At 41.4% G+C, this 60,948-nt stretch overlaps 3 protein-coding genes across 4 annotated transcripts; 2 read left to right on the forward strand and 1 right to left on the reverse strand.

Annotated features, from left to right (window-relative positions):
• Positions 1-21,085: 21,085 nt before the first annotated feature.
• gchfr (GTP cyclohydrolase I feedback regulator) lies at positions 21,086-23,225 on the forward strand. Its single transcript, XM_038729345.1, has 3 exons — positions 21,086-21,290; positions 21,844-21,938; positions 22,635-23,225. Exons 1-3 carry the CDS (start codon positions 21,093-21,095, stop codon positions 22,762-22,764), a joined length of 423 nt encoding a protein of 140 aa, XP_038585273.1. The 5' UTR covers positions 21,086-21,092; the 3' UTR covers positions 22,765-23,225.
• A 3,386-nt stretch (positions 23,226-26,611) lies between these two features.
• dnajc17 (DnaJ (Hsp40) homolog, subfamily C, member 17) lies at positions 26,612-60,413 on the reverse strand. 2 transcript variants are annotated; one of them, XM_038728092.1, is made up of 11 exons: positions 60,202-60,411; positions 53,916-53,985; positions 52,274-52,332; positions 52,102-52,189; positions 51,707-51,783; positions 50,889-51,009; positions 50,008-50,057; positions 47,940-48,017; positions 45,914-45,994; positions 45,142-45,261; positions 26,612-26,885 (listed from the first exon to the last, which is right to left on the reverse strand). In XM_038728092.1, the coding sequence occupies exons 1-11, from the start codon at positions 60,280-60,282 to the stop codon at positions 26,760-26,762; spliced, it is 951 nt and encodes a 316-aa protein (XP_038584020.1). In that variant the 5' UTR covers positions 60,283-60,411; the 3' UTR covers positions 26,612-26,759. The 2 variants fall into 2 exon arrangements, with proteins under 2 accessions (XP_038584020.1, XP_038584021.1); XM_038728093.1 differs by lacking the exon at positions 45,914-45,994 and having other exon boundaries at positions 60,202-60,413.
• On the forward strand, positions 34,322-37,863 carry LOC119909844 (cdc42 effector protein 3). Its single transcript, XM_038728095.1, has 2 exons — positions 34,322-35,420; positions 36,790-37,863. The coding sequence occupies exon 2, from the start codon at positions 36,931-36,933 to the stop codon at positions 37,567-37,569; it is 639 nt and encodes a 212-aa protein (XP_038584023.1). The 5' UTR covers positions 34,322-35,420; positions 36,790-36,930; the 3' UTR covers positions 37,570-37,863.
• Positions 60,414-60,948: the final 535 nt, after the last annotated feature.

The raw sequence follows: 60,948 nt of genomic DNA on the forward strand, positions 1-60,948 counted from the left end.
GCATGGGAGTGTTTCCTCAGTGAGTGGTCTTATTGCTCCACAGTCTACCTGCATACTTGCAGGAGCAGCACTGTGGCTGAACTCTGAGGGAGGTTGTTTTCATTGAGGTTAACACAGAGCAGGCTGAAGACATTCTGTACTGCAACAGGCCCTCTCTTCCCTCTCTATTTCTGTGCTCTGATACCGCAAGGACCCTAGGGGAGGAATGAGCCAACTAACCTCCCCTGTTTCCTAAAACATCAATGAAATGTGTCCATCTGAAAGGCTCCCTTTCACCCTGTGTCACCAGCTCTTTGCTCCACTTACCCCACAGCCCTCGCCCTGCCGGGTTTCACTCCATAAAAGAAAACAGAAAAGTGTACAGGCTGACAGTTTTTCAACTCCGAGGTTATTCATATTCTGCACGTACGCAGAGCCACAGAGTGACCTCCCACAAGGTTCTCACCGCTACTACCAGATACAGCTCAGCACTCTATCCAGAACCCCCTCTCCCATGCAAGAGGTTTGACATGCAAAATGCAGTCACTGTTTGGTAGATGACACACAGTGAGGTAGAATTACTTGGAGGCAGACAAATGCAGTTCTCCAGAAAATCTCTTCCCCTGTTCACTGCCATCATCTGCTGAGACACAGCGGAACATTGTGTGTGAGCATTGGCTGGAAATGGCCTCATGTTCTTATTCAGCCAGTCTTTCCTATAACACCGCCCTCAACACCAACACACTGACCACAGTTACACTCTAAATCCAAAATGTTGCAGACAAATAATATGTATCTCTGTAATTTTGCGTGCTCTTCAATCTGACCCAAAGCATCCAACATCAAAGCAGATCATTAATCATTCTGTTGCAAAAAAAGAGGAAGTTAGCATCCCAGTAAACACTTTTCTTTGAATAACAAGAACAAATAGCCTGCGAGGGAAAAAAAGAAGCTCATGCAAAGTAACTATGAATCAACGTTTCTCCCAGAGAACACGGTGGACGGACAAAGGTGACATTTCCAACAAGTCAAATAACCGTGATTGCCTAGAGGTCAACGCATATTCAGTCTCTCCTTTCTCTATTTATTCAGTAGCATACTTATACTATAAGATTTTAGATAAGATATTTTGCCCCAGTTTATAGAAACACTCCCCCCTGCAGCCATCTGACTCCAAAAGCGAATTTTAATAAACTGATGCTACACGTTTTAAAAGACTGTCATCCTGTCATCAGAGCCCTTTGCAATGTACAAAGAACTCATTTGTGTAAATAGTTGTAATTTGCATTCTGCTTCAGTGTAATATATTCCAGAGTATTTGACTGACGTTCCATTTGTTAGCCCAATTTTTTTTTCCCTTGTTTGAACAACTCTGTGAAATTATGTCATAGACATAAACACTGAGCAGGACTTATAAAAATGTTCCAGTTGACATTATAATCAATTCCTGCCACCTTTGAGTTTGGTATCCTGCTTCAGACTGTCAGAGTCCAACAATTAGTGACCCTTCACTCCATGTTTTGGAAAATAACCTCACGCAACCATCATAAAGACATGTGAAGTGACCCTTTTCAATAAACAATTACCCAACTCATTATTATAGGGCGGGACAGTTAGTGCTTGCTGTTTTGTCCGAGCTGGGGTTGTGTTTTGGAGCAGTGGCAAGGAGAGGACCTTTGATATAAAATAACACAGTGCAGTTCCATTTGCCACATTTTATTTCCATATAACAAACAATTATTTTCAAGAAGTGCAGGATGAAGTGATCCGTGTTCTTCAGAATGAGAACACAGCTAGCATGTGGTTTTTGTTTGTGGATGGGAGCTTACATTGCGGTCTGAAACAGTACTTTACATTAACTATGTTTAAGTGGTCATTTTTATTTGATATGGAAACCAAGAGACTCTGTTAAATGGCAATGTTGGTAGCACTGTAGTGTAATGTTCACAGAGTGGAGTGAGACGTGAGAAGTTTGCACCTCTTCTCCTCTAGTCTGCTGTCTTCTGTCACTGACACATGCTGATATGGAGGCTGGGGTTGTGACAGGATTTCCGAAAGCGGAGAGGTGACTAAGAAAGCTAACAGACCGCATTTGCACCTTTCGCATTCCTCAGTGTCTAAACATCTGTGCTGCCCTACTTTCTGTTCCTCAAAACAACAGGACTTAGCAGGGTTTAAAAAGTACCTCTTTATATGCCAAACCTAGAAAACAAATCAGATTACTATAGTATTTCTCCTACAAATAGCTCATGATCTCTTTTATCTCATCATAAATCAGTTCTGGCAGACCCTCAGAGTGAATACCTGGTACTTTCCTGTAGGTCCAGCACCTTCAAGAGGCCATTAATTGCATGCAGCGTGCAGAGATAGCAGTGTCTACTCAGACGATAATGAACCACTGGCACCACTCTTGCGTAACCCAGACTGGAACCTCTTCAAGAGGCACACAAAAGTATCTCTGAGAAGCAGACCTATTTGATTTGTTGTGAAAAGGGAGGAAAGAAATCAGATTATTGGTCTGTGTATTTTTTCAAGTAACATGAGAACTTTGGAAATGCTCAGCGGACTGATATCCCATGCATGAGTGGGAGAGAGACTTTTCACTATTTTAAAACGTAATGACTTTAAGTTTTTGTACAGAACAAAAAAGATGACTAGGAGAAGAATGTTTCACAAAATGAAAAAAAAAAACTCAAACTTAAAACATTCTCTAATGCACTTTCCTACACACAAGCACAAAAGAGGGCAGAAACAGATATATTCATATATTTGCATGAAACGTACTGATCTTTGATACTTGTTGTGCTTTGCTAAATTGTGGTTAGACATTTTCTATCCTTTGTGCTCTGTAGATAAAGAGATAGCAAGAAAGGCACGGCGTATGCCAGACAATGTCCCCTTGGCAAGACCCATGCACCATAGCTTATCATCAAATTAGATCCAGTGGACAAACTGGCAAACATCACAAAGTAAAACCGGTTGGACCAGAGAGCATGTTTCAACTGAAGGAGAAAACCAATAGACTTTTCTAAAAAAAGTGTTATGCTTTACAAGGGCATTTCCAGGCCGGTACGTATCTGGAGTCTCCCCTGGTTGCCCCGGGATGACTTAGCTCAAAGCTAAGTCATCGGACTCTCCGCTAGATAATGAATGAACCAAAATGTCTAATTTTGTACGAACTAGGGCTGGACAATATAGCCAAAAATGTTATCGCGATAAAAAGTTTGATATCTTTCAATATCAATAATTATCACAGTAAGTATCAAATCGTTATTTCTTTCATGTTTTAAGTTTGATTTTTGTCCCTGAAGTTGAAGAAACCTGATGGTTAATTGTGGTTCAAACTTTTCTTTATGGTCAACACTTGATGCCAAACAGTGAATCACTTCACAAATCTGAGGTAGAACATTCAAAACAATTATGATAAAATCTTATTCAACAAATATGCATGAGTAAAATTAAGGAAACATCTTTTTTCAGTCCTTTTTCTTCAACAAAATAAACATCTTAATAAAAAAAATGAAGTCCTAATTTGTGTATGATTCAAGTGAATAATGAATATTAAATATTCATTGAACATTTGTTATATTGTTATTGAAAACAATTATATTGCAATAATTATTAGTTATTGTTTTATTGTCTAGTCCTAGTAAGAACTGAACTGAATTCATTAGAATTAAAGCTACAGTGACCGTTTGGGGTGTGGACGTTCATCTTCTAAAGATATTTTGATGTAAAAGACATGGTTTTGCTGCCAAACAGAAAGTAAAGTCCTATTTCAGTAGCAGTTGGTGTATTGGTATGACTTTCGTTTGTAAACTGTAGAATTAGCCACCAAAGACAGGGAGTTGAACCCCATCTCAGTAAACTGAGAGTCCGTCACCAGTTTCTTTTGCTTTGTGTGACTAAAATATTAGGAAAAGCAAAACAATTTAATCTTATATGTTATATGTTAGTAAATTACAACATTAATTTATATTTATTAATATACTATAATATTTAAGACTTACTCTAGGTAATTAGTGTGAATATTTTTATTTAGTACATGTAAAATGGTTGCCATGATGTAGCCTAATTTTATTTATAATTTTGAAAAAAAATAAAAACTTAATTAATAACAATAATGTAATTACAACAAAATGAAAAAAAAATTAAGTACATTTTTAGCATACTTCACAACTCTGTTGTAACTTAAATTTATTGTGGAATACAATAACAACTTGTCATCTATAAAATATTATTTATTATTATTGGATAAGGCAATTTTTTCATTAGAGCATCCAAAAGCAACACTAAAGTCTGGCATTTTCTACTGTTTGAACAGGTTAGAACACTGCTGCAAGATGGCGGTGGCATCTACCCTATTTAAGTTACATTACTGATGCCTGAAATGTTTGAGTTTAGCGAAATAAAATGGCAAACAAACAAGACTTTGCTACAGTGTAACATTTCCAGTATCTCTGGTCTCTCTTTCTTCATCTTAATTTTGCTACAATGGCTCAATCCCAATCTCCATCCTTAAGCCTAAACCCTGCACACTCACAGACTTAGTTGACGTCACCTGGTAAAAGCTGTGAGTACGAGCTGCTGCAAGAGCCCAAAATGGTACAATGGGACAGCACTTGTGACATATCACGTTACTTTGACCACACCAAAACAGGTTACGTGAAATTGTAGGTTTGACTTTACATTCTTTACTTTCTTCACGGCCAAGGCTCTTAAAGGCCAAGTGCCTGATTTAAACGTATTCCAGGCTCTTGCCTTACCAAGTGGACTAGAGGTCATTTTCAATTAATAAATGTGCTTGTTGTACTTTTAAATGTAAACTTCTTTTCTCTTGTACTTGCTCCTTCCATGTTTGTTTACCTTTCATTAACGCCTCCAAACTTCATCTTGTAACCCTGTGTTTAATGTCACAATGCTATGAACTGTGGGTTATTCCCTGGGCGAATTCCACAGAGATGCAGACTTACGGAAAGTGTTAATTTATGGCTCAAAAAGTCTGTGAGAGAGCCCTCAGGAACTTGACGATGGGACAGCCCTAAGCCCTCAGGAAACCTGGAACAGGCCTCAAAGTCTGTGAGTCTGTTAGTCCCTTCGGGTGGAGATTGGGATTGGGCCAATGTAATCTCCAGTCTCTCTGTGAGAGCGAGCTGTATGCTGTGAGAGCGACACATTAACGGTGTAATAGTAAATAGGGGCTGAAAAGGTCGTCCGGATACTTTCGACCTATAACAGAAAAGAAATGGTTAATCTTGTCCGAACAGCCTGAGTCAATGCCAGTCCAAGAGTCTGTGTCTGTGCCATCTCAATCTAATATGTAATATTTTATAATTGTTGGTAAGAGAGCAACATATTACCATCACTGACATCAAGGCCATTCGAGATGCAGTCTTTCATATCCATGGTTTAAGAGAATTAGCAGAAGAGTCAGGCACAATTGCCTTTGTGTAATAGTCATTACTCATGGTGGACAATGGTGAATGAGGAAAGAGTAATAACCCTGCATCTGTCATAATCTGCCTCAGTTTTATAGTGTGTGCAAAATTCTAGCTGACGCATTGTGACCATCTCAAAATGTCACATGCTCCCATGTCAAACAAGCTACCCATAATTCAGCTCTCCGCTGTGGCAGAACCCCACTCCTCACATCCCTCGCTTTCACGCCATCCCACTTCAAGCCCTCTTCTTGGCAATGCTTTGTGCCAGACCAAAACAATTTAGCAATAAGCTATTTGCGTTCATAGGGATTCATTTTCAGTTGTTTTTACATTCTCCTTTTGTAGTGGGCTCTGATTGCCTGTCAGAATTTCCCCACTCACTGAGAGAATAACTGGAGTTGGAGCTTGCTGGAGCTGACCACTCTGAAAATACCTTGCTCTGTTAAGGCTTGGAACAGTCTACGCTTGAAACATGTCGGCTTGTTGACAGTGTGAGATGCTATATTTCAGTCCCTGTTATGATGAAGGACAATTTCACATAGTCTACATGTTGTGCCTATTTTGTGGGGGTTTATTTTCACTGAAATGAAAGTAGGAACTGCACAAACAATGGAAAGTGTATTTTAAGTGTATTTTAATGTTGGCACATTTAACTAAAATGACTTATAAATGTCAAACTGATCCACTTGCATTCATAGTAGGTTTTTGTTAAGGATGCTTTTCCAAAGGTTCGTTAATAATTTTAATTAATTAATTCAGAAACAACGATTTGATGATGCAGTCAGTACCTGGAGTTCACAGCTGTTCATGTGGACACACACCTACACAGAGACATGCTAAGACACTCTGTACCCTATGCTTTATTCAGCACTCATTAGCTTTATAACAGCACACAGGGTACCAGCAGTGCATAAGCAGTTCACATACACCAGGAGAGGTCAACACTGGCTGTTTGTCTCTTTCTCTCTCTGAAGCTGCTCTCTCACTCTCTGAATCTGTTGATCATGTGGGTTTATTAGTGTTGATGGGCCAAAATATTATATAAACATTTGTTCTTGCAACGCATACTGTGGCTGAAACTGGAAATTAAGCATACCACTTTCATCAGCTACAGCCTGTTTGTTAGGGACACACACAGGCGTCACTAATATTCAGTTATACAAGCATCCAACAGTTCCTAGAAAACAGATGTCGACAGGATGTCAGATGTGTGGGTGTGGGTGCCTTGACTCTGCAAGTTTCATCACACTGGCTGTCAGCTGGTTTGCAGGACGATACCTCTGGTGGACCCTTGTGTGGGACTCTACGCTGTAAACAGGCATCTGAGCGGGTGCAGGGGGCCACTGGGGACAGAGCGAGAGGTCCTGGAAGACGGCTTGAGCTGTAGCGGAGGTGCGGATCATAAAGAAAAACACAGCAGGGATGAGGGGTGCTTATGGAAATGCTGGGGCTAACACGAGGTTCCGGAGACACCGTTTACACAGCCTGCCAGCATTAGAGGCTTGTTAGAGGTTCCTCTCCCCCTCCACTGAGAGGAGCCGAGCTCATTCCCACAGATGGGGTAAAGCTGAGAGGACACAGAAGCCGATCATGTTCAGACTGTTTATGCAAAGGCATTGCATCCACTCAGTATTGCAGAGAGGAATTAAGCTGAGATGTCAAAGTCATGGGTTGCCAAATTTTAGATGAGCAAAAACAGGGGGATTTTCTGCATACTGGTACATGACCTGCACTTGAATGGATACTTAGAGAAAGTTGTTAAGTTTACTGGAGTGTGAAGACATGCAATGTGACGGATGACAACAAATACATATTGCAGCATTAAATCTTTGGGTGATCTCACAGCATTATGTAAGACAGTGGTGCCCGAGCCAGACTTCTCAGACGAAGAGCAGAGGAGACTTTCAGGTGCATGCAGCTGAGCACGCAGCTCTCCTCTTTGCCTGCCATACTTGGAAACAGTTGGCTGAGCTTACGCAACTTGATTACCCCAATAGCAATCCGAAGAAAAGCTTTAAAAAGAGGTGGGGCAGTAAAAGGGTTTTGAATAATTCTAGCTTTCATGTTTACAATAAAACAAAATCATAAACAGTTTAAATCACTCTCCAGCATCAGTACAGTGGCTCCTGGTGATTACATAATTCAGTTTAGGCAGAGAAGGAGTTAACACATCTGCAGTGAGCTACCTCTGCCTGAACCATAGTGGCTGTGGGACCTCTTACATGGGGCTACGGCTCAGCTTTCAAATACAATTACATGTTTGTGCAAATAGTTCTCCCTTGCCCAAATTCTTACCCAGTAAAATCCCTTCAAATATCTGCTACTGACATCTTTAGATGATGATAAATGACTCTATTCGGAATCACAATAACCTGATGGAGGAGTAATTATGATTTTCCTCCGGTGATTGCCGAGTGTGAACCAGAAAACGGAAAAAGGACTAGTTAATGAAAATAAAAGCAGGGCATCTGGTCACAGTGAGAAACCTGTGCACCCAAGCACATTTACAAAGGAGTCCGGGAAGCTGCTTGACCAAGTGTGGGAATTACTGACAAGAAATTTACGATCAAAACTGTTTCACCGTGTGTTAGCTTTTATATGTGCAGTGAACAGTGTAGTCAGAAACAACACCTGGCAAGATGTTTTAGTCAGCAACTCTGTGTATCTAAAGAAGAAGTGTGCTCTCATCTGGTCGCAAGTGCAGTTTCACACAGGAGGTGTATAGCTCAAATCAGTGAATTGCCATTTGATGACTCAGAGGAAGGGGAAGCTCTGGTATGAATGACAGCCAGTGACTCAGAATGCTGCGCACGCACACAGGTGGCTTTGGTTTTGTCAACCAGTGCCTTTCCTGTGACTAGGACACACCACCATCCACATGCCAAGCTCCATCGCAGTAGGCAGAGCTAATTCTCCAAACTGAGATCACATAGCAGAGGAGAACCCATTAAGTGAGTCCTGGACTTTGGCTGACTCCCCAGCAGCATAGGCCCCTCACCATACCCCCCCCCCCACACACACACACACACTTCTCCCTTTCACTCCTCCCACGCGCGCACTCCCACCCCCCAATGGTGCCAGGAACTAAGATGTATGGGCCTCTGCAGAGAACCGCCTCCAAGATAGTGCTTCTCTCTTCTGCCAGCAAAAATAAGACATTCTGCTCTCTCGCGCCTTTCGCTCCGTCTCAGCAACACAAGTCCCTCTGCGTCACAGTGGTCAAAGAGCTGCCAGAAGCTGCAGCCAACAGCTACACTCTGCTTTGAGCCCTTTGGTTCTGAGAGAAAATGACTTTGTCCAAGAAAATGTATGAAGATAGAGGCCTGCCATGTTAAGAGGCAATGTGTGGTCTCTGAGATGGGTTACTATGCACACAGGAGTAGAGACCACTTGTTGTGTTTATTGTTGATAGGTTGGAAATTGGGAATTACATGGGCTCTAGAGGATCTGGACTTTGCCATGTTTGAAAACAGATAGAACTAATCCAAGACTTCATTTTACAAAAAGAACCAGTCAACTTCTTTAGCACAGTTCAAAAATATATATGGGCATGCAGACACACATTGTGATGGACTTGCACACACAAACTCAGTTGATGGGACAGGCACTAATCATAATTGTAAATCCTTACCCTAGCTTTAACCGGAGTCTCTGTTCAAAACCCCTAATTCCTGAGCAGCCCCTTTTCAAAATAATGACTAGATTTTCTAATTTTAGAGAATTTTATTACTATAGAGAAGTTTGTTTTTTGGTAAATGTGATAATCGCACAGATTGAAAAATGAACAAAAACAACATATAAATGTCATTACGGTAATGACCATTTGTTATAAGGAGAAATCTGAATGTCCTGCAACCCCACGGTTCATTTATTTTGCCTTTAAATGGTCTGCACAACCATCTCTAACCTATAATTAGTTCAGCATCATGTCTTTTAATGTCTGCAAATTTTACAGACTTTTACATCCAGTGTGTAGGTTTCTAATAAAAGATTTAAAACCACTGACAACGTGCATGCAGACAGGGCAAACTAAATGTAAAACGGTTCCAGTTAATGGACATGTATGTGTATTTGACATCTGTCTTTGTACTTGTGGTGGGTCACCAATATTAGGGCAGACCGACTTGAATGAATTGAAGCGTGAATGTTCACTGATGTAATGGATCCATCTGTAGTTTAGGTCCACTGCGAAAATGTGGACATTTGAGTGCAAAGGGGCCTTCGTCCTCCTGAGTGGACCAGCTGAGAAAACACTCGCTACACACAAAACATAACCCCCCACCACCACCACCACCACCAAAATAATTGAATTCTATCGTTCACATTCCTTTGCACCCATTTAGTTTGGCCCGGAGCTGACATCACACCTACTCCTCATTTCATAATATACTGCTAGTGAAGTATTGAACATGCAAGGGTGATTTATGATGAGTCATAAAAGGTTGTACCGATTTAGGTAAAGCATGTCAGCTTTTGAGTGAGAAAAGGAAGGATGTCAGGTAATTTTACAGGAAAAAGAATACTTAACACTGCAATTCAGTCACTTCCAGTTCCATCATGTAAAGTGGATGACATGGGAAAATGTACTGTGGTGTGCCACAGTACGACCAACACGTTTTCCTGAAAACACAGCAACACATGACAGAAGAAATTGAGGGATATATCACCGCCCCAAATGAATAATTCATTCTCTCCCACTTTGGGGCAGATTACCCCACCTGATATACAAATAAATTAAAGCTGTACTTATATATTTATACTAAAAGTGGATCAAATGACTACGATAATTTCAAAATGATCTCTAATAGTGAAAAATTTATACAGAATTATCACCCATCTCTGCTGTTAACCCCACAAAGCTTTTTTTGTATCTTTTGTTTCAGTTTTACAGCCCTGCAAATTAACGTTTTGGTTCACTCTCACCTCTCTCATCTAACTTGTTTCCAGTTGCAGCAGGCAGCTATTTTCAGCAGAAATAAAAAATAAAAAACTCCACTAAATAAAAATAAATCCACTGTACACTACCTGCTCAGCACCAAACGGCAGGCAAAGTTAGTGACTAGCAAGTGAACACAATGGGTTTTAACATTTTAACAGCTAAAAAAGCTAGATATGTCCCTCAGGAGTTGGTGGAGAGCAGAGCTGAGCAAAGAGACAAGTGAATATTGGACTTTCTGTCATTTAGCACAGTTCCTATGAAGTGCTGTAAGCTAGCAAAAAGAGTGACTGTGAAACAATTTCTGTGGATCTGTCCGCCAGTACCATTGATAAGTGTTGGTGTGGGGCAAGCGGGGATTAGCCAGGTGACACTGTGTGCTTTGAAAAACATGCTTCCCATGCACTTAGATGTGTGGATTTTTGTGCTCGCGTTTGCAGGAAATCAAAGACGCCAGTCCATCGTACAGCAAAGAAACGTTAAATAACTCAGGTCATGAAAGGTTTTCAGTTGTTACCTGTGGTTTATCACTGTACTTAAAGGGAAAAATACAATAGAACTGTACTGCATCAACATTCTGCAACCTTCCCGAAGAGAGCTATTATGTTAATCACAAGTAGCATTGGTCTCTAGCTTTCATGCCATAATACATCTGTTTTCCTAATGGCTGTGGTGACTTGTGGATGACCATGTCCCTACTCATAAAGCTTGTGTGGTCACACAGTGGTTTTAATAGCATGACAGTGATGTTAACCATTATCCCATGGCCTTATTAAAAAACAGGCATGATTTGATGATTTTTAGCTTTAACGAATGAATTTAATGAAACACTCTATCATGTTCTCTAACACACGGATCAAGTTCAAGAAGTACAGGCTGATTGGTAGTCTAATCACTTACTTTAAGTTCCTCCAAGACACTATAAATACCCTGCACAGTAAGTATAAAACAATACTAACAGTAACTATAAACATTGTAGACAACGGCAAATACTGTAGAGTCAATAAGAAGTTTAAAGTATTTTTTAAAAATAGGGGTACAATTGACTTGGGAAGAATTTTCACAGATTGTTTATTTTTCTAACACTCCATTATTTACAACTGTGTCAATTTAGCCTATTTAGAAAAGATTTGTGGCTAAATGGCTAAGTTATAGTTTTTTAAATTACTATCCATGGCAGTTCCACAAAGTTAAAAAGTATTAATGTCCAGTGACATAATTTCCAAGCAAAACAGCTTTCTTGCTTTTGTAATCTGACATCTACCATAGTTTGATCAGTGGGGTAAAGGTAATGCAGTGTTCTGCAACACTGTTTCTCTCTTGAGAATGCACCAGAAATTGAAGATTTAACAAAGAGCAGGGTGAAAAGATTAATCAAAATAACAGATTTTAAAAAGCCAGGAAAAGAGTGCAGTATAAAAAGAGCCAGCACCATCCTTTGCTCAACACATTTCTGGGAACTGCGCTCATTCATGCTGCGACTGGAAATAAGGCATTTGTTTAGCACAAGCAGTGTTAATTTGTCAGTGTGCTAATAAGATGTAAGCAGACCATGTTGCTCAGCATGCCAACTATAACACACATGGGAAGCGGTACATTCACACCAAGGAAATGACTGTGCTGGATTGATGGCATTCCATAAAGGCCAAGGACATTTATCACTGGATATAGAAACAGCTAAACACAAGAGCGGCTTGATGCCAGCGCAAGAGTCTGTGCAGCCAAAATTGTTGATTGAGTAGGCATGGGTTTCTGGAGGAAGTAACTCACATGACAGGGTAAAGGAAAGACAAAACCTTGAGGCATATTCCACTTTTGCAGGTCCTCACCTTGGTAATATAAGAATGGTGAACCAGCAGAAGAAACATGCATGGTTTTCAAGAATCTGGTAACAAGACCAACAAGGTTTTTGCTGGCATTTTCTTTGCATTTGGACTAAAAATTCTAAATCCCTTGGATCCCGCTCTTCGCCGCTACATGGTATCTGATGTGGTCAAACAGCTTGTGATGAAAGTATTGCGTGTGATTATCTGACATTAGCTTGTGTTTTAGAGGGTATTTTGAGGCATAGAACCATATCTTCAGAAATGTACTCCATCCAAGTCTCACTGATGTGGGAAGAGGAGCAGCAACTCTTACCCAATTTTCTGGATAAGCTTGTGACATCTCTTTCAGATGAGCGTTGGGAGGAAACAGATAAAGCTTTCCATGTGGCATGTTCTTTTTCTGGCTCATTCCTTTGCCCGGCTGCCAGAGACCTCTGTTTAATGGAGTGGTACAAGGAGGACGAGGGGGAGTAAATGGTGGAACTTCAGGGGGAACACTGAACATGCATGACGGAAAATAGTCCTCCCAAATGACCATGATGACTGGGGAACAGAAAGTGTACTAATCTGGGCGAGCAGCCAAGCCAAACAGCCCAGGGGGGCAAAGGGGAAGCCACAGTCAGAAAAGGGGGAGTTCAAATAAAGTATATAGAGGGGTGGACGGGATAAGGCGAGACAAATGCCATTAGAGTGCAGAAATGAAAATCTGAGAAGCCAGGAGGGAACCGGGGAGTTGTAGGAGTGTTTCCTCTCAGGAGGGGATCAGGGTCTGGCTGCACAGCGATACGGAGCCACCTGTTTAATGGTGCTTAACATGCACAAACACAAACATACTGCACACACAAATGTGCTCGCCCTCATATGAAAACACACTGTACTGTATAGTGTACAGTGCATGCAGTATCTCTGCCGCTAGCCTTCCTGACTTTCTCACGTGCGCACACACCCGATGACCTCCTGGGTGCTGTTTTCTGTGCAACGGTATGTACTGCCAAGTCACACAGCTTGAGCAGCAGGGAGGTCCAGAAATCCAGAGGGAGATGGTACGTGACAGAGAGCAGGCTGTGTATGAACGTGTATGTGTGTGTGTCAGGTTGAAGGAGCCAAAGTGCATATTTAGTGAGCGTGCTCGAAAAAACCAGTGCGCTTGCATGAAGGTTTACATATATATGATGAGTGGCAGTGTGTTTTGACAATTCCATATGCGCCCAAGTTTGTTTCCGGGGAGGGGAAAGGCTAGAAAAGACGGGCACAACATCTGATATCCATATGTTCATTTGGCTACAACCATTTTAATCAAGTGTGTGGCTTCATGGAGTCAAAGTAGCTGCCTGTAAAATAGAGAATAGAGCAAAAGGTGCACAACATCAGCCCTCTCTGGTTTGTGTGCGTGTGTGACTGGACATGTATACAAACTGTGCCTGGCTCCACCACACAGACAGGAGAGCTTCACGTTACATCGATTACTCGCTCCAAACTCTGAAAGTGATTTTCTCACCATATCTCAGAGGAAATGATTAATTAGGCTGTGGCCCAGTTGGGATCGATCTGACATGGAATAAGAAGCAGCCACTCACCTCGGGCTGGTGCATTTGGAGTGTGCACCGAGACGAAGGGGAAGATGGGAAGCAGCTCATGAAGGCGGCCATGACGTGAGAGGGGGGGATGCAAGCAGAGGACTGGAAAGGCAGAGCTGGAGGACAGGAAGGTTGGAATGAAGGAGATAGGGGAGGAGATGGAGGGCCAGAGAGGGGGGAAGTGGGAGCCTTTGTGGTTTTGGAGCAACGGTACAACGGCTCCCAGACAAACTCGTCTTTCCGGGAACACCACAGCACTCGGCACGAAAGAGAATGATGCTATGTACAAATCTTTCTGAGGTCATCTTGCACACATCTTTGTCAATTTGTTTTAGTATCCTGTCTCAGCAATCTCAGATGAGTATTATTTTGGCTTGATTAAATCAGAAAATACTTAACAGAAATGCAACCACTGACTGCAATACAATGGCTATACAGTTAGATATAGACATTTATAGGTTTTCTTTTCAGTGTTCTCCCACAGATCAATCCAATATCAGCTTGAATGTTTTTTTGCATTTCACATACCTAGAAACACATAATTAAACTTAGGGAAAAATCCATAGCATGGGCTGTTAACTTGACATTACTAATCAGAATATTGTCTACCACGCTGCGTTCCATTTAAAGTCGGAGAACGGAAGTTCCATGTTGCGATTTCTGACCTCCTATTGTTGTGATCCCCAGCGTCTGGGCGTAGAAGAAACACCCATGCGATGTTGAACAGCTGCGCTTCCTAAGTAAGGTAATGTCTAAGTTCCATGAATAACCTACTTATGATTTTGCCACAAATTTAACTACGATTTAACAATGGATTTCAACAGCTTAAAACCACTGGTTGCTATTCACAAAGTACTCTGCCCTCCGTGTCACTGCGTCTCTGTTTTGTTTATTTCTTTTGTGTGAGTGATAAACTTTTTATTGATATGGGCTATATACTAAAATAAAAAAACTAACCCAAATAACACAGACAGCGAGGCAAAAGGAAAACCATCCAACAATATGACAACTTATATGATAAACCACATAGGAGCAGATAGTGTGTCAACATGACTCAGTTAACAATACAATAATGCTCTCTTAACTGATTTAGCTCCTTCTGAATGGTGTTAGTTAATATCCGCAGAATTCTGGGTCAACTAATCTAACAAAATCAAGATTTATGTGCTTGTGGAGGATTCAAATGTGTTAGTAAATAAAACATATTCAATCATCTCTTTGGGAAAGTAATATGTTGTCTTGCGTAGTTTATTCTAGAAATGGAACTCATGTGTGTGTGGTGTTAGACAACCGCCTGTCAGTGTGGATTTTGATCCAACGCAGAATGGTATTTCATTGCCCGTTGGCTGACACACAGCATCATTTTACAGCTCTGGGAAGCCAAATTGAGGAAACTGCCATCACTCAAGATGTTCCAACAGTCAACTAATTTACTGCTCTTGACTCGAAAGCCAAATTTAATATCCTAACATCCCTATAAGTCTGCAAAAGCTCCAAACTTGTAATTCCATCTACGAGTGTAGAGGAGTTCACAGAGCAACACAGCAGAATGGAAAGCTCTATCTGGGACATCCCAACATCCTGAAGTGACCCATAACATGAGTGCTGATAGGAGATAAGGAGAATATGACTTGTGTGGAATTTGGTTTAAGCTGAAAAGAGGAGTGTTAAAGATGACCCAGGCTTTTCCCAGAAGCGGTTAGAGGAAGGGTAAGAGTGAAAATGGAGAATAGAACAAGCAAAGATAAGGAAGGGAGGTCTGGATTATATGTTAAGCCTCATTGCTCAACCTCCCACTCAGCTGAATGCAGTGAGATATAGAGACAGACAGAAAAATAGAGTGAAAATGCAAACATCACACAGCATATAAATGTGCGTATGTGCGTAGCAGTGTGGGTGTCCATGTCTCCCCTGTGACCTCGTGCTTCAGATGGAGCTTGTAATAAAGCAGCAAATTATGAATTACATAAGTGTCAGTGAGCTATTGGGCTGGGAACACAGCAACCATCCCGACCACACTACTTTTAAGAATGTGACTTTCTGCCCTCAACTTCATCTATCATTTTGTAAAACCATAACATTTCCACTTTCCACTGAGTTACTCATGATAGTCACGCCAGTCTCAACGTACCTCAAAACCCTAAAAACGTGTTAAATGGTCACATTCCAGATGTATTCCCTTCATGGATTCAGCCCCGCAATTGTAATTTAGTTATCTGTCACAATAAGGCAAATAAATCACACTGCCAGATGGTAATTTATTGTCACATTGTCACGAAGTGGTGTTTTGCAATAACTATGGCGATAGCTTGATTCTAATATAACTTGTTTTTATTGATATATATGTGGTTTGTAACAATGTTTGGATCTAATGTGTATGTGTCACCTGTACTACCAATCCCTGTCAGTCGGAAAATCCATACACTGGGATGAAGGATGCAGGGAATGGAGAATAGCAAGGGAACCCCATCAGACATGTGGCCTTGATCAGAGCCGGTACTACCATGACATCATTGTCACATAATTGACTGTCATCGTCCGTCGCTCTTTTTCCTCCTTTGTTGTCAGGGCAAGTGAAGGCCACAGCAATTGAAGTTTTCCTCTTTCATGTGATTATGCTGTTTACTGTGGGCAGCAATATTAAAGACCACTATGCATCTGGATATTCTGCTCACACAGTTCTTTTCCAACCGGATATTCAGCAGACAGTCGGCTTTTCAAGGATCCCCTGTTTTATTAATGGAAAATCATGTCAGGCTTTGAATGGGACAAAGTTCATGTCAGCTTCTGTAGCTGATGCGCGCTCGTTAAGGATTTTACAATCCTTATAAATCACTTTGCCCTTTCAGTAAGTGGGGTTCAGCATTATATAGCAAAGTAACCATGGCAACAAGTGATCTCAAGAAGGCATTAACAGTGGGTGGGTGAAGAAAAAGAGCTGCTTTTCATAACATACATCACACAATGCTGTACAGCTGCCACGACATGTTTCAGCGAAAAGCAGCGAAACTTCTTAGAGCTCCCTGTATGATAAAGGGCAGCATTTGCGCAGTCTTGCTGTTGTTGTTATGCGTTAAACAAAGTCAAGCTGTCCCTTTGCCCTTGCCAAGCTCATTGTCGTAGTTATTTTTCTAGGGGCAGCCATTCTTGCTGTAGTGAAGCTGCAATGATACACTGAGCAGATTACCTCTGCCGGACTTGTTCATAAACAACAACCACATGCTGCAACATATAATAAAAACCATGATAATAACTACAGGCCTAATGGGGACCATGATGTGACTCAGTCCTAGCGGTATGCATCCATGTTATCATTCCTCTCTCTGTCCAATTATCCATCTCTTTCTGACTTTTTATGCATCTCCCTGTCCTTATATAGGCCTACTGATGGTTAATGAACTGACAGATCTATTACATTTAGGACTTAACAATGCACTGACATAGAATTTAATCAAGGCCCAAAGCTTTAACTCCTTCTCTACCAATGCAAATCTCAGTAAACACCAATCAGAGCATAACTTAAGTTCAAATCTAAAAATTTTATTGAAACAAAAGCTCTACTTACTGTATGTCAAAAAAAATTCTGTGTGTATTTAATTACTGTAAAATGTACTGCATTTATGCCATAATTTAATGGTTTTATAAACCAGTATCATCACTGTTCACCTAGTTTTCTTTCTATTTTCACATAATTTCAGGTTGTTCAAATTTGAGGCGGAAATGACAATAAACGCTTTCATGATCTGGTAATGAGAGGAAACAAAAGGTAACGAATGAGCTGAAAAGTGGTGGTCAGGCCTGAACGGCTTTCTTTAAAAAGGAAAAGTTCCGATTTTTCGAAAGCCTGATTTCCTAAATGTTTCAGTCCATCGAAAAACTTTCAAGGTTTTTATGTTTAAATCATTGGGAGAAAGCAAATGTTGGGCTGAACAATTCATGTCTGAACAAAAAAGTGAATGTTGAATAGATGCACCTGATTTTTCAGTCATGAGCCACTGATTTGCTAATAAATCCCAAATGAGTTCTATCTTGAACAGCTGTTCCCGGAGCTCTTTGGATGAACTATAATGACCCCCACATCGAGATACATTTAGCGAAGAGGAATTTCTTTTGTCTGTCTAACTAAGGCATCTAACTAAGTCAACCTTACTGTGTCTAAGTAGTAATAATTAGTCTTACTAAATGCACATTGTTGTGGTCAAACTCACTGGGATGCAACACAGACAATGCTGAGGAATGCAGACCAACAAACTATGTAGCTGATACATTCAAGCCCTCTTAAATCTCTTCTCTCTTCCTCTGTGTTTATTACACATCATGTTGTTTCTTGTTACTAATTGCCCAATGGGTCCCATTTGTGGCTGCCCATGGAGACATGCTCCTTGAACAAAATCAAGCTCTGACTCGAGGTGATGAGAGAAAAGACACAGTGTGTAAGAACTTGTCGTCCCAAATATCTGATGACATTATTCTTAATCACTGAGAGAAAGTCTCCCTAAACAAACTATTCTAGTATGCACAACCACTGAAACCGCATCCTGGTGTTTCTCAACAAATTGTTAACCTGGTGACAGCGCTTCAAACGTTGTACAGCGATGTACAGCATGTAAGGTCATGATGTGTTGTGTAATCCCTCAAGCCAGCGGAATCGTCAATCACTGAGCGCAGCATGACAAAGCAAGGGAGAGGAGTGAGGTAAGGTGAAAAGAAGAGACAAAGAGAGGAGGAGGAAAGGAGAATTTAACCTTGCTAAGGCTGCTGGGTAATATCTCTGCAGCTTGGAGACAGTTTATGCAAACTGCTAGGTGTAATCTGGAAAACAGCAAAGGAAAGGAGGTCAATGATGTATCTCCTTGCAGAGGAGGGACTATGAAGCTCCTCAAGAGGGGAACTGGGCAGATGCAGGCACACACAAGTAAATGCACAAGCATAAAAGTCTCAAGAAGGAACACATGCCTTAACAATAGCGATTCATCACAATTAAGCAGATGTAAACCTATACAGAGGTTAACCCTAACACCAAATCTATCAGAGAGCTGCCTGTTGTCTCTGCTCTCCCACAGTTTAAATCCCTCTGCTGAAAATTGGAATATCACGCCAATATACACCTACATTAAATCATTACATACAGTGACTGCTTTATAATGCATTGATATTCAGTCCCCACTCACAGTGATTTAAAGTGATTGCTTTAGCAGTGCAGCCATCCGGTGCAGGTTATCACCCACACATATTCACAGCAAGTAAATCCGTCAGACATATTCATCACAGAAAGCTTGATGTTGCGTGTGGGATATCTGAGGCACTGGACGTTAGACATCACAAGACATAAAGTTTATTCTGGATGATTTGTGTTTCTATTTGAATACATGTTAAATAGGTTGTTCTGTATTGAATACCATTAAGTCATATTTTTAGTGATATTTTTGGATTTCTAGTTACATCGAAGGGGACATTTATTTTATGTCCTAAGAACCAAATTCACTCCTGAACCTGTTGCAGGATAAGCTCTAGTTAGTGCTTTCATTTCATTAATGAATTCTGCAGTGGATATTGCTATACGGGCTCTGCATAGTGGAGTCAGAGTGACAGCTGTAATTTGGCATTTTCTATTTATTTAATTTTTTGTTGCAGAAGATTCTCTCTGCATGACACTACCAGTTTGTTTGATGGAAGCGTTCCTGCAACAGGCCATCACACTTTAGCTGAGAAGGTGAAGGCAAAGGCCTCATCAAAAGATCAAACTGTTTCCTGCGGGCCCACCAGGGACGAGCTCCACTGTCACCACAGGTCACAGAAGAGGTGACCCTGCACTCCAATAACCAGCAGCAGATGAGCCAGCGCAGGATAACACCGCAGGAGTCCAGGAAGTGGCCGGGGTCGGAACATGTTTGGAGAGAGTGTTCTTTTGGCAAGGGAGGGGGGGGTCTCTGGTTTATTTTTGGGGCCTCTGTGACAACCCCGCTGTTTTCCTGTTTTCTTTCCTGAAAGAGGTCTCAGGTTGACAGGGACAAATAAAACACATAAAAAAAATAGACATCCGTCAGGAACACCCCTCTCTTTTTTTCCCCACCACAAATGATTCATATGGAAGCTCATTCATCTCAAGCCAAAACACTCATTTGTCAATCAACAAGTGGCTGTTTTCCAAAGGGGAAAGCAATGTGACATTATTGATTATCAAATGAACAGTATGTGAACGTGTTTGACTAATGTTGAAAGATGTTTGTTTGAAAAATCAAAGAGACAAGCAACACAAACTGGATGACACTGATTTTGGAAGCCAGTAGGTGGCAATCTTCTCAGCAATTCTCACCAAGCACCTGCGTCCCCCTGAATGAATGGGGCTGCAGATGACAGGCTCTAGATCATTTCAGGATGGCAGACGCATTTGACAGAAAACAAACAGTATCCATGCAGTCTCACAATGTATCAACTGTAGCAACAACATCTTGTCAAAGCACAACAAAAAAAAAAGAAAAACATCAAAGATTATGTGTTCAACATTGACGGTGGTGCAGGCCATTTCCAAATGAGCTCTGGTTTGCTCAGATTTATGTCTGCCTACTATCAATATCTACTAACAATATCAAGCTGCGATCAGGCTTTAAATTACCCTTCCCACTGTGCATGACATGCAGAGCCCCACTGAATGTCCGTCGGGCTCCTCTGGCATCAGCGGGACATTACATTCATATTGCAGATTTTATCAGCGTCTCCGCCATTGTTGTTTGCCTTTGGTTTATGTCTTTCATTTCCCTCTAAGTCACAAGACTGATCCAAAATTATTATTATTGCGCTGCAGGAAATTAATAAATCTCTGAGGAGGAAATTCAAGTTCCAGACAGTGCGGGTTCAATGTAATACATGCATGCACACAAATATAATTGTTTAACCAAATGTAGCCTATTACGCAAACTAAATCCGTGTGAACTTAGTGGACAGTGAGAAAAACTGTAGTACTTCAAAAATGTGTGTTTGTACAAAACAATAAAAAGTTAATGCTTAATGAATTTAGCTACAGTTGGTCTGTTATTTTATAAACTAATGCCTTATGAGTTTTGTTAAACAAATGACTTAATATCAACGCAGGAGAAAACAAAACACGATATCTACACTTTCCCAGCCACAGAATGATGAGAATTTCCTGTGGACTTCTGTACTGAGGATGTTTAATTCTGAAGATAGAAAATCTAGGCTGGGTGATGAAACTGCCTTCTGCATAAATAACATTTCCTCTGGTGCATGCACACTGGCCAACATTTCTCATGTCAACAAACTACTGATCACATCAGTTGAGCAAGTTTTTGTGCACCGAGCAGGCGACGGACATATGCTGAGAGAAAAGCTGCGATTGGTCCGTCGCGGTGGGCGTTTCCGCATTCCGGGAAGAGCTGTCAGCAGAAGCGCGAGTTGGAGACGGGACTGTCGCGCGTGTGAAGAAACCTCCTCAGTCATTCCCAGAGGAATCGAGATCCATCGCCAGGGAGCGGGGATGCCTTACATGTTCATCAGTACGCAGATCCGACTGGTGTGTATCCTGCTTCTGTAAATGACTCGTGTCATGCTTGCAGAAGAGACGCGCGCGAGTTGGAGATTTAGGGATTTATTTATTTATTTGGCAGACAACACAGCGCATCACTGCTAATCAGTCAAGGTCCTCACTTGCAGATTACAGCTATGCAGTAGCCTGTCATATTCTGCAAGCTGGAAAACAACAAGCAATCAAGGTTACAAGGCAGGGCAAACAGCGCGCCTATGGTTGTGTTTGTCTTGGAGCCCTCAATTAAAAACAAATGTTGCCCAGCTGTCGGCCTCTTGTTGCGCATGTTCATTTTGTTGTCTGCACGACTGGAGCAACCTAATTCTATAGCCTCCGAGTATTGGATGATCTATTTTTAGGCGGTCCAGTTATTAGAGATTATGATCGGCACCTGCCACAGGCTGCAGGTGTAGCTAGTGAAGCGCAGCCAGATCTGCACAAATAACAGACAACATATATTGTTTTAGCAAAGCAATCATTTCCCAATCCATCTTAAGCAAACTGTCACTGTATAGTTAATGTACTTAATTATTTCCTACAGGAGACTGGTCCTACAAATGTGGGAGATGAATATTCTGATCCAGCCGTCATGAATTACCTGGGAGCAAGGAAAACAACTATGCTGGGAAATAATTTGTGAGTATTTTAAAATGGGGATGGTCACTTATTGTAGTGGGTGGATTTCAATGTAAATGTGGCAGGTAAGGGTCAGATTTGGGCATTACCTTACACTGAGAGATTTGTAGGCACAGTTTGGCTCAGGGTGCCATCTGCAAAAAAAAAACGGGACTTAAATGTCACTAACAGGGTGAAGATTTTTTTTTATCCTGATTTGATCAGTTTCGTGAAACCATCTCACAAACAGGGAACAGTAAACTAATGACACCGTTCGGAGGCAGAGCTCCACACATACATGCAGAATCGATTACCAGGTGTACGGTAAATGTGCTCAAACTGGGCCATATTTCCATATTTCCATATTTAGACACTTAACACTGGTGTTTCTTTCATTTTGGCAGTTACAGTGTACATATTGACGACAGAGCTGAGATCAGGTCACATGGAGGGGGGAAAAACTCCAATGTGGTCAGGGAAGGCTGCTGCTTTGCAGATTTAGAATAAACCATTCAAGCTGATGGAATACAGATCAGGGAAGTGTTGTCATTGGCAGTCTGATTCAAATGCTGCTGGGAAATGAACCAAGGTGTGGAAGGAAGTGAACAAGCACCAGAGCAATTAACAGCATTCTACTTTCCAAGTAAAGTTTACTAAAAGACAGAGAAATCCCACATCTGTGGAAAGTAGAATTACTTTGTGTTTATGCTTATTTAGTTCCGAGTACCATGTGGACGATCCACCTCGCCTGGTTTTGGACAAGCTGGAGAAGATAGGCTTCCGCCTGCTGACGATGACCGGGGTGGGACAGACGCTGGTGTGGTGCCTCCACAAGGAGACGGAGTGATCCATGTTGACTGTATCAAAACCTCTATGAGCCTTTAAGAGAATGAATACATTTTTTTAACTTTGGTACTCTGCTCTACATTCAATACAATCAGCCATTTATCAAGTGAAAATAAATTCCTTAAAGTGAGATTATTTCAGATGACCATCAATCGGTGACAGGTCACCATTTTAAGGGATATTCTGAACTACATTCCGGACATTTTATAAGACTCTGCCCATATTGTTTGCAATCAAGTACTGGTGACTAAGCGCAAGAGTAGGAAGTGACGGCCAGTTGTATTGTTATTGTGTCATTTGGCAGTAGAACTTATCATGTTAAAGGCATGTCTGCACGCCAGTACTCCCTTTCTTCTGTCCACGTAAATAAAACACTGCTTTACAGGTTTGTACTTAAAGCACTGTGTAAAGATGTTTTTGTACGTGTATCATATGCTTATCATTAAATGATGTAATAATGTTGCTTGAGCACTTATTAAACACAGTCCTAAACATCACATACGAAAGATGATCATCGCACTCTCGCAGCTCTGTGGCACCTTACAGGGATGCTGTACGCCCCAACATGAGGTACTAGCACAGCAGGAGTACAAAAGTCTGCCTGTCGGAGCCAAAAAACACTGGGTGGTTTCATTACAGCCCCCGGTCTGCCAGCGCATGTCTGGGGCCAGCCTGGATCACTAACCCGCAAACCAGAATCTTTGCCAGCCAGCTCACAGCCAAACTCTTACCAGTCCTGCTGCCTCACACATGACTTAGCTTCCACCTCCGCACTAAAAAGATGCTGGTGCTTGCCATTTCTGTGACCACGGAGATTCTACTTTCTGCCTACACCAGTGTGACAGGTTCAGCTCGAACAATACAAGGACAAAAGAGCAGGAGAAGACGCTATGAAGATTCCAATGCCCTGCCCTAATTGTTAATAGGAAAGAGCATACAACAGACTCATCCTCCCATTCATCGCATGCAGCACAAGCCGCTGTGGGCTCAGGGCAGGGTTGGTGGTGAATGTGTTTCCTGTAATTGTGTTTCCCCTGTTGTCATTTGGACAGAGTTTGTGTGTTTCTGGCCTTTTTTCTCCCCACATTGCGGGGATATGAGAAGGGCTACGCATAAACAAAACCATGTGATGAGGGGATTTTGCAGGAGGAGGGGAGCAGATGTCTCCCACCATACTACTCCGCTCCACAGCTGGACATTGTGTAACAGAGCCACAGCAATTGCAGAGCAGGACTCGCAGAGAGATGAATGACTGGGTTGGATGTTGCGAAGCTGCCATGTGGCTCCTAAATAACACAATGACAGGAGAAAGCGCCGCCACACAGGCCCACAAATACAGACATACCATTACGCCATAGTCCCCCCTGAGGGACAGGAAAATAAGACTCTTTGGATGGATCGATGTTCCACGGGTAGAGGACCTTGTTTCAAAACTCAGGGTGACCACAACAGTTTGGCACTGTAAAGTCTGACTTAATGTGGGTCACAGAGCGGTGGTGTTTCACTTCAGAGAGCATAAATAAGCAATGCAGAGTATCTTCTATGTACATGTTACATAAGCCTATTGTGAAATAGCTTCAAACAATAATAGCTTAACTTTGAGACAATTTGTTGAGGTCAGTATCGTAAGACAGAACTGGACAGTTTTTGAACCAAGCAGCATGTTCTTCAGCTGGTCCATGGCCTGTGACATGATCCATCAGGACCAAGGGTGGACTGAAGTGTATGAAATGGAAACAGTGAGGTGGGTAGGTTGCCCCAAAACAGAGCACACCCATAGCCGCAAACCCTTGGATTTACCCAGTCCTATAATATCACGCATGAAGGAAAAATGGATGTCCATGTACTGTTCATGCTTAGTGTAGCAGTTATCACGTGGTAGAAGTCAATCAAATTGTTCCAGGACTCCTTAGATAAAATCCTTTCAGTTGGTGATTAAAGCAATAGTTCTTTGCTTTTGCAAATAAAATGTATTTACTTGTAAAGTAAAATTTGCTTACTTGCTGAGAGCTAGATGAGTAGATTGATTCTGCTCTCATGTCTGTCCATTCAATTTTAAGCTGGAGCCAGACGCGGTTGTATGGGGGCTTACGTGCCAGACCATTTCTTGGCGGCGAGCAGTGACTTCCCGGAGTCTTCGCTAGTTGCCTGGCAACACAACGACGACAACAGGACTCCAGAAAGTCACTTCTCCCTGCCAAGAAGTAGTTCCAACACCTAAGCCCCCGTCAAACCGCAACACACCGTTTTCATAGTTTGGTTTATGATCAGATTAATCAAATTAGATAAATGTGTTAATTAGAGAGCTTTAAAAGGTACTGTAGGTGGATTCTTTGTACCTTTGGACAGAGCCAAGCTAACTGTTTCCCCGTGTTTCCAGTATTTAAGCTAAGAAAACTGTCTCCTGGCTTCATATTCCATCCAACTCCCAGCAGAGAAAGTGAATAAGCATATATTCCCGAAATGTCAAACTATTCTTTTAATGACAGTATTTAGTAACAATTAAGGGATTTTCTCTATCAGATATTGATGATCTACATTACAGGTTCCTAAACCTTTTGGCTCGTGACTCCTTAAAATTAAGTCACAAGATATAACGTTACTATGGTAATTAGTTATGGGAAGTTATTACTGAAGAGGTAGTATCCAGTGTTTCACAAAAAAGGAAAAAAAAGCAGAAATTAATATTTTGTGTGACAAATCTTTTCCCCCTAATTATCCCTTTAACAATCCTTTGAACCGTCAGATGTACAGTGTCTCTGGACCCCTTGGAGGGTCTTGACCCACAGATTGGGAACCCCTGATCTACATTATTTTCAATAGTACTGTAAAATAAATGGTTTGCATAGAGGCTGCAGTCCAGTGACTTTTCAGTCAAAAGTAGAGCTTCAGATGTATTATAGACAAAGGCCAGGGAACAATCATCTTAATTCTAAACCACCAGATCTATAATGGAGGGCCTTCAGGGTATTTTCACTTTTCATCAAGAGAGTCCACAAGAATTCCTGTAAAAGGCTACCTAGTGTTCCTATCTCAGCCTGATTACTGGTTTAACATGGGGGAGAAATGATTTCCACATAGTCACATTGCACCCTCTGTGGTTTGGATTGTTTTCCTCTCACACTCAAGTTTTCACAGAGTCACTGATTGTGTAAGCAGACAACCGAAAAGAATGATTTTTATATTACACATTGCTGGCTACAATAATGAAGTAATGAGATGTCACAGCGAACCTCCTTGGCTCTTTTACAATGCAAAGACTAGTGATTAAATACTCACCAGATGACTTCAAATATGGCTCAAATAAGATGGCTCAAATAATTTAACAACTTGTTTAATAATGCTTAGGGCTGGTGTATGTTTCCCCAGAGTCACCACAATATGATACATTGTTATACTGTTACCATTTATTGCAATTTATTGATATAATTATTAATTGATATTAATTTGATATCCCCCAAATCACCAGAAAAACTACTTAGACAATGTGAAAATATCTCATAAAATTTAGATTAAATATCTGTTCAACTCAGTTTATTGCAGCAAACCAAATAGACACCAGGTAGTCTTTATTTTGAACAAATCTGTCCAATTTGTATAATCTGCAATTAAAATATTGATCACTAATAAGCTATCAAAATATCATCCATGCACACAATATGGTTACACTAGATAGTGTATTGCCCTGATTCATCCCTGCAGCCTGAGTATTAGGACTCCTACCTCTGGTACCCCACTGAATCCAGCAGGAGCTGTCACTTCTTTCTACTCTGTATCTCCCTCAGTCATCATACGTTCTCAGTAAAGGAAAAGACATGCTGATTAAACCCACAGATTTGAAAAAAGGCTTTAGTTATTAAAAAGATTTATTTTGCCAAACAGAGTATTACATTAAACATGATAACAAAACACTCAAGAGGCTTTATGAAACTAAAGCCTTAAAGAGATTATTTCATTTAATGGTTGCAGGCTGGTACCAAGTTGGGTCCTGCTGTGCTATGACCTGGCACCGTCCTCATCGTCGTCTCTCTGCATTTGTTCTATGAGTCTCTGTCGCTCAGCAGCCTGCCTCATTCTCATCATCACCAAGCTCTCATAGTCGCGCTCATTTGTCAGGGCGCCCTGCACGAGATAGAGACAGGCGCACAATGTCAAACATGGTAACAGAGAGAGGTTATTATAACATGGAAATGATCTGAAAGCACATATTATAGTCTTTAGGCCTTTAATTTGTGTAATTTCTGTCTTTCATACAGACACAAGCAGGCTGTAATGTGAGTATTTGAGCCCAAGATTTACAAACAAAAACATTTACAAAAGCAAAGTTGATTAATAGATAAGTCGAAATAGATTGATGGACATTTTACATCATTGTAAACTAAATAACTTTGGATTTTGTAGTGTTGGTTTAACAAAACGGGATATTATGTATCAATATCAGTCTTTTCTGGAAAGCATACTCCAGCAATTTGGCATTACACTTCCATAAAGTTAAGAGACTCACACATGACAGATTCAGGCAGACATATCCCAACTTTTAGTCTGTAGTATGGGTCAGGCACCAAGACATAATGCAACCACTAACACCTTATCGTTAGTCATTTTAAGCCTGGTAAATGCCATGTATGTTTCAGGCTCCACAACTTTTTTGTTTTTTGCAGGCAGTCTTACAGTCATAAATGTGTAGTCCCCACTCCCAAGACGAGAACCCTGATGACGTCACATCAACTGAGTTTACAGGATGTGTAGTGTTGCCTACGAGTAACCTGATCTTGTTGTGTAAAATCGGTGGAGTGGCCCTTTAATCAATATTCAAAGAAAATGTCTAATGAGCCATTACACTGGTAGGATGTCATAGAAAAGTCAAACATATCTGTGTTTTGTGTCATGATACTGACTCACATGGAGAGAATGACACCACTGTCACCGTCCACTGTCTGTTTGCTTTCACAACGAGGCCTGTGTGTGCAGAGCGGCACAGAGGCGGACTCGGACAGACGCTCTCATCTCAGTTACCATCGGCATGGCGTCAGGGTGGACATGCATGAGACAGCAGCCCGCAGAGCAACTGTGACAGGGTAATTCCGCTGCCTGAGGTCATTAAACCCCAAAATGAGGGCCTGGCAGTCGCCCGGTATCTCACTGTGTGTGATTTCTTTGAAAGGCTTGGGCTTGGGCAATGGAGGGAATCGGAGAGAGGTCATTGGCTAATGGTTAATCAAGCAGGGTGGAACACAGGTCAGACATATTACACACACAAACAAACAGGTCACGATATGTGCGGTCACAACACACAGGCACAAACACATACAGGCCAGCAAACACACACAGGCACAGGAAGGGGGCACTAAAGAAGCCAGGAGACACTTTTTTAAAATATGCACCTAGGGTGATTATGTGTGCATAATTATACGTATATGACACAAAGCACATCATCCGATTTTGAACGGGAGGGAGGATATGTGTCCACAGAGTAAGCCATTGTTTTTAAGGATTATCTCCAGGAAGTCTGCTGGGCCAAGGAAGTGTCTATTTAACAAGACAGTGAGCTGCAAGAGAGAGCAAGTGACTGTGTGCTGGAAGGGAGCGACTGGAAGAGAGCGAGTGAGAGCGATTGGAAGAGGAGAGGTAGGTTTTTGTCAATGCGCTCACTGAGCTAAGGCATCTGGAAAACATCACACAGGACTCCAGCATCAATGTGCTGAGAGAAAAAGGGTAAGTAGGGAGGAAGAAGAGAGGAGAGAGGGTCTGTAAGGGGAGGTTACCCCCCACCCCCCCACCCCGCCCCTGGATTGAGGAAAGCTGCTATTATCATTCCAGTAATGTGAGCTCAAGCCCTTGTCTGACATGTAACTCTGAAATATCACGCGAACATCATTAGGTAAATAAACATATCTTACATCTTCAAATTAAACAAAACACAAGCAAGTATACAAGCAAGCCGGTGAAAATGCTCCCTCTTCTTCAGCAAATATATCTAGACTCGGCCCTGCCCTCTACTGGGCACTACACTGAAGTGCGCCTGAAATACCTCAAGTCAGAATTGGTCTGACCTAACCGGTGCAGTCACGGGTGGACGGTACCAGGCTAATGATGTAGGGGAATTCGGAGCATTAACAGGTGCTTTATGGGCAGTGTGACGCACTTCTTCTCAGGATGAGGGATGTTTCCTTGCCTCGGGTGTTAACTGACAATGTACATGTTTAGCCAGTGCATCACTCTGTAACCAAACACTTGGTTGTGTACGTGTGCATGCATGTGTGCGTGTTGCAGTAACACTGGGGCCCAGGGTGAGTAGGAAACCACAGAACACAAACAATCCCCCCCCGAACAAAGCCAAGAGAGGAGAGCACACGGCCACAGCAGAGGTAGGATGGTAGTAAAACACACACAAATGAGCTGAGGACTAGCAGCATGTGACATCAGCACATGGCTAGACCTCCAAACCTCACACCCGAGCCTGACCTCGGGCCAGTAATGACATCATGAATACCTCCGGTGTTGTGAGTCAGGCATTGTAACACACACACACTCTCTTTCTCACACTTCTTCCCACACACAGCAGGAGGCATCTCGTAGTGCAGGTGGCCACAGTGTTCCCCCGGCACAAGTTATCAGATCAGCTGCACATTACACCACTCCTCTATGTGAGTTTGTGTGAGCTGTTGCGTTGAGTATGTGAGCACGAGTGAATGAGAATGTGAGGAAATAAGCGTGTGTGTGTGTTATTTGCAATGGAGAAGAAAGAGTGTGGACTAAGGCAGCCATAAGAACATACTGCCACAATCTCTTCAAAATGGAAAAAAAGGAATATACCAGCAAATTATCACAAGCAAAAACCGGGTTTTCTCTGAACCTCTACTGGAGGCCGCTCCTCTAAAAAATATTCACGTATTTGGTGATGAATGTGTGTCAAAATTTTTCAACAAGTTTGAGATCTTGTGACTGTTAAGGCCATAGCATATTAGTTGCATTCTTTTCATACTCCTCAAACCATTCAGTGTCCCCTCGTGCCCTGTACGGAAGCATCAACATTCATTATGTTTCTCCACTCCTTCATTTGTTGCCCATCTGTACATAACACTGCAGATTTACAGATCCACTGAAGATCCATTGATGCAGCTAAGTGGGGAAACCACCCAGAAAGATGAGATAACACAGCAAGACCAAAAGCAAGACTCTGTTTTGCCTTTCTGCTCATTTCCTTTTTCTTTACTTGTTCTCTTAACAAATCAAAATCATATAGTACAGATCTCATGACTCTTTAGTTATGCATTGTGAGTGATAGTGCTCTTGACCCTTAAAATTTGAGTTAAATGTAGTGTTGCTACTTACTGTGCTTGGATGATAAACAGGCAACACATGCTTGTGTAGTAACCTAATAAACAAGGACGCCACCAAAGTACTGAACTGGACATTAGAAGCTTGACTTTGAGACCTCTCACAGTACATCTTGTTTAACAATGCCTCTTGGTTGAATGCAAATAATGCATTTACACTATAATGACTTTCAAAACAATTTTGATGTTGATATACTTGCCATTTCATGCTTATTGTCTCTTATCCTTGCAACCTGAGAGGTTACCAATTTCTATCTGATAACTGGAATTACCCATTAACACCATCAGCCATAAGATGTCTCTTAACTAGATGGTCACCAAGCCAACAAGTAATTTTATAGACTTTGCCGCCAAGAGAAGAAATGGCTTTTTCTTAACAAGCCTACTCTGTGGTCCAGGCTAACATTTCAGCTCTAATGCACTCTGCTGAAGTTAATCAAGGAACTATTTATCTGGAGTGTGTGTGGTGGCATAGTGTGTTTCTAAATGTGTGTGTGGGTGTGGGTGTGGGTGCGAGTGTGTCACAGAGCTATGGAGTAGGTGATTTATGAGACTCGAACACTTATTTAGAGATCATTTGTGTGTGTGTGAGTGAGTGTGTATGTATATAAGTGGGAGCCCGAGCACTCCTGCTAACTCAAACAAACAGGCAAGTGGGCCTACACATGCAACACTGCAGCCAAGGTGAAATTCCTCTGCTTGCAAAACTCAAGCTTTGTAAATGGTAGAGGATTAATCTTCATTCATTATGAGACACGGCAGACATAAGGTCTGGTCTATTATACAGTTTTTGTTGTGAAGAAGAAACACTACATAGAGATTACTATTACAACTTCCTGTATTTAACCCTTTACATGCACGTGTCCCACAAAGTTCTGGTTTTTGAATGGAACTCCAAAACAAAACCTCCTTTTATTTGACAGCAAAAGTCATGCATCTGAACAGAAATACTCAGATCAGCGATTTTAATAATTATTCGAAATGCAAGTTGCAGAATTTAAAAACATCCTTGAAACTACACTGGGAAAGATATTCACTGTCTGTAAAATGCAGCTATTTTAAAAATCTAAATCACAAAGTCAAGCTGCAATGGAAACGAGAGCTACATCAAATGAAAGTCAGACATTCCGTTACAGCAGCGACAGAAACTTAATATAAAGCACAACTTCTAAAGCTTTGACATTATGAAGTGCAAAGGCAGTACAGTGCCTGACTGAACACTGTGTACAGGTTAGAGTCTTACATTTTTTCAGGATTCTCACACGATGCAAGTCAATTTTACTAATCATCACAGAACTGGGACTAGACAGGAGAAAAAGTCCACAGGAGCGGCTGGGACGGGAATCATAAATCAGTTTTCATATATAAAAATGGAGTTCTGATTTGAAAAAAATGCTATTGTCTGATTTTATTTATTTATTTATGTTTTAAAATTGGGAATGAGATGGGAGGGAAAATCCACTCCTGTGTCATCCTGAAGGGTAGTGGTAGTTGCGTGATTCAGCCAATAACATTCAAGGGTAAAATAAAGGAGGGAAAAAAGCATCAGTGTGTTTGGACGTGTGGACGTGCACGTACATGGCCACAGTATTGGACAAAATAGAAGCCTGTTGGACAGAGTGTGCCTTTGGAAACTGTTAAAGTAGGAAATAAACAGTGAAGAGAGAAATGGCAGTAAAAGACATGAACTCCTGGTGCCCTGGCATTTCTCTTTATGATGGATGAGCTCAGGGATCCTAGAATAGGGAGATGTGGGGGTTTGGCCTCTTCAATATCCAACAACACGTCGTTGTAAAAAGCAAAATTATGTCTTTCACATCCCGGCCTTCCAGGAAAAGCTCTCTGATTGCAACAGATTTCACATTAAAACCAAAGGGGCCATGAATGCAGTCTGAACTTTGGATATGTCAAAAAGAGCTCAGGCATTATGAGGGGAGATAAAAATTTTAAATTCAAATCATGGTTCCAAACAAAATTTATCTTTAATGTTTGTTCACTCTGTGTATACATGTGTGTTCCCATATTAACATGGTTCCATATCTATTTAATTTAGGAACAAACACACTGTTTACATCATATATTTCTCATGTCTCCAAAGTAACATGTCCCAAACATGATTTTATTATTACTGCTGATTCAGAGCCAGGAGACACAGCTGTACACTTCCAGCCTACACTGAAAAAAATAGTATGTTTTGAGTTATGCATATGTACATTTAACATTTTTTTTACTTAATCCAGCAAAAACAAAAAGGAGAGCTCTAAACATTGTATAAATCTGTGAGCGCAAGATTTCTCTGTATAACAGCACAAAATTACCATTACATAACATATATTTTCTGGAGGGGGAAATGTTGCCTCTATTATAAAATTGAGAGCTGGTCCAGATTCAAATGCAAAGATATTTCAGCTATATAGTATGTATTTCTCATAATTCCCCTAACAAAACCATAATGTATCTCCAATAGATAAACAGATACTGTTAGTTCTTGCTTTAAGTGTTGTTGAACAAAGTCAGCTCATTTGTAAACGGTTAATAATGTAGGGTGGTGCTAGAAGGCATAACAGGCACATTTATGTCTAAAACCTAACATGTAAATAATTAAGCTATTTTATATCGTTATACTATTTGGCATCAATATACATTACCTCATCAGAAATGTATGTTGCATCCCTCCATTAATTATCCATCCTAGTGACGTGACCTCACTTTGTTGATTAGACCCTACTGTAAGCTTTGTCATGTGTTAAGGAGTCTGCAGTTGGTATTAAATAACATAACACCTGGATTTTGACTGGTGTCTCCGTCATGTGGCAGTCATGTAACTGAGTGTTTACACTTCCTGTGAGTAGCCAGACTGCCAAGTTTCTGCTGGAGCGCCTTCAAAAAGCTCATCATTGAGTCATAACTTTAGAGACAAACGGTGACGACAACGGTCCGGATGATGACAAATGCAAACTTGGATGTTCTCACCAGAATTAATGAAAGGACATTACAAAGAGTAGCTACTAGAAACAGTTTCAGAGACAGATACAGGTAGAATAGTGGACATTGACATCCATTTCAAGCAAGGAATTAACGGTCTAGTCCCTGTGCTTTTCATACTCATTCATGGATGTACTACAAGTACAGTACGCCCTACGTTTGTCGTCATCATAAAATGTTTTTCATATAAAAGCTTCAGACAGTTCTTGCTGCAAATGCAGTCTAAATGGTGCCTGTCTAAGGGCCACGATACAGCAGGATAACACACAACAAAAGGGCCAGAAGAATATCCACTAAAGCCTCTGTTTGGGCTTCTAGCGCCAGTCAAAGTAATATCTGGAAACACTTTTTATCCTGCAACAACAAAAACACGCAGCATCCCAGATTTCAGGCCCAGCATAGCTGCATCAAACCACACTGACCGCTATGGGCAGGCCTAAGAAAAGAGGCTTTTACAGAAACCAGCAACGGCTATACGCATCAGGCCAGAGGCTACATAGCATGACAACACAACTAACAGAGTGAGCCCAGCCTTGGTCAGACAGCGGGTCTTGTGAGGTCATTCCTAATACCGCAGATAATACTAGCTCTTCACCCTGATTGTTTTCTAGCATGACAGCAGTTTTGTGGTTGTAGGTGGAAGGACGAAGGGTTTCTCAGAAGAGAAATGTTAAAAAATGTTCTGTTTCAGTCTTAAGCAAATGTTTTGATAATTTCATTTGCGTGAGTAATTGTGTCTGGTCTTGCAGGCTGTTCTGGCGGTGGAGCGCAGAGCGGGAGAACAAGAGGGGATCAGAGGGCACGCCTGTTGTTTACTGGATCAATTTGAAAGGAAGTGAAAGATACCATTTGTCCATTTCCTTCACACCCTGCATGTTTAAGCTGATGAATGAGGAGAAGCCTTCAGACTCTGGACAAAGATCAGAGCACAATGGCGTGTTGGTGATATTAATACATCCTCTTAAAAATACGGGGACACAGGTTGTAGCGGATTAAAACACTTAGAAAGAATCTTTCCAAACCATAAGACAACCAAAAGGGCATGATGAAGGCAAAGTAACAATTACTGCCTGTGAGGGCACAACAAAATGCTGTAACCCTGCCATTTTTAACACAAACAAATTCCACAGAACAGGAAAAAGGATTTCTGTTGTGACAAAATTTTCTTTATTGTTTTGCTATAGCATTCCAAAGGACAAAGACAACAAGCTGGGGGCGTGAGAATTGGAAATGCAACAAGTTATCTCTCTTGTGCAACCCAGCATGCCTGTACATACATGTCTGTGTGCGATAGTTTGCTTTGATAACATAGAGAAGCTATAGGCCTCCATTCAGGCAGAAGGGCCTGTGGAGTAGGCTGGACTTCGGGGCTTTAGACAAGCCAACAGTGTACAGGAAATCAGGAGATCAGCAGAGCAATGGGACAATGACATAGAGATTAGAGATCAGTTAACCCGCTCCTCTGGGTGACTGACCTGTTTGCTCACCAACTACGACTTCCTTTTAGACACAAGCACATAAGCTATGAAACACACACACACACACACTCTCAAACACAACCTGTTTTACACTCACTATCTTATTCAAACTCAACCTCTCTCACTCTTCCCTTCTCTCTCAAACCACTTCCACACCATTCAGCTCTTGAGTTGTGCAGCGTAGTTTCTCCTACATTTCGGTCGGTCTCAATCTCACAGGAATTAAATTGGCAGCTCCTGCTTTGCACCTACTCTCACTCAGGTAATGGGTGCAGCCAGCCAACCAGCAGGACTTAGTTTAATACTTATGACAAAAAGTCCAACTCACATCGCAACCAAGATGATCTCATCTGACATCCATTCTAAAAAGGCAGATAACGGCAAATATAAACGAAGATAAACTGAGGAAAAGGCTCCACCTGGGTGTCTTAATGCTCTTGTACTCTGACCTCACCTGGCTTATATCTTAGGCAAAGAAGACTTTCACCGGCAACACACCTACAGAGCTCAAAGGAGGAGGGCGTAAACGCTGGGAAGGATTAGCATAAAAGAGGATCAAATGTCCAAGGACTGACCAAAAAAGGTAAAAAGACACTCTCTTGGCAGTTAAATTCAGCAATTTAATGTAAAAGCTGACTTGGTTGTGTCACTGGGGGAAAATTTAAAATTGACTATGTTGTCTGTTCGTCTGTATCAAGGTTGTACAATGAAGTTCTCTCTGTAACAGCAGAACAAGCCCCATCATGTCAAGGAAGAGTTTGATAGGGTGTGCAGGTAGACGCTGCCTAGTGTCCTGACAGAGACGTGTGTGCGCGTGTGGGATTCAAATTTTCTGTATTTGCTCAGCAGCACAGGTAAGACCAAACTAACGAATCTTTATCTATTCTATTGTGTTCTATCTACTAGACAAACCACCACATGGAAATAAAAATCTTGATATCAATTTTCACCAGACAGATTATTTATCTGTCTCGAAGACAGTTCATCTATGGCTGCATTCAGGAAGATAATTTTTAAAATAGTTAATTGGCCAATCTGTTTTAATGGGCTTCTTTTATTTTTACTTGGCCATGAAGTGTTTCCTGAACATGATACTCATGGCTGAAATCCTAAGACTCCGCTTGGCCAAACTGACATGTTTGGAAAGGAATGCTGTTGTGTCCACGCTCTCCAATCTCCCGCTGCTACTAAAGTGCCGGTAAAACCTTTACAGGCCAACAAAACCTGTTTGCTGTAGTGGCTTACAAATTTACAGAGTGAGTGTTTCAAGTCACGAACACAGATCTAATGTGGGCAAAGCTGTTTGGGAGACCGTAAAAATCACAGACACCAAGCAGATCATCTAATCGACGTGCCAGTGTTGATGAACTGAGTTCTGTTTTACTCAATCAAATGATTACAGGTCACGGAACGCAAAGTGGTTTTCATTTTTTGACAAAGTTTGACTTTCATTTGTATCCACCGAAGGTTTACCAACCTTTGTTGGATAACTATGACTATGGATGACTGAGAACCTTCATAGATGACTTTCATTTGACGTTCTTGTATTGTTTCATTTTGACCAAGATGTTTCCTTTTAAGTTTTTCTGGTGGAAGTGAAATTTTAATAATATGAAATGCCACAACTACATCACAAAATGGATAACTTATTTTGTAAAAGTAATGCCTACAATGTGATGTTACTTCTGTAATGACAAAATATCCAGAGTCTCACTAAACTCACTAAATCACAGCAAAATAAACTGACTGCATTGTGTTTTTCACAAAATAATAAACATGTGTTTCAAAGTGAAATTATCATCATGATTTCTGACAGAAGTTACTGTAAAACCATTTGGGAATCTGCATTTTTGTTACTTTAGATGATAGACAGCAGACCACACCTGCATTTATTGGGGGGAAAAAAATCCTAAATATTTAGAAATGAAAGCTTCAAAGCATTGTTGGAACATCCCTCCACTGCCAAATACTGCTGAATTTCATTAAATTAAAATCAAGGAACAGGTGCAATCTATAAACAATGGCTACAGACTGATACAGTCCAATATTTACATCTGGTGCTGAATTACACCACAAGCACAGACTTGCTCCATATTCCAGCAAGATGAGAAGGGAAATTGAATTGATATATAATGCAGTGTTGTTAAAAAATTGCCTTCACAGAATACTTGGCATCTACCTTTTGTTAAATCATAAATTCTCTTTTCGTGCATTTTGTTGCAGATGGCATAATGCTTATAGGCTTCACCTCTTCCTAAGGATACACTGTTGAACAGAGGAAATACAAAAAGGATACAAAGACTTAAGGATACATAAAAAGGATATATAAAAACATTTAAGTCTATCTCAACCCAAGCTGCCAAGATGCCCCTTAAATCATCAATGTACAGAAAGCCATCCTCTGGGCATTGGCCCAGCAGGAAGTCCAAGCGCAGGGAGGTGCTGTCTGTCAACATGATTAGCCTACCCTTGTCGGATTTCCGCCACATCACACATATTGGCAATGATGCCCATACAGACAGTTTCGGTGACCTGTCCTTCTTAAAAATGGGCCATAATCTGCTTCTACAAAGCTCCCAGAGCGAGCAGAATCTTTTCCTGGCCTGCTCTCCACCACCCAAGCCCCCACGTCTGAACCTGGATGAGGCAGAGGGTTCAGAGAGCCCCGACTGCCAAGTAGGCCGCCAGTACAACGCATCCCAGAGGAAAAAGAAATGCAGCTCTATGCCACTTCTGGAGAGCGAGGAAGCAGACGGAGAGATGGAACAGGAGGATGGGTACAAAACACGGAATTATGTTGCTTCCAGTCAGAATTACAGTCCTAGATGGGGCAGCCTGAGTTCAGACAAAGACGGAGACTCGACAGACACCTGCACCAAAACCGCTGGCCAGCAGGATGAGGACAGTGGCTTTTCCTTTAGCTTCGACCTGGGCCCTTCAATCCTGGATGACGTGCTCCGGGTGATGGACAAACCACCAGACAAGACAGTAGCCAAATGCTGAAAAGACGGATATACAAGATGATACTTTTTCAATATTTCAGTAAATCATCACCGCAACTTTCTAGGATATGGAGTGACTTTTTACAGAGCACCAGATATTGTGTCCAAAGCACATTGTGGTCGATAGCATTTGTTAAAACATAATAACCACTGAAAAGGTTAAACTAAAAAAGACAACTACACAAAGGTAATGTTATCCTTAGATTCACCCCTTGTCGACATAGATGCAATGTTTAAACTAATAATTGAACTCTGTCTAATGTCAAACTCTAAGCTGGACATTTTCACCTTCATTTGCTTTCCTCCAAATCTTCACCCAAACCACACAACACAGCACTGAAGACGGCTGTTAAGACTTAAGAGTGTTGTGTTTAAGAAAAGAAAAGCTGCGGCTGGAATCCAAGGTCCTCGAGCTGTGATGTCTTGGCTCTTGGCGTGCTTGCCAATCTATTGTGTGCAGAGGGCAATTTCTCCTCCGCACGCATCCCAGAGGCCCCACTCAAAGGTAGACCAAGGTACCCCCCATCTCTCATTCCCAACAATGCAGTGAAAACAAACACTTAGCTCTGCTTCCAATAAAAGCCAGCCAGTAGTGGCAGGTTGGGCTGCAGACCAAGACAGGCCACAGGTCCGAGACCTAAGAATAAAAAAAAAAAAAAAGCATACTGTTTTCTTAGCTGCAAATCAGAGTCCGATGCTCTGGTGAGTGGCGCACGAGAAGGAAAGTGGTGAAGAGAAATGTGATACTTCCACATATGTAGGGGGTGTCGAGGGAGGAGAACCAGAGACATCCATTACGGCAGCAAAAGTCCTGATGAGGGTTTAAACACTACCTTCTGACCAAACAGACCCCCGACACGCGAAACATACATGCATGCATCTCACATAAGCTGGCACACATGCATGTACATGTATACACACATGGTCAACCTGAGATTTGTGCAGACAACTGAGGTCCCCTTTCCTCAGGTCTGGAGAGGAGAGAGTAAGGACAGAGCTTCGGTCTGTGGCTTAGTGGGGGGTTGCCAGGAAAGGCTTTGGGGCAAACCCAGAACCAGTCAAATTCCTAAGGTCCCCATGGGTCATACTGCAAAATGTACAAACCACAAGTGTCCCGTTTCTAGCAATAGATTTAGAATTCTATGTATGTCCAAACAGACAGGGCAATGTTTGTGGGTACGTCTGCACGTCTGTATATCTGTTTTGGCATCTCCCATTTTAAACTGGATATCACTGTGCCTTTTTCTTGTATATGTTATGACAATAACACATTGTGAAACATTTTTACATTAAAAAAAAAAATTTACTTTTTGTATTTTGGGAAAATAAAGAAAATGTCTTTCAAATTCCACAATTGGTGGTTTTGTGGAAAAAAACTGCTTGTGTCAACATTTTAAGAGAACTTGTATGAGATTGTTTACACACCCTGATGGACAGATATTTGGCTTTTTAACCATCAGCAGCCACTGGGGATGCAATAAGCCTTGTCTGTCACTTCTACCTAACAGCTACTAGAGGAATTATAGCCTTGGATAATCCAACACAACAAGCAGCACAATATTATTTCAAGGACATACAAGTCTAAATTAGACAGGCATGTCAAGCAGGTTTTCATGTAGAGTCACATGTTACCGTATTTTAGTAAACTGAAGCTTGAAGCAACGGCTGAGTTGTAAGGCATGCCCTGCTCTGAGGCACACCTGTATCACAAAGCTATCAGCTAGCCAGGGTGTGTCAGCATTTTCTCAGACTTTCTATACGGGCTAATTTTTCCAGATAAGAAGCAGAACGAGCTATTAAGTTACACAGACTTTGCACTGAATAGTGTTCCCCTGGCTGCTACAATGGCCCTTAACGATTAGAGACTCAAGAGAAAGAAGAATTATGTAATGTCAGACAGACACTGTAGAAACAACTTCTTGTGTTACCAAAAAACACTTTAAAAAACAAACACTAACACATTTTGATATTTCATGCACTTTCATATACGAAAACCACACACATAGTCAACACATTGATGAAAGTCATCCTTATTCATTATAACCTTCAAAAATAAAAATTTGCTCTCTGCTTCCTGCATTCAAGAGTCCTTGGCTGCTATGTCTCCGTCGTCTACACAAAAGTGCTCTCAGCGTGAAGAATCACATAAACTTAAGCTCAACAAGTGTTCGGCCACATGACTGATCCGAGAAGAAAGAGCCTGTAATTGCAGACAAATTATCTTGTCTGCTCTGCACAAACCGGCCGAGCTGTGAAGTATCCTAATCACATCTGGTACCACTTCTCTCCCTCCAAAAATCTAAACTTGCCGTCATACAGAACACCAAGAAACCCAGTCATCTCACTGAAGAGTAGCTCTTATGGGTTATTTATTGTGTCAGCTACTAACTAAAAAACTAAAAATATTGCTTTGGCAAATTTGAGACGTGACCTTCTGCCGTAATTGCATCTCCCAGCACAACCTGATGCGGCTGGAATGTGCCACTTGGTTTAACAAGGGTTCACACACAATAGGAGATTTTGTGAAACTGATATTGTTTATGCTGTCTGTATCATATCAGAATGGTCAGAACATATTATCAAACTATAGACATGGCAATACACAACAGCTATCCCTTCTCATGACACGCATGATGAACTGGTTGATTTTGAAATTCTGACCACGCTAATCACACCAGGCAATTCATTCTGTGTCTAATAAGAAAATGCAAAAACACATGTATTTCAAGCTAGCCTAAACCAATCTGTCTTTTCTATAAACTGTGTGGTCTTCTAGAGTCATGTTATTCATAAGCAATACATCACCAACAGCGCCAACCTCATTTCATGAGGTATACTGCCTATTTCTCTACTATATAGATTCTAACTGGTACACAATATTAATATTAGGTACTGACCACCAAAAACTGTGATACTTCCACATAATAAGATTTCCTCTTTTTAGGGATGGGGATCGATACCCGGTTCTAAAAGGACCCGGTTCCAAAATTTCTCAAAACCCGAAAAAGGTCCGAGCTAATCGATACTGCTATCGAGACTAGAATGTAATTATGTCTCGAGCGTCAAATCTGATTTATCTTGAAACGCGATGGATAAGAAAACTAATGTTTATTTTTTGATGGCACCGAAACGCGGTATTAAACGGCCCGAGACTGTTTAACATCAGGCTGCAGATCTGCTGCTCTCTGTCTCGCACGCACAGCATCCTGAAAAAAGGGACGCAGATGTCGCTCCGTTGCTGTGGAGACGGTAAAGTTAAGTTAGCTCCAAACTAAACGAGTTGCCGACAGCTGCACTCTTTATGTGCAATAAAACCTTCGTAACAAGACAGCACTTTATCAGTACACCTGTCTGTAAGGTAAACACGTAGAAAGGGTTCATTTTAAACTGCTCTGTCCTCAGTCTCTCATCCTGTTTGTCCTATATAAGCACAGCTAACGTTAACTTGGCAATTAGCCAAATGTTACGTTAAGCTAATAGAAAGATGTCTGTCTGGAGCATTGACTGGTCTGTAGTCTTAAAATTTGGCACATTGTTAAAAACTCAGCTGCTGGCTGAGACAAACCAGCCGTTCCTCCTTTCACCAGGTAACATTACCTGCAGGCAGTGATTAACAGCAGAGAGGAGGAAGAGGAGGGACTGATACAGACTGATTTCTAAACATCACTCACTATTGTCATGTCAGATTTTGACTTTATATAGTGACTTTGCTGTTGTATGTTGCTGCTCTAGAAACAATATTTTGCTGTATTTACAGTATTAAATTATAATCCTATAATTAATTTAACAACCAGGAAGCTATGCACACGTCAATATTATGTTTATTTATCGCATGTCATATGTCATATGTCATCTGAATATATAACAAAGTTATAGCACATTGAATATTTTCCTCATACCTGCAGGCCTACCTCAAGTATCGATAGTGTTATCAATAAAGAACCGGATCGTTAAGCAGTCTCAATAAGGGTATCAATATCAATAAAATATAACGATCCCCATCCCTACTCTTTTTGGGTCTGATCATAGCAAAATACAGAAGCCTGTTGGTCTCCCTCTTAGAGCTCTGTTATGTCCATTCATAGAGGAGGCTGATTATGCCAACAGCACGGCCACATACAGTACATCTCTTCCAGACCCAGGGGCTATTTTAGGTGAGAGTGCACTTTTCAAGCACTAGAAAACTGGCGGGCTGGAAAAACAATCCCAGAATAACTGATCTGCTGCATCTGGTTTGTGTCGTGACAAGCCTGCGATGACTCTCTGGCTCTAGATGGAAGAAGCAGGAGTAGAAAGCTCAAATTTAAATCCATTACAACAGATTCACATTAAATAATACGCTAAGCTAAACTACGTAATAAAACCATGAATCAAACCAGTGATTAATGATGGCATCACATCTACGGAGACACATACGTTACGTCTGGCAAAGACAAAGCAGACGGTTATATAGTGATTCCATATTTGCGACAGGCTGGGAGGTGAGATATCAGTAGTCAGACTCTGTGGAATCCATAAAGCCGGCCACACATGTGACATCATATTTTGATACAGCAACTATTTACAGTTCTCATTAAACACTGCACTTACATGCACAGTATCTCAGCCTTGCACTGTTTCTGTTAGCAAAAGCCACAATTAATATAAATCAACTGTTTATTATCTTTACTTCAGGTTCATTCAGGCAGCATGACTCATTCATGATTCACTGAGATTTGTAACTGTGTACAATACAATGCTATAAGAATTGCTTGCACTAATGATAATGACTTAAGCACTCTTCTTTCATAAACCTGCCCTTTCCCAATCTCCCACTATGACTGTTTATTATGTCAAAGGGTAAAGAAACAACAAAGAACAGTCTGGAGATGAAACTAGATCCTTTCCCAAAAGAGGGATCTGAATTAAGTCAGGAGCGCGGGGAGCAATTCCACACCGTGTGAAAGATGGTCCTTCCCTATTTTGAAATTTTTAATATCCATGGTGAGAAAAACTGGGTGCATCTACTGGGACCCTGATATAAATCATGTCATCTTGGCTTTCTGGACAAGCAGAACAAACCAGAGCCAACAGTTCAACAGGTCTCCACAACAGTGTCTCTATGTGAGAGTAGTGAAAATCTAACACACTACAGCATAGTTCTGTTTCTTATAATATTCAAGGTCTTTAGACCCTGAAGGGTGTCTTTAAGGGGAATTTGTGGCCCCCACACCATTGGGCCGTTCACATTGGCAAAAATCAGACAAAAGATTAATGTATGATGTCTAACTGAACTGAAGCTGAGGCTGAAGTCATAAGCCTGTGTCACTGAGCTCCCTGTAATGACACCCTGTCTCTATGACCACTATGTTTGGATTGATGAGGTTAAAGAAGCAAGTCATCACCCAAGCTGCTCCTATGTGATTGCAGCTGGTTGGTGTGGGGGAGCAATGGAGAGGTAGACGACAGGAGAGGAATGATTTTTAAGATTTCACATAGATTCCTAGGAGACGGACCTCCAAGGATCTGGCTTCTTATTACCTCTATCTCTCTTTCTCAAAAGACCCATGTCCACCAAGCCCAGGCCAGATGTGGAACAACATTACTAATATCTACACTGGCTCCCCCATTATGTCATGTGGGGCCTCTTTAGCGAGAGGTAATCTCGCTGAGGGCGAATGCGAAAATTACCTGGCCATAGTAATGTTTTCATTCTCAGGGGCTGGACAAAAAAAATGAAGCAATCACTTTTGGATATCTGTACGGCAATCCGGGTTACCATAATAACATTTAAAAAGATTAGAGTGACAAGTCCCAGTGTGCAGCCCCAATCTCACATGCTAGCTAGCCTTGACCAGGTGGTCTGAGACACTGCACTGGGTTGAGGGGTGAAGCCCAGTTCAGCAGCAGCAGCTCTGGAGACAGAGAGTGTCTACAGATCTGCAATCACACACAGGTAAAGATCACAACGTAGTAAAATGGACACCTCAGGGGGAAAAAAACATTGCTTCACACTAATCTAATGTAGAAAACTGTTGTAGACCCACAGTGGATAAAGCTGAAATACGATTATTCTTGGATAGGAAAAGTGTAAAGCCAAAATATTAGGCGTGCAAATCAATTATAAAAGTCATTGGAGACAGCACTATGGACTACTGTGATTTTGAAATAACAAGAGGCAACACATCAGAGGTAAAATGTTTTAAGATTTCTCAATAAAGCATTCTAGTTCTGTGCAGCAAACCTTTGACCCGCAGAAAGAAAATCATTCAAATTCAAAATGAGACTACATTCCTACAAAACTACATTCCACCCAAAACACCCAGAAATATTTAAATTTGAAAAATCAAAAAATAGAAAATGTATCTATCTAATAGCAATTAGGGCTGGGGCGATTCGTCGACGTAATCGATTACGTAAATACGTCGACGCGTCGCTGCATCCGGTGTGGGATTATCCCGGACAAGCTCCAGCTACAAGACCGCGCCTTTGACCGTCTAAAGTTTGGAGTATTTCAGACAGACACTCAACAACGTACTGCTCGGTGAGCTCTGTGAACTGGAAACAGCTTCACTGCAGCACAACTGCTGTCCACGAATACGTGAAGCAGCACGAACACGTGAAACTAAAGTATCCCGGAGCACTTTGTCTAGACGGCAGCACCGCAAATCGTGATTACTTTCTGTTGCCACACAAGCACGGCACATTATCAGCACGAGGACACGTATTTCTTCATTGCCTTCATGTTAAAAGTAATTTCTGCCCCGCTGCTGTCATGGTAACGGCTGTTTCATATTTTCTGTTTATTTAACGGCTACGTATCAGCGAGAAAACAGCTGAATCTAATTACAGACAATCTGTGACTGGACAGTCTGAGTCCTTTCAGGTATCGTTACACATAAGTGACGTGGAAATTTGATTCATTTTAAGATTTGCTGCTATTGTCATTATTCTGATGTGTTTCATCAGGATGATTGAATAAAATATAGATTTATTGATTAGACATGTTTTTGATATTTATTTTGGATAAATTGGTTTGTTAATCGAGTAATAGGAAACTTTTCTTTCTTTAGAATAAACAAAATTAGTTGTTAGATTAATCGACTTGAAAAATAATGGATATGTACAGCCCTAATAGCAATATAGAAACACCAGCTGCAAGCCTCACAGGGCACCAAAGCAGGAATATTGTCAGTCTCATGTGCCAGGCTACCATTATTGCTCATGCTCCTTCTGCATTGCTATGTGAAGCCCAGCATTCCTGGGGTCTCCCAGGTCAGGCTTGTTAATGAGCGCCCAACCAGGGGCTTTGGGCCAGTACCTCACCACTCCAAACACAATAAACTGAGGCCCATTTAACCAAACACATTGTTCTAGGCCAGACGAGGGAAGTGCAAGCACTGTGGCAATATTTGCACCACTGATACGAAAATAAAACCTCAGAAGGTTTACATACCTCTCTTTGTGGGACAGTGTTTAGGCAATAGTATTTGTGTTGGAAGCTGTGTACATGGGAAGATTTTATAACATAGGGCCGACATTCTTTATGGAAGGCAGGGAATTACAACGATGCATTTTCAGATGATACTGGTACCTGTGAAGACGTGAACTGGCCAGGTTGAGATGCTGGTGCAATAACCTCAGGCTGTCCTTCAAGCCAAGAAATCTTCAAGGGGTTTTCACTCAAGCCACTTTCATTCTTAACGGCCAGCTCCTAAAAACACAAAATAATCTGTGAGTAGATCTTCTGATGGTTTCTCTGTCAGTATTTCATTAGGAATGCCTGTCCTGAAATGTGGGAAATTTATGTTGTATCCCTCTTACACCTTGGGATTTGTTTTGGGAGTGGGTCTGTTGGTATATTACACATATGAAAGACACATGTAGACAAGGACAAAGGTAGATTGAAACTGGGCTAACTCCCAGAGCAAGGATGGGACCTGGAGATGAGCAGGCAGGGACCGCAGAACCTGTGCCCAGATCCCTGTAGACTGGCAGACGTGTTCTCTGGAGTGAAACCACACGTTGTGGTGAGGAGGCCACAACAAAAAAAGTACACCATCACGACAAAGGGCCAGAGGATCCAGACAGTGTGGAACAATGAGGTGGCTTAAGTCCTTCCGTCCAATGTTTCCCAGTAACTGACTAAAACATTAGCTTAGGTCGCAGAAACTATCCTGAGGCTGGGAAGTCTTTATGACAGATGTCATTCTTAGTTATACTCAAACTCAGCAGGTGACCTGAAACTTCGAGGGAAGTGAGTGGTAAACAAATGTGGTTCCTTGCAAATGTCTGCTTTGGAAAAATATTGCCATGATTGAACCAACAGAATGAGGACACTGGCTGGAGAAGAGTTAGGTACTTACAGCTGCTCTCACAGTTGCAAATTCAACCACAGCGCTTCCTTTCTTCTTACTCGATAAAATCACATTCAAAACATCCCCGTACTAGAGGTAAGAAATGGGAGAATAAACGAAAAGTCAAATGGAGGAAGAGGAGAGATGCAGAACATTCAAATTAGTATTTCCTTTCACAGCACAACCCATAACCACAAAAACACAAAGCACATGCAGACTGAAAAACTCAAAACACGGGTGAATATAACAGACTTCTGGAATAAAAGTTAGGATTCAATATGTGTTTCGTTATTAAACTTAATCTCCAACGATAGGCTTCGTATGTTTGGGACCAAGCCAGTAATACTGCAAAGAACATTCAAGTAACATCATGTACTAAAGGGAGTCCTCTGTGACTTCTCAAAAGAAACAAGAAGCAATACTGGATGTCATCATTTTAGTTCCTCCTTGTGAAGTGACAACAGTTTGATAAACAATCATTTTGGCATTGAAGCTGAAATTAGATGTGGCTCTCATCCAACTCCCTGCCAGAAATCAGAACAGGGAGGAAAGGTTGGCCAAAGAGGGGAGCAGGGCGAAGAGCATCTCAGTCATTTCCTGGTCGTTGTCTGAGAGAGATGGAGAGAAGCGGAGGAAGGCTATAAACACTTCTTAGCAGCCATTTCAGAGAAAACTTTTTTTTTTTTAAATACCTCAGGGTTTGTATCACCTATAAACGAGGCCTTCTGTCAGTAACCTGTCTCTGCCTAAAGCAGAGGCATGGGAGCAAAGAGTAGGACGGATGTAGCCTTTGACAAATCCATCATGTGAAAATGTAGCTTTCTGGGAACGGGAAAGTCCAGGAATGCTGATGCTTAGTAAGGACATTCTGGAGCAAGCCAACAGTGACAAAGGAGACTCTCAAAATACCTCTGTTTCATAAAATATAAATATCTTAACATGTCCACCCCTCACCCGAACGAAGACACATTATTTTAAGCAGCCAAAGTACACAAGTCCGCACACGTATACTTGCTTTCCCACGCAGTGGTGGCTATTTCTACTTGCCTAAACCATTAACTATCACTCATTGGCGCTTGCCATCTCAAACACAATTTCTGCCTAAATTCTTTTTGCTTTAGAATTTAAAAAGGAACAACAATTTTTCCCACAGTCTTTATTATGACACAGCCCTCCTGCCTGGGACCATACTCTGAGTTCGTGCAGAGGAGAAATTCAAACGCCTTTTTCCGGACAGCTTGACGTCAGTGACACTTGCCCTCTCCTCATTCCGAGCCAACCTATTCCCCACCAAAGGCCCTGTGACGGATCATAGCACAAGGTGGTACTGGGTTGCATGAGAAGAGCACATTTCCTGATGCCTCCCTTGGCACTGCTTAATCACCTGGTAAGAGGGGCACAAACAATGGCGTGCACGGCTTTAAGAGGGCACTACAACATTGCCCTCAGCACTTTCACTGCAACAAAAGTTAATGGGCCTTGTTTAAGGGGAAGAATAAAAAAAATCTACAGCGCTGATGTCATGCAGACCTCAAATATGGCCGGACTCTGCGGGCAGGTTTTTAAAATGTTTTAACTGTGGATATCTGCTTTGGGACAGCGAGGATAGAGAGAAAAAATTCAATCCTTATACAGTATATGTCATTTTATATTGCAATAGAAATTCTGAACATTTAATTACAAACAATTCACAGATTAAATACCCAGATGGGAAAGTCTGTTTTTGGTTAATCCAGTCAATTAAAGACCTCACGTATTAAAGTACTTCATCACATTGATGCACAATTCTTGTAAATACAAAATTCCTGTAAAGCAGTCATGCTCATTAATTTACAACATTGCCTGCAATTTCCAATACAGCCAGATATATTAAATATATAGCTACCTCAGTACTCTCAAGGTACATATAATTATATTGCCCAACCAAAAATTGTACCTTACTGTAACTCTGTGTTGTCCTACAGGAAAGACAAGTGTTTTGCTGTATAAATTATTAGTCTTGTAACATTGTGGCACAGGTTTTCAGGATGTATACCTTTTGTAGAAGTCTGAAAAGAATGTCTTCAGAGTAGCCTCCATTCGCCTCGTTGTCTTTTTTACACTTCCACTTTAACTGGAATGAGAAAGAAGACAGGAGGGAGAGGCCTACATTACTCATGAGGACTTTCAAGAATTACAGAAGTGCATGATAATGTCTAATCATTCGAGCACAATTGATTAAACACAGCTGACCAGGAGACAAAGCATGCCGGGCAGGCTTGGCTCTGCTGACACACAGATTACTATAATTTACAGGACAGACAGGAGACCTGCAGTCAATTTCCATTCATAATGGGAGTGACGGATAGATAAAAAGGGTGAAACTTATCACACGGAGCCCTGGACCTGAGAATACATGGTGACTCACCAGCTTGGCTATAGCTCCACACAATAAAGCACAACACCAGACGCAATAATCACTACAATAAGTAATCCGAAGCAGGTTGATGCCCAAGGTACTCTGTCGTGGGCAGAATGAGAGGAAGTCCTCTTTTTGAATATGTTGTGTCTTTGTTTGCTGTGGTTAACATTTTTTCCTGTCTAACAATGTTTCTGTGTCTTTACTTATTCCTTGATATTTGCCATATTGCACTGTGTAAATGCTGCTTTAGAAATTACCATTCAGCTATTTTATGGATAACTCCCTGCTGAACAGCTTCCACAAAAGATAAGATAATTTATCACATTTTTTTTCACTTGTTTGGAATTCTGTCACTAAGCTCTGATGCGAGTTCCCGTACTCATAAAAACAAATATTGCGTATCCATGTACAAAGTACAGCAACGTCTAGCCAATATCACACTAACTGCTTCAAGTAGCATTATAAATGGCAAGCACTAAGTGTTGATTCAGCTCCAGCATTCTGCTCACTGTCAGAGAAACAGGATTTCTGGGAATTTCCATGTCTACATAGCTTCTTTTACCAATAATTACAGTTGAAAACATCCATGCTCCTTCCAAGAGCAGTCTCCTGTGCCCGCCGATAACCTTCTTACCCATTAATCTTCGAATAAGATGTTTTTTGCATGATGTGATGTCTACGAGTCCACAACACTGACACTGACGCACTGCTGTGTACTCCTGCTCCTAACTTTCAATAAATATACAGATAGGAAAGATAAAGATATTAATGGAACTAAACCAAATGGCTCTTTCTGCTATTGATTTTGACTTACTTTGTGAACACTAAAAATTAGTTAACAGAATATATCAGAGGAATAATGTGTAGAATGAAAATCACTTTTCAAAGAGCTTCCACAATGTCAAACGTCACTGAGATTTGTTTTAAGGAACAATTGATGTCAGATTAATTGCAATAGTCTCCAATCCATCAATGCAGGATTCAGGTTTAATCTTGAATACCCAGATACTTGTGAACCAGATTAAAGATATAATATTACTTTTACTGGACAGGGAACAAAACAAAGTGAACACACTCTCTAGAGACAACATAAGAAAGACCTTAATCAAAAAAAAATTGGATGCAAAAGATTAAGTTTAATATTTTTAAATAGTAGACACATCTCAACAGCCTCTGAGACAGATCTATGCTGTAATGTTCCCATGTCCTTGAACTTACACGTGATTCTGTCAGTCTTACGGCTGCTGTTTGTTTTTCTAACTGAATACACAAATGTCAGGGAATACACTGCTGCATTAGATGGCTATCAAATTTTAAAACCAGATTTAATGTCTAAACACATTAGCTAACATCCCTAGCGTCCGTTAATTTGCACAGGCCTGGCCGTCTCCAGGAGGAAATATAATAAGCCCTCTCTTGGCATAGTTACAGGTCTCTTGACGACATCGGGCCTACTCTGGAGGAATGAGAGTTAGAACAGCACGTGTGCTCAGTGGTGAGACAGCGTATGTGGATTACAAATATAACAAAGGTTCTATCAAAATCCAGACATTCTGCCTGCACTTGCACTCATATGGAGCAGCTCCTCCAGAATATGCAGGACCCCCCTTTCTCTTTTCCATCTCTCTGCATTATTCTCTAAGAACTGCAACTGCTCATCCTGACTTCTCTTCCCAGCCGTGTTGAGAGTTCAAAGCCTTACCTTCAATTTGGGGGTCACATTGCTCTTGGAACATCTCTCCACTCCTGAGTCTGGGGGGAAACATGAGGGGAGAGATGAGACAGTTTCGTGAAAAGACAAAGAAACAATTGTCTTGTTGAGGCAAGATATATGGAATTACCAGGCGAGGGACTCATCCAGATGGACAGTAATTTTAAACGGGCTGTCACGCAGTAAATGTATGGCCTGCCTATGTACAGTCTGATGATCCACTGAGCGCCTCTTGAGATGGAACAGACAAGAGTGGGAGGGCTGGGGAGGCCATGACTGCTTGCAAATGGAAGAGACTCAAAAGACGTGCTGGCTATGCATGAGTAATTGTCAAGCCACAAAAACGGGTCTAGTCTATGTCCAAGAATCAGTAATTCCCCTTAAATACACACACTTCCATGGTCTTATTTTACAAGACTCCTCATTTTTTTCATGTCTCCAGAATGGAGACACCGAGGCTTTAATGCAAAAATATTATCAAGCGGTTAAGAGTCTGATGGACAGCTATGTGTGTGCGTGGTGCTTGGCATTCCTATGTTAATCTTGCCAAGTTGTCTTACTGACAAAAAAATAAAACAGACCTCTTGAAAATGTTTTAAAACAAAACATAAATTCAAATATACATTCAGTTATTGTCATTTGTGTGAACGTTATTTGGTAAACCACAGGGTGCGTGGAGACTGCTGTGGTTGGACTGACAGAATGGTCATTGGGAAACATGGGGGTTCACTCAGCTGAGGCTTTCAGGATTGTAAAAGAACTTCACTGGATCAAACTGGATTTATCCAGGCAGAACAGGGTGGCAGTGAATTGGTTTGGTTAACGTGGACTAGAGCAGACTGGGCTAGGTTAAAACTTGAAGTGGACATTACTGCTCTGAGTGTAGCCTTCTGTTTGCTGCTGCTGCGCTTCCCTTTCTCTCTGTATCTGCTCTCTGATGAGCCTCTGTTCCTCCTCAAGCTGCCTGGATCCCTCCTCTCTCAAACGGGCAATCTGGTGGAAACAGACATTGACAATAAAGTAATGTACACAGACATACTGGTTTTGGGTGACAGCAGGTTATGCATCTTTACTCTTCATTAAGCACGGACGTAATTTATCACCTGTATGGCTCTCCCATTCTAAAACACCGTTTCTGCTAACCTGTGTTTCTGGAAGAATATGCAGATCACCTTATTTCTTCAGTTAAAGCAATAACACCTTGGGATGAGACACCAAATGGAACAGTGCCACCTACTGGTTACCTCCTCCCACTCCCAGGCAAGGCAACATATTTACATGCATTAAGCACACTGAGCACATGCCATGACTCACGTTGGAAGCATGCACACCATTTTTATTTATCATTGGCTTTCTGAACAAAGTGCATCAAGTCATGCAATATCACTTAATGGGTTTACTGATAATTATGATGGCAGTGGAAAAAAAAGCCCCTTTCTCAGATACAGCCTTTGTTCCTGACCCAAGTCTGTGGAAGATTTCAAATCAATCCGAATGGAGCATTTGACGAAAAACAGACTAAAAGCACCTGGGTGTGCTTCAGAGTTTCCTGGATGCACTGGAATACCTTGTTCCTAGTACACAGCTGACACCTGAAGTACGTTGCATTTGTTATTTTATTTTCTACATCTTCTCCAGGCAACATTTGGTGCTGTATCATCTCTCACATGGTTTCTTTAAATTCTCTTACCTCTTCCTCAAGTGTTCTAGTGTTTTGCACCTCCTCCTGGCTGTGAGCTTCTGCTTGTCGCTCTCGGGACTCCAAATCTGTTATAACAACACACACACACACACACACACACACAGATGAGTCATCTGTCCTACATATACTCATATTAAATCTCTTTTCCACAATGAAACAGTGTTAAATAACTGGTTACTGTCTAACAGCTGCTCTTAATTCATACAGGACAGGTCATGCAGCTGTCCTTAGCACTTCTCTAGCAAAGCTCAGTCCTTGTGTTAATTCTGGAATATGGACGACTTGATTTAAATACAACCTTCACAAAGCCAACACAATAATCATTTTTAATAGCGAGTGAATCAAGAACCTTGAAATACTTCGAGAATTACAAAGTGACTTACCAAGCTTAATTTTCTTCCTCTTGTCATCTAGTTTCCTGTTTCTTTCTTCTGCTTGTTTCTTGGCAGCGCAAATCTTATCATAGGCAGCCTGAAAACAGCATTACACACCAGGATGAATTTGTCTGCGTTTATCGCGCTTTAATGACAAGTTCGGAGGTGTTAGAGGAGTTACCTTGGCAGCAGCATCAGTTAGCACCTCAAGAGCCTGGGACAACTGGTGGAAGAGCTCCACTAGAAGAAAGGGATGAGAGCAGCAAGAAAACTGAAAATGCTGCTCTTGAATGCATTACATTATTGCTTCAGGAAACAATGTTTTACATGTGGAATATGATCTTTAAAAACAAAAACAGGGCTATGATTTCACAATGATATAACACCAGTTTTTACTTTGCCAATTTGACACCTTATTCACAAGAGACAGAAGAGAGAGGGTGATGTTGATGTGAAGAGAACATGACATCTAGAGGGGGCTTATGCAAAAAGAGGCATTATGTGCTCAGTGTGATATCTTCATGCTGAAGCTAGGACATGGGGCTGAGACAAACTGAGACATTTTATGCTTTAAAATGTGCTGTAAGTCTCACGAAACCTGTTTCCTCAGATGACAGAGCAGTGCATTCCTTCACAAACCATTGGCCGCTCCGTCTATCGTCCATTAGAGCACCTCGAGGGGCCACTGCCTCAATCACTGCTACCACACAAGACTTCACCTCCCTAGTTGTCATCTCACACACACACAAATGTACACAGGGAGACCACAATCCCACTCCCCATCATACAGCCGCCACACTACTTCACTATACTCGCCAGGCTTAATCATTCACTTATGGGAGGCCTAACGGACCGATACTGTTACTCCCTATGGGACTGGCAGAGAACGCTAATGGGAGGCTCTGGAGATCACGCTGCCAGCAGAGGCGCTCAGGTTACCTAAATGCACAGAATGGGCTGGAATGAAATCCAACTGGGGGAAACCTGCCATGCCCACTAGGCAGCTCAGATTGTCACAACATGGGGGCTTAAGGAAAATGAGTGGAATAATGGGGGGTGTCTTCTGTCAGCGTGGAATCATGACCCCCAAGTCACCTCTTATATGCACACAACCTTCCCCCTGAGGGGCAACAAGACTCGCTGCTCTCGTGCGATAGAGACCGAGTCTGTCTGTGTGCGGGTTCAAGTGTTGAGGCCCTCCAAACCGCTGCTTTTCCATTTCTGGGAAACCGACCCCCTGCTTTTGTATTATCCCTCTCAACCACCCAACCCCACCAATTTCCCTTTTTTTCCCTGACATAATCAGGAATTGTCTGAACCATCCAGCAACCACATAAACCTCACTTCAAAACATGCCTCATGACCAGTCTTTTGTCCAAGGTGCCTTTTATTTCCCCTCTCCTGACAAAGCGCTACACTGAGATTTCCTGGTCTAATTATTGACATGCTGGTTGGCGACTGGCTGCGGAAGGACTCATAAAGCCATGCAGGGACGGAGTGTGGAAACACTGGTGGTGGCAGTGGTGCTTGGCTGGTCACGTCTTGCTAGAAAGCTGGCGGGCGAAACAGGCGCTGGTTAGACTTCCTGCAGAGTGCTGTGGTGAGGCTGTCTGGCAGGGAATTACTTGCTGAGAGCGCTAGCATTTAAAGTTTGATGGCCGCTCGGTCAGATGATTAATCCTAATTCTTTCAAAAACAATGCAGAAATTGGATATACAAATAATACATCTTGATCCATTTCTACTGTGTGGCTGACAGAGGTCTGAGGCTCAGGATGGAGAGAAAGTGAAGAGAAACAAACAAACATTAACTGGCTCGCTCACCTGCTTTTGGGTTGTCTGGGTTCTTGTCTGGATGGCAGGTCAAGGCTTTCTGTCGATAAGCTTTCTTAATCTAGGAAAAAAAACAGAACAAACCCTAGAGTTATGTAGTATGGAAAATGTAAATTAGGACACAAGGAAGGCGAATCATCCACTTAAGCACAGGTTTTGGCTATGTGAAAGTTAAAATTCCTACTCTCAGTACCAGTTATCTTTATCCTGTCGTCCTTGGCCCACAAAAACCAAAGTCTGAATAAAAAAATGATGGTCCCATTGAAATAATGGCACAATGGTATGAGTCCTGACATGAAAGCACCGGGGATGAAATGTGGTCTGAATTTAAATATAAATCTGGGAATGTATTGTTTGGATCAAATAAACACCTGAGCCGATCCCCTGCTTCGTGTCCTTCTGACATGTTATTAATGGACTCACACTGCACAGTGAATTACCCACACAAGAATTCCAAACTATTCTCAGGCCCACTGCCAGTTTTCTAGATAAATGTGGCCTGAGTCTCAGCCTAGTATTAGTCTATCTTTATTCAGACTTAAAATGTTACAATAACATACACAAACAGAGTGCCATTGTCTATAACAAATCTGAGAAGTCCGCCATTAATATCTTAGGCTGGTAGCCAAAACTTTTGGGGGGTTTCGGAGAGCCAAAGTGGAAAAATTAAACAATACTTTGGAGTATTGTAATGGCATATGAGGTTTTAGTTATAGCTGATTTTTTAACTCTGGGTCACTGGGTGGAATGTTAACCATTCATTGGTCCTTCTAGGGACCAGTTAATGACAAGGTGGTTTTCATTAGATCTCCGCTCCTCTGGACAAACAAGGGAAGCAGGAAAACTTTCCGTGGAGACCAGAGGGGGCTATAGAGTGCAGCGCTGAAACTTTCTGCAAACACGCTCACATATTTGCATTGCATGCTAAGGAATTGGCACAAACATCCCCTATATATCCAAGCTCAGACAGAAACACGCACAGACATAGGCTACACTTTCTCACCAGTCTTAATCAGCAATGCCAACGTTCTGCATGTTTTCATATAACCCCCCTTAGCGCAAATCAATCTCCTGCCAGTATGCTACAGGCCACAGAATTTGGGAGCTCTTTTTCTCATGTCTGGGAAACGTTTGCATTGGACGCTTTGCGCTCTGGCATATGTAGTGTTTCCCTTTGTGTTGTTTTGCAGAATTGTATCTCTAATATGCATGCCAAAGCACACAGAGCCGACTTCACTGGGGAGGGGAAACAAAACTCAACTTTGAGGGAACTGAACGGAAAGGTGTAATCCATCAGTGTCTTTTTAGCAGAAACTCCACTGACTCCCCATGACAGTCAACATAGACACATTAGGCTAGATGCCTATTGTCTAAAGTACAAGAGCAAAGCCTCCACGTGATTATATGGAAGCAACAAGTCTCCAGTGAGCCCTCTGGAGACTAACATGGCTCAGACAGCTCCTAAACATCACAAGTCCTTTCTACTGTATCTTGGTCAATGTTACATTTTTTTCTTGTTATAGTTCCAACAGTAAATGAGAACTTGGTTCATTGAGAGGGCTTTGACAGACTAGACTTCATTAAGAGATATTTAGTCTGGCTGCTTGGCACACAGCGCCTTCCTACAGATCAAGACTGACAGGGCTAGACTGGCGCCAGACACGTACGCTTACTGTTGGCCTAAGCCCACTCCCCCTTTTAGCCTCCCTCTGTCGGATTCTTCTTTTTCTTTTCCCGCCACTCGCTGTCATAGCTTTGTCTAAGTCTCCATAGACTTTTGGTAAGGTACAAGTAAGAAAATTCATCTGTATACAGGTATACAGTTGAAGTTGTTTTTTTTCCCCTACCGCACCGAGCAGTTATTGGTTATTGAAAAGCAGTTATAATACACTAGCACTTTCTTGAGTTGTGTAGTCCATCACAGTATGTCTGCATTCATTTTTGTCACTGTTTGTCAGTGGTAATGCAGTTTAAGTGCAGATTGATTAACAGGAAAAAAGTCTGCACTCCATTACCTCACAACAATAACGCAGTTTTGACTAAACTAAATGCTTACTGTATTGTAATTCCTTTCAACCAATGGATGCCTGGAATGGAAGAAATATATATTAATATAAAGTAAAGTAACACTGTTCGCACCTGTGAAGTTAAAACAAAACCACTGCTATGGTCCTTTAAGAGCTCTTGCCATGTCCTCAGTTTACACTCACTCTAGTTCTCATGTTCTTCAACACCTGCAGCCAGCTGACAAGATAAACACGTCTCCACATCTGCTGTAAACATAGCAGATGTCAGGAAAAAAAACGTCTGGCCAGCTGAGGTGTTTGACAAGTACAAACTGTCTTCATTGATGCTGTTCTGGTGCTGAGTGGCCATGTTGTGTGTCCTCATCTTTTGTCATTCTGAGTTCAGTTAAATATGCTGTTAACACACATTCTTCTCTTCAGGTTTCCTACCTCCTTTTGTTTTTCTCTCCCTCCCCTCCTCCTGTCTTTTCCTTTTCACTCTCTCTAGCATCCTTCACAATATCTTGTCTCTACTGCGCCTCCAGTGAGGTTTTGGTTAATAATACATGATTACTCCCATCAATGCCGTAACACGCAAGCCTTAATTGATGCTGGAAGCCCCTGCAGCCCCTTGGTCCTGCACACTAGAAGCCGAAGCAGGCCAACTTTTGAAGAGGTTAGCATATGTGTGGATAAGAGGTCAGAGTGGCATCTTCCAACAGGACTATTCCAGTCAATAACTTTAGCAATTAACTTTGTGCAGGTCACCATGACCCTTTAGGATTGGCTCTTGGATCAATTCTGAGTTAGACATGGACAGAAAACCATAAGAGGCTAAAATCAACAGCTGTCCCTTGTGCTTATAGATGAGCAAATATGTTAATATTTATGTGGTGTCTTCTATTTCTTCCAATTCTAATTATTCTAGATTGTCGCATGTCCCTTTTCCTTGGCTCACACACTCAATTTTCAACTGTTTCCCACACTTTGGTTGCCGTAAGAAGGAAGAAATCAAGGAAAGCCTCCAATCATGCAGCAGCAGGGCTACAGTAGCCTAATGGTTAGTGCATGGCGAAAAACAGACCCTCTGTGCCTCCCTGATCCTTGCTTGCCACAGTCGGAACTGCATGCCCACATCTTGTCCTCATTACACCAGTCTTTGTTGCCAATTATAGTTGACAAACTAGAACTCTGGTGAAGCCGCAGCACAGCCTGGGTAAGGCCCCTAGCTTGTGTGGCTGATTAGCTGCCTGATCTGCCATGGGCCCATCCTCCTTAATTACAACACTCTGCTATTTACAGGACATTATCAGCTGGAGGAAAATAATAACAGGCACAACAGGGAGAAGGGAGGAGATAAGCAAGGACAGGGGCAAAGAGGACATGAACACAGAAAAAAGGAGAGCTGAGAGTATGAAGAAAAACTGGATGTAATGAAGAGAAAGTGAAACACTCTGACTTCCCATGTGCTTGTGAACCTGATCAAACCTCCTGACGAACTGGGCATTCATGCAATATTATCCCATATTTAATTTAAATGGAATGGTATGAAGATGAGATGTCATTATCTTTCTGCAATCATTTTACAAAGTTCTTCTGAGCAAACTGTTTCTAAGCCAACGGTAATTGAAAACTAGCTCAGGTTTTTATGTCATGTTGCCTGATGTAATAAAAAACTGTGTAACTCTGGAACACAGATGAATGCATTGAATGTAAATCGCTTGGGCAAAGCTGTCTGATGTTGAAAGGCCCAAAACACCTGCGGACTACACGTTAAATCACTGATGATGTGCAAAGTGCACCGTCGGATGCAGTAACAATCATAACCTGCCTGCCCTGAGCAAGCAGAAAGAAGCTAAGAAGTAACTCATCATTGAGAGCAGTGAGCTTATAATGTGCTACTCCAGTGTAAAGCAATCGCCTCTCCTTGCTCTGTCAGTGACTCTGTAGTAACTGCCTATACGGCAACACATCAGGTACACTACAATTTGAGTAGCTGAATAAACCACAAGAAATTATGTGTGGTCTTGGCTGTTGACATTGTTTCACCAAGCAATATCTGTGGTAGGTAAAACACACAAGCTACGCATCAGTATAACTCTTTAAACTCTTTTGCCTCCTGCAAAAGCCTCCCTCAGCGCTACAAGGAAACCCCAGTCATCCATTGTCATTAAATCATAGACTCGGACATGCCAGTTTCCATCACCATTTATCAGCCAGCCAAGCTCAGAAGAAGGTGAACAGCACTGATAACAGAAAGAGATGCTAAATAGAACCAGGAGGAGATGCAGAACGCGCATACCCTACGTCAATGCAATGTTTTACAAGCTGTGGCTAAGCCCACATAAACAGGCCCTGGGGTGAGCCCCCCCCCACTCCTCCTCTGTGATAAACAACATGCCTGATAGTGGTGGCGCAGCGGGCCAAACAACTGGGATAAGTAGCCCATCTGATGACATCTGTCTTCACACACTTGATTGATTCTCTTCCCTCCGGACTCAATGCACTATACGTACACACATACACACACAAACCCTTTCTATCTCCCTCGACCATCAACAGACCTCACAGAATCAGCCTTCTGCATTTGGGAGTTTCAGTTCTACCCAAGCCACAACCACTAACTTCCTCCAGGATAATCCTCCGGGGAGGACAGGACTTTGAAATCCAATTAAGAAATTAACTTCTTCCCTCGTTTTGGCAGCGATTCTAATTTCCCTTTGGGCCTGTGGATTCTAGATGCTGGAAACTGTGAGGAGAGGTGGTCGGAGGGAAAAGGCTGGATTCAGCTCTGGGCTGGAAATGAAGAAGGGAACCTTCTCAGAGTTGATTGGAAATCCATGCAGGCACAAAATATCATTCAGGCAATATTCTCTTTCTAGTATGTAGAGGTCCAAAAACAGATGTAACCTTCTGTAAATAAGCTGTGCTTAGTATTTGAGGAACTCCTGCCCCCAAAAAATTTATTGTTCAAGCGTTATCAGACGCAATCATATTGCCACTCCTCACTTACAATGTAAGTGATCAATTATGTTGGTTAAATTTTAGATAAGGAATATACATTCAGTTGGCAGACTCAAAACCATAAATAAATAAATTCACATCTAAGGCTGCAACTAACGATTATTTTCATTAATCTTTTAGTTGTTTGGTCCACAAAATGGTGAAAAATATTGCAGTGTTTCCTAAAGCGACGTCCTCAGATGTCTCTTTTTTCGCCCAGAACCCAATGATATTCAGTTTACTGTCACAGAGGAGTAAAGAAACCAGAACATATTTACATTTGAGAAGCTGATATCAGAGAAGTTGATCATTTTTCTTAAAAAAAAGACTCAAAACGATTAATCATTTAACAAAATAGTTGCCGATTAACTTAACAGGTGACAATTACTCGATTAATCGACTAATCGTTGCAGCTCTGTTCACATCCATACTATTTAGAATGTCTTAGCGCTGAAACAACTTATTTAGTCTACTTTAATTACTCAATTAATTAATTGATTATTCCAGTGACAAAAAAATATTTGGCAACTTTTTAATAATCACTTAATTGTTTTTAAAGAAAAATGCAAAATATTTCATGCTACTAGCTTCTCCACTGTGATAATTAGCTTATTTTCTATGCTTTATATCATTGCAAGATGAATATCTTTGGGGTTTTGACTTTTTGTCATATAAAACAAGCACTTTGATGACATCTCCTTGGGAAATGTGTACTGTTTTTACAATTAATAAACCAAACGATAAAAAATAACAGACCGATTAATTGATGATGACAACAGTTGGTTGCAGTGCCAGACATTATATCCACCCTCACTATACCGATACCAAAGACTTTACTGATGTGATGTCGCCACTAAGCGGCCTTTTCTGTGTATCACACCTTTTTTTGCGATTCAGCCATCAGCAGGTTTGTCTGTCGTTGGCTACCTGGTGGTCTCACTAGACCGAAATTTTATTTCCTCGCTTTACTTATCTGACGTGTCTCCAAACAGAAAAATTACGTTGTTATACACGGACACACGATATAAACACACACACTTATACAAGCTCCATAGTAGCAAGCTATCATAACCTCCTGCTTCCAGGCAAAAATATCCTCACACACTTACAGTCTCTCCTTGTAGAAACACAACTGCTTTTTAACATTTAGCTAACAGTTGGATAAACAGTCCACTAAAACAACAATCTAAAAAGAACGGCTAACTAAACAGTAACGGCGTTTTATGTCACTAGCTTAACTGTTAGCTTAGCTAACTTCATTTACACACCTCTTTCGTTGTAGCAGTGCTTTCAATGCCGAGTAAACCATACAGGTCCATCTGTAGGATATCCTTGGCCTTTCCGGACATTTCTGCTAACACTGAGCTACAATACCAACACAAAATAAATAACAGTTGTAAACGCTACGTTAATGTCCCAGCTAATTCAACTGTTTGTTGTTGTTCCAGGCAGCATGAATTTGACGCATGGTTTGACGTCGTCGACCTTTCAACTAGAATGTGCACTGCAACCTGGGAAATGTAGTTTTTTCTTCTTCCGTTCTCCCATGAGCTGTATGTTAAATTGAGAAAGTTTAAAGTGGTCATTTTTTACCACAGCATTTACATCGAAAAATATATTAAGTATGAATCATTTAAACTCGTTTTAACTTCTTTGTGGTGTCTTTCTGGGCCGTTAACGAGTGATAAATCAGGCACCATGTTTCACACCATTTCTTCTCCACATGTATTTCAGGTGTGAAATTGTTTTACAGCATGTTCCCTGGCTGGCATCAAAGGTCCAATCGGCAAATTTTGACCATATAACTTTGTTATATTGTATATTCATGGCCGTAGTTAAATAGATTGATTTGTAGCTTATGTTATATACACATATACACATATTTAAATATATATATATATATATATAAGTATATTTCTTATATATACTTGTATACAGTCTATGATGTATGATGATTGTAGATGGAAAATCTGCATTTTGTTTATCAACCTGTTTTGCCATTCATTAATTGATTT

This window comes from Micropterus salmoides, unplaced genomic scaffold (genome assembly GCF_014851395.1).
Source record: "Micropterus salmoides isolate LMB-PRFRI ecotype aquatic unplaced genomic scaffold, ASM1485139v1 Ms_hic_scaffold_19, whole genome shotgun sequence".
In the NCBI taxonomy this organism is placed as follows: domain Eukaryota; kingdom Metazoa; phylum Chordata; class Actinopteri; order Centrarchiformes; family Centrarchidae; genus Micropterus; species Micropterus salmoides.

Excerpts from the sequence above, each read along its gene's own strand:
- gchfr (XM_038729345.1), top strand. The coding sequence starts at position 21,093 with ATGCTGAGAGAAAAGCTGCGATTGGTCCGTCGCGGTGGGCGTTTCCGC. Across the intron at positions 21,291-21,843 it reads TCAGTACGCAGATCCGACTG|GAGACTGGTCCTACAAATGT; the intron begins GTGTGTATCCTG and ends TATTTCCTACAG. Across the intron at positions 21,939-22,634 it reads ACTATGCTGGGAAATAATTT|TTCCGAGTACCATGTGGACG; the intron begins GTGAGTATTTTA and ends ATGCTTATTTAG.
- LOC119909844 (XM_038728095.1), top strand. The coding sequence starts at position 36,931 with ATGCCCCTTAAATCATCAATGTACAGAAAGCCATCCTCTGGGCATTGG.
- dnajc17 (XM_038728092.1), bottom strand. The coding sequence starts at position 60,282 with ATGTCCGGAAAGGCCAAGGATATCCTACAGATGGACCTGTATGGTTTA. Across the intron at positions 50,058-50,888 it reads AGAAGGCTACACTCAGAGCA|ACTCAGGAGTGGAGAGATGT; the intron begins GTAATGTCCACT and ends GTTTCCCCCCAG. Across the intron at positions 45,262-45,913 it reads TTGCAACTGTGAGAGCAGCT|GAGCTGGCCGTTAAGAATGA; the intron begins GTAAGTACCTAA and ends TTGTGTTTTTAG.